The 72,089-nt window shown below is 46.8% G+C and overlaps 1 protein-coding gene and 1 pseudogene across 1 annotated transcript in view; both read left to right on the forward strand.

Annotated features, from left to right (window-relative positions):
• Positions 1–24,153: 24,153 nt before the first annotated feature.
• Positions 24,154–28,710, forward strand: LOC123439423 (annotated as a pseudogene).
• A 42,883-nt stretch (positions 28,711–71,593) lies between these two features.
• Positions 71,594–72,089, forward strand: part of LOC123442804 (galactinol--sucrose galactosyltransferase) — a 3,111-nt gene continuing 2,615 nt past the window's right edge. The window contains exon 1 of the mRNA XM_045118953.1: positions 71,594–72,089. This exon is cut by the window's right edge and continues 797 nt beyond it. Within this exon, the coding sequence (XP_044974888.1) occupies positions 71,666–72,089 (424 nt within the window). The 5' untranslated portion in view covers positions 71,594–71,665.

Genomic DNA, 72,089 nt, shown 5'->3' on the forward strand with positions numbered 1-72,089 from the left:
CATGGTTCGCACGTGTCAAGTGAATCAAAGTCAAGTGACTCCAAAAGTCCATCGGTATGGAGTTTCTTCATGCGCTTTACACCAATATGACCTAAGCGGCAGTGCCATAAAAACATGGTGATATCATTGTTAACTCTAACTCTTTTGGTCTCAATGTTATGTATATGTGTATTATCACTATCAAGATTCAATATGAACAATCCTCTCACATTGGGTGCATGACCATAAAAGATATTACTCATAGAAATAGAACAACCATTATTCTCTAACTTAAACGAGTAAACGTCTCACAATAAACAAGATCCAGATATAATGTTCATGCTTAATGCAGGCACTAAATAACATTTATTTAAGTTCATAACTAATCCTGATGGTAACTGAAGTGAAACTGTGCCGACGGCGATTGCATCAACCTTGGAACCATTTCCCACGCGCATCGTCACTTCATCCTTCGCCAGCCTTCTCTTATTCCACAATTCCTGTTTCGAGTTGCAAATATGAGCAACAGAATCGGTATCGAATACCCAGTCACTACTAAGAGAGCTGGTTAAGTACACATCAATAACATGTATATCGAATATACCTGATTTTTCCTTGGCCGCCTTCTTATCAGTCAGATACTTGGGGCAGTTGCGCTTCCAGTGACCCATACCTTTGCAATAATCGCACTCCGTTTCAGGCTTAGGTCCAGCTTTGGGCTTCTTCGTCGGATTGGCAACAGGCTTGCCGCTCTTATTTGAATTACCCTTCTTTCCTTTGCCGTTTCTCTTGAAACTAGTGGTCTTATTAACCATCAACACTTGATGCTCTTTACGGAGTTCTGACTCTGTGACTTTTAGCATCGCGAATAACTCATCGGGTGACTTGTTCATCCCTTGCATGTTATAGTTCAACACAAAGCTCTTATAGCTTGGTGGCAGTGATTGAAGAATTCTGTCAGTGATAGACTCTTGTGGGAGTTCAATCCCCAGCTCAGCGAGACGGTTTGTTTACCCAAACATTTTGAGCACATGTTCACTGACAAACGAATCCTCCTCCATCTTGCAAGCATATAATTTATCGGAGGTCTCATACCTCTCGATCCGGGCGTTCTTCTGAAAGATAAACTTCAACTCCTGGAACATCTCATATGCTCCATGATGCTCAAAGCGACGTTGAAATCCCGGCTCTAAGCCATACAAGACTGCACATTGAACTACTGAGTAGTTCTCCTTGCGTGCTAACCAAGTGTTCTTAGCATCTTGGTCAGCCGCGGCGGGTGGTTCATCTCCTAGCGCAGCATTAAGGACATAATCCTTCTTCCCAGCTTGCAGGAGCAAATTAAGATTACGAGCCCAGTCTACAAAGTTGCTTCCATCATGTTTCAACTTAGCTATCTGTAGGAACGTATTAAAATTCAGGGTGACTGTCGCGTGAGCCATTGATCTACAACACAAATATTTTCAAAGTGGACTTTAGACTAAGTTCAAGATAATTAAAGTTCAACTAATCAAATTACTTGCTAAACTCCCACTCAAAAAGTACATCTCTCTAGTCATTTGAGTGGTTCATGATCCAATTCCACTAGCTCAAGTCCGATCATCACGTGAGTTGAGGATAGTTTCAGTGGTAAGCATCCCTATGATAATCATATCAACTATATGATTCATGATCAACCTTTCGGTCTCATGTGTTCCGAGGCCATGTCTACACATCCTAGGCTCGTCAAGCTTAACCCGAGTGTTCCGCGTGTGCAACTATTTTGCACCTGTTGTATGTGAACGTTGAGTCTATCACACCCGGTCATCACGTGGTGTCTCGAAACGACGAACTGTAGCAACAGTGCACAGTCGGGGAGAACACAATTTCATCTTGAAATTTTAGTGAGAGATCACCTCATAATGCTACCGTCTTTCTAAGCAAAATAAGGTGCATAAAAGGATTAACATCGCTTGCAATTCATAAGTGACATGATATGGCCATCATCATGTGCTTCTTGATCTCCATTACCAAAGCACCGGCACGATCTTCTTGTCACCAGCAACACACCATGATCTCCATCAACGTGTCGCCATCGGGGTAGTCGTGCTACTCATGCTATTACTACTAAAGCTACGTCCTAGCAATATAGTAAACGCATCTGCAAGCACAAATATTAGTTTAAAGACAACCCTATGGCTCCTGCCGGTTGCCGTACCATCGACGTGCAAGTCGATATTAACTATTACAACATGATCATCGCATACATCCAATATATCACATCATATCGACGGCCATATCACATCACATCGTCGGCCATATCACATCACAAGCATACCCTGCAAAAACAAGTTAGACGTCCTCTAATTGTTGTTGCATGTTTTACGTGGTTGCCATGGGTATCTAGTAGGATCGCATCTTACTTACGCAAACACCACAACAGGGATGTATGAATTGCTATTTAACCTCTCTCCAAGGACCTCCTTGGTCAAATCCGATTCAACTAAAGTTGGAGAAACCGACACTCGCTAGTCATCTTTGAGCAACGGGGTTGCTCGTAGCGATGAAACCAGTCTCTCGTAAGCGTACGAGTAATGTCGGTCCGAGCTGCTTCGATCCAACAATACCGCGGAATCAAGAAAAGACTAAGGAGGGCAGCAAATCGCACATCACCGCCCAGAAAAACTTTTGTGTTCTACTCGAGATGACATCTACGCACGAACCTAGCTCATGATGCCACTATTGGGGAACGTCGCATGGGAAACAAACAATTTCCTACGCGCACGAAGACCTATCATGGTGATGTCCATCTACGAGAGGGGATTTCCGATCTACGTACCCTTGTAGTGGAACATCCTCACGTCCCTCGATCCTCCCCGCGAACCGTCCCACAAACCGTCCCCCGATCCGTCCCACGATCCGCTCCGATCTAGTGTCGAACGGACGGCACCTCCGCGTTCAGCACACGTACAACTCGACGATGATCTCGGCCTTCTTGATCCAGCAAGAGAGACGGAGAGGTAGATGAGTTCTCCGGCAGCATGACGGTGCTCCGGAGGTTGGTGGTGATCTATCTCAGCAGGGCTCCGCCCGAGCTCCGCAGAAATACGATCTAGAGGAAAAACCGTGGAGGTATGTGGTCGGGCTGCCGTGGCAAAGTTGTTTCAAATCAACCCTAATACCTCAGTATATATAGGAGGGAGGGGGAGGGCCTTGCCTTGAGGCTCAAGAGAGCCCCAAGGGGTCAGCCGAAGCAAGGGGTGGAGGAGTCCACCTCCAATCATAGTCCAACTAGGATTGGAAGGTGGAGTCCTTCCCTTCCTTCCCACTTCCCCTTTTTTTGTCTTTGATTTCTTTTATCTCCTGTGCATAGGGCCTCTTGGGCTGTCCCACCAGCCCACTAAGGGCTGGTGCGGCACCCCTAAGGCCTATGGGCTTCCCCTGGGTGGGCTGCCCCCCCCCCCCCCGGTGAACATCCGGAACCCATTCGTCACTCCCGGTACATTCCAGGTAAAGCCGAGAACTTTCCGGTAATCAAATGAGGTCATCCTATATATCAATCTTCATCTTCGGACCATTCCGGAAATCCTCGTGACGTCCGTGATCTCATCCGGGACTCCGAACAACATTCGGTAACTATCGTGCTTTTGTCACGGCAGATGTCCTCGTGAAAGGACTTAGTGTTGGAGCCATCGCACCTTGGTGGCGACTCAAAGGGGTTGAACGGGAGCGAGACAGAGATTTACCCAGGTTCGGCCCCTCGTGAGGAGGTAAAAGCCTATGTCCTGCTTTGTGTTGTATTGATGGTGTTTCAATTACAAGGAGGGCGTAACTCGCCTGACCTAGCACTCGATGATTTCTAACCTGCCCTCTCTTTCCCTGGGACTCGCCTTTATATACAGGTCGAGTCCTTAGGGTTTAAAAGGATCCTTTCCTTTTCACAAATCGTGACTCTTCCGATCTCTAAGTCGCCATCTTTCCAAGACTTGGAGACCTTCTCTACTATGGACTCCTCCCGAAGGTCCTGAACCGCCATACGGCTTCCGGCCTTACTGGGCCAAGGCCAAAACTACTTGGAGATGAGTCGCCAGCTTTGGTGACCCGGCCCAACTAGGGCGGGTTACCCAACGGATAATATCCCCGACATTAGGCCCCAGATTGACTTGAATTTCTTTCACGCCAATATCCTCACTCAGTTAGGGGCGATTCATCTTCACTCTTCTTATGCACCATACACTTAAACCGCCATCTGCTGCGGAAAAACTCACGTTGCCAAACCGCTTCTTGTTGGCGCCTTCTTATCCCTTGAATCTCGGAAGATATGATGACGTCATCTCCAACGAATCCTTCGGTATCGTTATCCCAAAAATTTCGGGGCGCCATCATGGCGAATCTTTATCTTTTGGCAGTTCCCGCTCATGGCGCCTCGATCCTAGCACCCGACCTGATAAATAGGCGGGAGGAAGGGACAGGGCACATTTCACCTACCCATCTTGTCGCCCTTCTCTTCCTCGATGTCGCACCGAGAGCCTCATCGCCACCCGAGAGCTCCGCCGCCACCCAAAGACTTTGACGTTGTCCGAAAGCTTCGACGCCGCCCGAAAACTTCGTCGCCGCCAAACACCTCGTCGTGACCGAGCATTTCGTCACCGTCGAACGCCTCGCCGCCGTCGAGCACCTTGTCGCCATCGAGCACCTCGTCGCCTCCCGAGATCTTTGTGACCGTCCGAGATCTTAACCACCGTCCGCGCAACGCTCGCGGCGAAACCCTCTTCGGACACCTCCAGCCACATTTACCAGGTCAGCATCCCGCCATTGAAGGCAGATCCAAGTTTCTCGAGGTTCATGCCCACAGTGTTCTTGGAACATCTCGAATGGCTTCATAATTCCCGACTAGTTGGCGGTGATGATAGCGAACACAGCAATGTTTTCCATACCTTTAGTTGTCCGGCCTTGATTTGCATACTTAGAAAAGAGTTCACCAGATCAACAGTATTGTTCCCACCTTAGTCACATGCCGTTTTATCCAGACCTTTTCGCATTCATTTCTGTTTGTCTAGTAGATCCATAATTTATCGCTTGTCGAGTGAAACCTGTTTATAATCTCATACTTCACCATCTTGGCAAATACTACTGAAGCTCTGAAACACCTCTCCTTTAAGTAGTAAGAGTTTCATAAGTCGCCCTCGCAGCCTGACCCGGACCTTTATCGGCGGGTCAAAAAACTCCCTCAGCCATCAGGCAAATTGTTTGGCGTGTCAAATGAACTTGTTTCACCATTTTTAGTAGATGCTTGGCGTGTTGATTTACCCATAATTTTATCCCTTTGTAGCATGGGCACTGTTTTCAAAAGTGATTGGCTCCCAACCAAGGTTGACGAAGCTCTCCTCAACAACTATGTAAAAACGGGGAATCTGGACCCTCAAGAGGTTATCGGTTGGCGTACCGGGTTAGGAGAGGAAATCCCCAACCCGAAGGAAGGGGAGATAGTTGTTTTTGTTGAACACCTTGAACGGGGTTTTAAGCCACCCGGATCGAAATTCCTCAGAGATGCCATGACCTTTATGAATGTCCGCCTCCAGGATTTAGGGCCCAACTCGATAAGCAATTTATGCCAGTTCCAAGTGTTCTGTGAGGCCTACTTGCGGATGGAGCCCTCAGTTCCTTTATTCTGGTACTTCTTCCATTTATATCGCCAAACAGAATTTTCCAATGGCCCTAGCCTGGAGCTTGGAGGTGTCAATGTTCAACGCCGTAGGGATAGTTCATTCCCGTCACTCGCCATGCCAAGCCATCCCAAAGGCTGGGGCGAGTCTTGGTTTTACTACCGGGAGACTTCGCCTGAGGGCGAGAATAAGCTTCTCGGTTATAGGGAAGATCGCCTTCCAACAAATTTCAAACTCCCAGATAAGCTCACCGAAGAAGAGGAGTCAGACTTTATCCCAGTGTTGTCCGAGTTAAGATCTTTGACAAACAACGGCCTTACTGGTGTTGACTTGATCCGCTGCTGGGTTGAATGGTGTATCCTCCCCTTAAGTCGCCGGGACGGATTAATGTGTGATTTTGATGGCACCCTGGATCACCCTCAGTGCTACTTCCACACGGCTCTGACAGAAAATGATATTGTAACCATCATCAAGAAGTTGACCGGCGAACCCGCGGCAAAATGCGGCCAAATAGGTCTTAAGCCATTCTGCAAGATCAACCCGGCACCAAAGGTAAATAACTTAACCCGCCACTTGTTTTTATTCCTTCCGTCTTACTTGGGCTAAGTCCTCTTGTAAAATAAAAAATATTGTTTCAGAAAGGTGACAAATTCTGGTCCAAGAGGCCAAAAAAGATGGCCATGAAGCAAGCCAGGCCGCCCCCGCAGAAGAAGTCCAAGGGCAAAGGCAAAGCTGCCGTCACTGAGCCATCTGACGCCGATGAGTCCCAAGTCGGCGACGTACTTTCAGAGGTAAAAATCCATCCTCTTTTAACTTGCCATTCATTGTTGACAGTTTTGTATTTACGCCTCTGTAACTCTTGTGTAGAATGAAGAAAATAAAAGCCAGAAGACTCCATAGAGGTAATTTCTGTTTCCTCCGACTCATCTTCTCCTCCGCCTAAGCCGGCTAGGCAAATTTGTGGGAAAGTTCCCCTCTCACACCCGAATGCTTGTTTGGATCCAAATTTCCTTCTGAAGAAAGCACAACATGCCTCAAATCGGAAAACTCGGAGTCATTCTGGAGACCTGGTGTCCGGGTTACCAACAAGAAACAAGAAAAGGCAAAATGAGGTATCTTTTAATAACACTTCTTCATGTCCTTTTGGATCGCGTTTGTAACTCTCTCATATCTTTGAAGTATTATTTTTGCAGAGTTCTCCTCCCACATCCGGCGACTCAGTGATGTCGGCACTTCCACCGATGATCCGTGTCCCCGGGTAAGCCTTTGACAACATTTACCTTTGTTCTGATGGTGGTAATATCTATTCCTTTAAATGCACCCCCTTCTCCTCTTAGGGCACAGGCGAAGAAAAGGAAAACTGGCGGGTCAACTCCCATTACAGCTTCGGAGCCTCTTGAAAAATCGGCGCCGATCCAGGATAACCCGGACCAAGACAAACCTGAAGATCAAGTGGATCTCCCCAGCTCGCCCAAGGAAACCATGGAAACGCCTAACCCGCCAAGTCCATTGAAAACAGCAGAAGACCCAGATGTTGTAGTTATCAACGGTACTCGCTTCTCTAAGCCGGCCACAACAGTTTTATCAAAGCATGTATCATCATCAGCTCAACCTGTTTTTGAGCATGAACTTTCCAAGGCTAAGCTCTCCTAGTATGAGAATCTTGAATTCAAAGAACTTTGCTCTGGCTTTGCAAGTCGCCTGGAGGCGAGTTATGAGATGGAAAAAAGTCTGCTTCGATTGCTGAAGAACAAACATGAGGTACGTCTTATTGCACACTGTATTATCCTCATTAACCCCAAGGGCCAGGTCATCAGTAAAAAGATGAGCCGGGTCTTGATAGTAAAAATGAATCTGTCGACCTGTAACCCCAAGGGCCGGGTCATCTGTAAAAAGATGAACCGGGTCTTGATACTTGAAGAAAAAACTTTCGACCTATAACCCCCAAGGGCCGGGTCATCTGTAAAAAGATGAGTCGGGTCTTGATAATTGAAGAAAAAACTTTTGACATGTAACCTCCAAGGGCCGGGTCATCTGTAAAAAGATGAGCCGGGTCTTGATAATTGAAGAAAAAACTTTCGACCTGTAACCCCCAAGGGCCGGGTCATCTGTAAAATGATGAGCCGGGTCTTGATAATTGAAGAAAAAACTTTCGACCTGTAACCCCCAAAGGCCGGTCATCTGTAAAAAGATGACCCGGGTCTTGATACTGTATAATTTTGTCTAAAAAATTATACATTAGCCCCCAAGTGCCAGGGATGTTGCTTGCAATAATTCTGAGACTTGCCCCTTGACTATATATTTCGACAGGAATCACTTACCCAAACTGAATCAGCATTTGGCGACTTGAAGAAAAATTTAACCGATCAGTAGGATGCTCGGGCAAAATCAGAAGAGAAGTGTCAACTGATCTTATCTGAGATGGAGAAGCGAAAAACGACTTAAAAAGGCTCAAGCTGATCAAGATGCCTTAATAAAGCGAGCAGAAAAAGCTGAAGCCAAATTGGACACTATGCAGCAAGAGCTGGCCGGCTTAAAGCAAAATATCTCCAACATGGCGCAAGCCGTTTTTGGTAAAAACCAACCCTTGACCTTGCACTTTGTAAATAAATAGCTTGTAGAAATCGTTGACCATCATTACCTCTTACACAGGTCCGAGAGCCGCCAATCTTCAGGATGATTGTGTCGTGATGCTGAAGGCGATTTATACGTTGACGGAGCAACTGTATACCGGAAGTGTGCTGACCGTGAAAGCAGTGATGGGTGCCAAGGAACCCATAACATCAATAAAGAAGATGCTTGGCTGCTTATCTACTCTTCCTCCTCAAATTGGCGAGCTAACTCGGTCAGCCGCCCGAAAAGGAGCACTGACTATGCTGAGTCGGTGTTTGGCGTATGCTCCCGAAATAAACCCAGAAAAAGTAGCAGCAGGCTTTCCCCAGCTCAAGGATGATGGGTCAGAATTTACTGAAGAAGACTACCAGCGTGTTGTCAAAGAATCCCGTTTGGCGGCGACTCAGCTTGCTGCAAGCTTGGATTCATCAAAATACCAAGCCGCCTATGACAACAAGAACAAGAAAGTTAACCCGCCAACCTTTATAACGACCAGCTTAAATCCGCGTCGACCCAAGAATCCTTTTGACTTGGAGGTGGATCTCTCATCAATGTTGAACGATGAAGATGAGTTCGCTGCGTTATCCAAGTGTAACTGGGTACTGGGCGACTTGCAAATTGAAGTCGGCCAGAGCTCGCAGCAGGCTGATCCGAGGACATCAGCAGAATAAAACTTCATAGATTTGGCCATAAGAGCCATGTAATAAGTCTTTTTAGAGATCAAACTGCTTCTGTGATATCTTGAAAAATCGTTATGTCGCCCTTAAGGCGCTTTAAAATGCTTGCCCCGCCGTTTGAGGCGTTTTTATGATGCTTGACCCGCCATGGCTAGAATGATTTTGATCATCAACCTGTTAGTCTTGAAAACATATATCAAACCATCTCGGTGAGTAATGGATGATAATAAATAATAATCGGCCCAAGATATTTGAGACGAGTCAGAAAAAAGTCTGAAAGACCTTGTGGCAGTGCCAGGAAGGTAAAAAATAGCAATTTCGTCGGCTCATCAGGTCGCGACAGGATAGGACGAGTTAAATAAACTCAAGTGCTACCCGGGGGAGACTTTTGTATCAAAAGCTCAAGTATTTAGACCGGCTGATCAGGCACGAGTCAAGCTTCAGTGAAGCGGGTTCAATGAACCAATGGTTTCTCTATTTTCCATGTGAGGCGCTAGCCGGTACCAAACATGTTTTAACCAAGGCGAGTTCAGGCTCCATGAGCGGAATAACTCGCCAAGAGTTCACGGGTCCATATGGCGATTCGGCCAACACACAGTCGAGTATAACCATTTGTAATGCGGTAATTTTTCACAGGCAAAATGGGTAGTAAGGCTGATCTCGGTGAGAGGAAGCCCCCAAGTGACCTATGATTAAGGGAAAGACTGTCATAGGATTGTAGAAGCGTATACGCTATTACCACAAAACGACTTGAGAACAAACTGCCCTCAAGTAAGCCGGCCTAATCCACAGAATCATATAAGGTGCCTATGTTTGAATCGCGCGCTTGTGGCGACTTCGATCCTCTTTGGCTTATCGATACCCAGTTTTGTAATAAGCGCATCGTGGCGACTTAAGCTCTTTGGTATGGATAGCGTCCATGCTTGGGTGACTTGTTGATGAACAAAAATAAAGATCCATACCTTTCAATAAGATGAATTAGCAGGAAAGCCCCTAAGCCGGGAGGCGTTAATTTTGTTGCTTTATAAGAAATGAAAAACTTACAAAACGTAGAGCTAATAGCTCAAGTGTAATAAGGCCAAAGTGGGCTATGTTCCAGGGGCGAGTTGACTCAGCCTCCGTGGTTGGCCGATCAGGCCGTAGATCCACCAGATAGTAGGACCCGTTGAGAAGGTTTTTGCTGATGACGAACGGTCCTTCCCATGGTGGTGATAACTTATGCATGCCAGTACGATCTTGTATCAGTCGAAGCACTAAGTCGCCCTCCTGGAAAGTTCGGCTCTTGACCCGGCGGCTGTGATAACACCGTAAGTCCTGCTGATAAATGGCCGATCGGGCTGCAGCCAAATCACGTGCTTCCTCCAAGGCGTCCAAAGAGTCTTGACGCGCCAACTCGTTGTCCTGTTCCACATAAGCGGCGACTCTGGGCGGGTCATGCCTAATGTCAGTGGGAAGAACGGCTTCTGCTCCATATACCAGAAAGAAGGGAGTAAAACCCGTAGAATGGTTCGGGGTGGTCCGGATGCTCCATAGTACTGAAGGCAACTCCTCAACCCAACACCCCGGGGTACGTTCCAAGGGAACCATGAGTCAGGGCTTGATTCCTCGCAAAACTTCCTAATTCGCCCACTCCGCCTGTCCATTAGATTGCGGGTGAGCTACCGCAGAAACATCAAGCCGGATGTGCTCACGATGGCAAAACTCCTGCATCGCTCCTTGAGACAGATTAGTGCCATTATCAGTAATGATGTTGTGTGGATATCCGACTCGGAAGATCAATTTTTTCAAGAATTTGACTGATGTCTCCGCTACGCAAGCTCCAACAGGTTCTGCTTCAATCCACTTGGTGAACTTATCAACCGCCACCAGCAAATGAGTTTTCTTGTTGGACGACATCTTAAAGGGGCCAACCATGTCTAACCCCCAGACCGTGAAAGGCCAAGTGATGGGTATCATCCTTAGTTCTTGAGCCGGCACATGGGCCTGTCGCCCGTAACGCTGGCATCCATCACATCGACGAACTATCTCCTCTGCATCCACATGGGCCGTCAACCAGAAGAAACCATGACGGAGCGCTTTTGAAACCAAGGAGTGTGACCCGGCATGATGCCCACAATCTCCGGAATAAATGTCATTTAGAATTATGCACCCTTCTTCGGAGGAAACACATCTTTGGAAAACCCCGAAAGTGCTTCGTTTATATAATTCGCCATTGATGATCACCATGGATTTGCTTCGCCGAACGATTTGGCGAGCCAACACTTTATCTATAGGTAACTCACCTCGGGCAAGATATGCCAGATACGGAAGAACCCAATCCGACGTAACACGGAGAGCCGCCACGAACTGAGACTCAGGATCTGGTATTGCCAACTCCTCCTCCGAGGGCAACCTTACGGAAGGATTATGTAGAGTATCTAGAAAAACATTGGGGGGAACCGGTTTACGCTGGGAACCGAGACGTGAAAGGGTATCAGCTGCTTCGTTAAGGCGTCGGTCGATGTGATCGACCTGATATCCATGGAAGTGACCCGCCACATCAGACACAGCCCTCCTGTAAGCCGCCATCAAGGGGTCCCGAGAAACCCAAGTACCTGAAACTTGCTGAGCCACCAAATCAGAATCGCCAAAACATTTGACCCGCATAAGGTTCATCTCCTTGGCGAGTCGCAAGCCATGAAGCAAATCTTCGTATTCCGCAGCGTGTGGTACATGGAAACATGAGTCGGAGGACATAGCAGAATTTGTCTCCTTGAGGTGATATCAGCACCACGCCAGCCCCCGAGCCTTCCAACTGTCTAGATCCGTCAAAATAAAGAGTCCAGTATGTAAGGTCAGGTCTGTCTTCCGGGATCTGTAACTCGGTCCAATAATTGACGAAATCAACCAAGTCCTGAGACTTGATAGCCGTGCGAGGGGTGTATGGCACGTGGTGCGGCCCAAGTTCAATCGCCCACTTGGCGATTCGCCCTGTTGCCTCCCGATTCTGGATGATGTCCCTGAGGGGAGCGGAGCTAACCACCGTGATGGGACGCTCTTGGAAATTATGTTTGAGCTTCCGGCTTGCCATAAAGACCCCATAAACTAATTTCTGCGAGTGTGGGTATCGCTTCTTGGAAAGAGTTAGCACCTCGCTGATGAAATACACCGGGCGCTGCACAGGATATTCCTTCCCTTCCTCCTTCCTTTCGACGACCACCGCCACACTCACTGCTTTGGAGTTTGCCGCAATATATAAAAGCATGGGCTCTTTCTCAGTCGGGGCGGCCAAGACCGGTGGGTTGACCAGCTGCCGTTTTAAGGCTTCGAAAGCTTCATTGGCTTCGTCTGTCCAAACAAAATGGTCAGATTTCCTAAGCAAGTGATAAAGGGGAATAGCTTTTTCTCCCAGACGACTTATGAAGCGACTTAAGGCCGCAATACGACCCGCCATCCGTTGGACTTGATTAATATTTGGTGGTTTCCCAAGGGAAGTAACCGCCTCGATCTTGTCCGGGTTAGCTTCAATGTCGCGCTCAGACACCAAAAAACCCAACAATTTCCCTGCAGGAACACCAAAGACACACTTGGTGGGATTAAGCTTCATCTGATATACCCGCAGATTATCAAAAGTTTCCTTGAGATCTCCCAGTAGCGTTTCCTTCCTGTGAGTTTTAACCACAATGTCATCAACATAGGCATGGACGTTGCGTCCGATTTGGCCACGGAGTCAATTTTGGATGCAGCGCTGATAAGTCGCCCCTGCACTCTTGAGTCCGAATGGCATGGACACATAGCCAAAAGCCCCAAAGGGGGTTATAAAAGCTGTTTTCTCCTCATCTTCCACGGCCATCTTGATCTGGTGATATCCGGAATAAGTGTCCAGGAAGCACAAACGTTCGCATTCCGCCACTGAATAAATAATTTGATCGATGCGGGGAAGAGTGAAAGGATCCTTTGGACAAGCTCTGTTAAGATCTGTGTAATCAATGCACATACGGAAGGTACCGTTCTTCTTGAGCACCAGGACCGGGTTAGCCAACCATTTGGGGTGGAAGACCTCTACGATGAATCCGGCGGCCAAGAGACGGGCAACTTCCTCCCTGATTGCCTTGCGTCGTTCCTCATTGAACCTACGAAGATATTGCTGAATAGGTTTTGCTTTTGGGTCAACATTAAGATGGTGCTCAGCGAATTCTCTCGGCACACCAGGCATGTCAGAAGGTTTCCATGCGAACATGTCCCGATTCTCACGGATGAATTCGATGAGCGTGCTTTCCTATTTGGGATCCAGACCCGTCCCAATAGTGAACTGCTTGGTTGAGTCGCCAGGGACGAAATCCACTGTCTTATTGTCATCTGTTGGCTTGAATTTGAGGGGAGGCTCAGCATCTGTTGTTGGCTTCTTTAAAGGTGACATATCAGCCGGATCAACATTGGCCTGGTGATATTTAAGCTTTTTCGCAGCACAGGCGACTTCTGCGTAAGCCACATTTCACACTCTCTTGCAATCCTCCTATCGCCATCAACCGTGACCGGTCCTTTAGGACCAGGCATCTTGAGTTTAAGGTAAACATAGCAGGGGCGAGCCATGAACCGGGCGTAAGCCGGTCGCCCAAACAGCGCATGATAGGGGCTCTTTAACTTGACCACCTCAAACATAAGCGACTCACTCCTGTAGTTAGACGCTGTTCCAAACGCAACTATGAGCCTAACTCGGCCTATGGGATACGCCGATTTACCTGGGACAATCCCGTGGAATACCGTGGTTGAGGGCATCAAATCTTTCTCCAACAGGTTCATCCTTTGGAAGGTGTCGAAGTATAATATGTTGATGATGCTGCCACCATCCATCAGTACCTTCGATAAAGTATATCCTCCAACTTGGGGAGCCACGACCAACACTAAGTCGCCGGGATTGTCAACTCTTGGCGGGTGATCCTCCCTACTCCATGATATAGTCTGCTCGGACCACTGGAGGTATCTAGGGACTGCCGGCTCAGATACACTGTGCGCTCGGTGACTCACCTTTTTATCACGCCTGCACGCATTGGTGGTGAAAATGTGGTACTGCCCATTGCTTAACTGCTTGGGGTTGTTGCGGAAGCCGCCATTATCGTCCTGCCCCTGCGAAGCCCTTTGTGGGGGTGGTCGTTGAAAAACTCCACGCGGGTTATACCGTCGTTGGTGATGCACCGGATACTGGCCACAGCTTGGCTGCGAGCCACCCTGAGCCCCGGGTTCGGGGAAGCCGTCGAAGGGGTTCTGGCATTGATTAGATGCGCCAAACTGTGCCTGCCGTTGGTCCGGGTCACCGCCTTGCCCTTTTTTGATCGCCTCCGCCTGAAACTCCCGCATCACGTAACAGTCTTCCCAGGAATGAGTCGCCGGTTCGTCTGTCATGGCATGGTGCGGGCAGGGGCCTTTGAGTCACTCATTATAGTTGCGCGGCTTTTTGCCACTGTAACCCCTATTCTTTTTCTGGCGCTGGTTGCCATTATTGTTGTTGGTGTTGGCGACTAAGTCCGAAGACTCTTCCTGCTGCCTTCTCTTGCCATTCGCTCCATGATTATGGCGGGCGCGTCCCTGGAACCGGGTATGATTTTTGGATGACTCGCCTTTCGTTGGCGAATTGGCTTTATCACCATCCTCTCCGGGATCTTTGGTGTCGTCCGCCTCAGCGTACCTAGTGAGGGTGTCCATTAGCTCCCCCATGTCTTGGACCTTTCGCTTGAGTCGCCCCAACTTCTGCACCAAGGGCTCGTAGTGGCAATTCTGCTCTACGATCAGCACAGCCTGAGCCGCCGTAATACCGTCCGACGAGTGAATGATTTCCGCGACCTGCCGCGACCAGTGGTGGGCCGACTCATCCGGGCGTTGAACGCAGTGCTGTAAATCGACTATTGTCATCGGGCGTTTGTAGGTTCCTCGGAAGTTTTTGATAAAACGCTCTTTTAATTCAGCCCAAGTCTGGATGGAGTTTGGGGTCAAGTTCTTTAACCAAGTACGTGCCGTCCCCTCGAGCATCATTGTGAAGTATCTGGCGCAAACTGCTTCGCTTACATTGAGCATGTCCATGGCGATTTCGTAACTCTCGACCCACGATGCCGGCTCAAGGTCCGGAGTGTAGTTAGGCACCTTTCTTGGCCCTTTAAAATCCTTGGGCATTCGCTCGTTGCGAAGGGGCTCGTTGCGAAGGGTGGGGGCCAAACACGGCACCCCCACTTGTCTGTCGCTTCCAACAAGAGGCGCTGGGGTGACTTGGGTGTCCGGGTGATCCCGACCTGGCGGGCCTCGATGATCAGGCGAATTGAACTGGGGAAAGGGTCGCGGTCCGCTAGTTATAGCGGGCTGGTCCTCTGGCCGACTCCTGGTGCAGCTTGCCTGGGGAGTGGAGTGTAGCCGATCTAGGCTGTGTGAGAACTGGGCGTTTTGAACCACCGCCGTCTTCAACATCTCAACGGCGTTCCTCGCCTCTATCTCGGCTGGAGTGTTGCCGTGAATCGGAAGGGATTCTAAATGGCGATTTGCGGCAAGGACGTTGTCCACCAGGTTGGAAAAGTGACCTTGAGGTGTCTGGAATCGGGGAATGCGATCCACAGCTGGCTGAAACGGCGGGTTCGGTGGTTGGCCCGGCCCTCCCCCCGGGGCGGCTCCTGCCCCGGGAGTTCGTGGAGTGTCGAACAGGCGGGTCGGGTTGAGATCAGGGGGCAAACGACCTTGATGCCTCCGCTGGTGGACGACGTCGGATGCGCGCTGATGCCTTTCGAGCCGCCAGTTTTCGGTATTCAAGCGAGCTACCACAACGGTAATTTGCGCCTGCTGGGTCTCGATCCTGGCGGCCTCTGCCTCAGCGTCCGCTGAGCCTTTGCCACCCCCTCTCTTAGCTTCGTCAGTTCCGTGTTTACCGCCTCCTGGTTTTCCGGTGTTATGGGGGTCGCCATGAGCCTTGTTATTTCCGCGGCTAACTCCACCAAGAACGCGGCCGGGCTTCTAGACGTTTCGCCAGTTCCATCTCCGCCTGCCGGGTTTGGCGAGGGTTGAGTTGCCCCTGCCATGTAAACGGCGATCTGTCGGCGAGTCCGGTCAAGAACTTCGGGGTCCATGGCCAGTGACAAGTCCCCAAGGCAGCCCCCGTGTAGAGACTGGATTGAATCTGAATCGCCCATGGATGATTCGTCATCAGCGTCTTCATCGGCATGATTGGGCATAAAACATCGCCGAACCTTAAGTGTGCAGACCGTGCGGGTTCGAGAACTATGTAGACATGACCCGAGGGACTCCTCGGTCAATATCCAATAGCGGGACTTGGATGCCCATATTGGATCCTACATATTCTACGCAGATCTTATCGATTGAACCCCAGTGCCAAGGATTCATATAATCTCGTATGTCATTCCCTTTGTCCTTCGGTATGTTACTTGCCCGAGATTAGATCGTCAGTATCCGCATACCTATTTCAATCTCGTTTACCGGCAAGTCTCTTTACTCGTTCCGTAATACAAGATCATGTGACTTACACTAAGTCACATTGCTTGCAAGGCTTGTGTGTGATGTTGTATTACCGAGTGGGCCCCGAGATACCTTTCCGTCACACGGAGTGACAAATCCCAGTCTTGATCCTTACTAACTCAACGGACACCTTCGAAGATACCTGTAGAGCATCTTTATAGTCACCCAGTTACGTTGTGACGTTTGATACACACAAGGCATTCCTCCGGTGCCAGTGAGTTATATTATCTCATGGTCATAGGAATAAATACTTGACAAGCAGAAAACAGTAGCAACAAAATGACACAATCAACATGCTACGTTCATTAGTTTGGGTCTAGTCCATCACATGATTCACCCAATGATGTGATCCAGTTATCAATCAACAACACCTTGTACATAGTTAGAAGACCTTGACTATCCTTGATCAACTGGCTAGCCAACTTAGAGGCTTGCTAGGGACAGTGTTTTGTCTACGTATCCACACATGTATCTAAGTCTTCATTCAACACAATTATAGCATGGATAAGAAACGATTATCTTGATACAGGAATTATAATAATAACTTATTTAGCATTGCCTCTAGGGCATAATTTCAACACCGGTGGTCCCGGCACTTTGCCGGTGGTGCCCGAAACATTTCCGGCATCCAAACCCATCCATCCTATATATCAATCTTTACCTCCCACTACTGGAATTTATAATTTTGCCGTCTGCCATGGATGACGGAAAAGGGGGGAACCACGGACGGCAAAGGCTTTGTCGTCGGTCAGCAGACGGCAAAGTAGACGGGGAAAAAAATCCGTTGAAGAGGTTCTTTGTCGTCTGCTTTTTTAAAGAGGACAACAAAGAATCTTTGCCATGAGGGGGCAGGCGGCAAATTAAATGGGACGACACATACACCAACAGTCCCGTTAAGTGTTAACGGCAGGCCTCCTCTCTTTGTCGTCTGCAATCCCCCCTTTGCCATGTGGGGGCAGACGGCCAAGGGGGGAACTAAGCCCCTCTCTCCCCCCTCTTTGCCGTCTGCCATCCCCCCTTTGCCATGTGGGGGCAGACAGCAAAGGGGGGAACCAAGCCCCTCTCTCTCCCCTCTTTGTCGTCTGTCATCCCTCCTTTGCCATGTGGGGCAGATGGCAAAGGGGGGAACTAAGCCCCTCTCTCTCCCCTCTTTGCCGTCTGACATCCCCCCTTTGCCATGTGGGGGCAGACGGCAAAGGGGGGAACCAGCCCCTTTTTATTTTATTTCTTATTATATCCAGCATTTTTCACAATAATCAGGATATATATATATATATATATATATATTTGACAAAAATAAATTTGTTTCCATACTCATAACCATATTAAAATAACTTTCATCCATAGTACATACATATTATGCAAGTTCCATCCGTACCAAACCATATATTACACCAGTTTCATCCACATGCATACAAAGTTTCATATATATCCACATACTACAATAGTTTCAATACAAGCTTCCGTGAAGCCATGGTACAAGAAATCATCTTCAAGCATTCCATCAATATAATCCAAGCTTCCCGTGAAGTGAATGTAATCTGCAAAATGACAAATCAGAAAGTTAGAAGAATAATACTAGATGAAGAAGTATATAGGTTATTTCAGAGAGAACTTTGCTAAGTATAGGCCATTTATAAGCTAAGTTGGGTGGAGTAGGTCATCTTGGAGCTACATAGCCTTATTATGTCATTTAGGAGAGAACTTAACTAAGTATAGGTCATTCTAGAGCTAACTTGGATAAAATATGTCATTTTGTAGCCAACTATGATTATTAATCCATTTTGACCTTATTATGTCATTTTGGAGCTAAATTATTCATTTTAATGAGCTAACCAAGGTTCTTATGATGTTTGTACCTAACTATGCTAATTATGTCATTTTGGAGGATAATTAGCTAAGTATGTCTTTGTTGGGGAAAATAACCTACGTAGAAGAAGAAAGAGAAGAAGCAAGAAGAGAAGAAGCAAGAAGAGAAGAAGCAAGAAGAGAAGAAGAAGGAGAAGAAAAAGAAGAAGAAGAAGGAGGAGGAGGAGGAGAAGGAGAAGGAAGAGGAGAAGAAGAAAAGAAGAAGGACAAGAAGAAGGAGGAGAAGAAGGAGAAGGAGCTTCTCTCCTCCTTCTCCTTCTCCTTCTTCTTCCTCCTTCTCCTTCTTCTTCTCTTCTTCTTCTTCTTCCTTCTTTTCATTTTTCCTCTTTCTTCTCCTCTTGTCCCCTTCTTCGGGCTAAATTAGCTAAGAATGCCTTTTTGGAGCTAATTATGTCATTTCGAGGAGAATTAGCTAAGTATAGGTCATGTTTTATTAAATACACCATTTTGGAGCTAAATAAGCTAATTATGTCATTTAGGTGGAAGCCTAGCTAACTATAGGTCATTTCGGAGCTACTTGGGTAAAATATGTCATTCCGGAGCAAACTATGCTTATTAAGCCTTTTTGGATCTAGCTAAGCTAATTATATGCCATTTAATACCTAAGTTAGGGGAATAGGTCATCTTGCAGCTACATAAGCCTTATTATGTCATTTAGGAGAGAACTTAGCTAACTATAGGTATTTTTTTATTAAATAGGTCATTTTGGAGCTAACTAAGCTAATTATGTCATTTAGGTGGAAGCCTAGCTAATTATAGGTCGTTTCGGAGCTCACTTGAGTTAAATATGTCATTTTGGAGCTAACTATGCTTATTAAGCCATATTGGAGCTAAATTGGCTAATTATATCATTTAGGTGGAAGCCAAGCTAAGTATATAATATTCATGAGCTAACCAAGGTTCTTATGCCATTTTGAGCTTATTATTTCATTTTTAGCTAAATTGGCCATTTTAATGAGCTAAGCAAGGTTCTTATGATGTTTTCACCTAACTAAGCTAATTATGTCATCTTGTAGGATAATTAGCCAATTTAGTCTTTGTTGGACGAGTCTAAACTACGTAGAAGAAGAGAAAGAGAAGAAGCAAGAAGAGAAGAAGAAGTAAAAGAAGGAGGAGGAGGAGGAGGAGGAGAAGGAGAAGGAAGAGGAGAAGAATAAGAAAAGAAGAAGGAGAAGGAGAAGGAGGAAGAAGGAGGAAGAAGAAGGAGAAGGAGGAGCTCCTTCCCCTTCTTCTCCTCCCTCTTCTCCTTCTTCTTGTCCTTCTTCTTCTCTTCTTCTTCTTCTTCATTCTTTTCATTTTTCCTCTTTCTTCTCCTCTTGTCCCCTTCTTCGGGCTAAATTAGCTAAGAATGCCTTTTTGGAGCTAATTATGTCATTTCGAGGATAATTAGCTAAGTATAGGTCATGTTTTATTAAATAGACCATTTTGGAGCTAACTAAGGTAATTATGTCATTTAGGTGGAAGCCTAGCTAACTATAGGTCATTTCGGAGCTACTTGGGTAAAATATGTCATTCTCGAGCAAACTATGCTTATTAAGCCATTTTGGATCTAGCTAAGCTAATTATAGGCCATTTAATACCTAAGTTAGGGGGAATAGGTCATCTTGGAGCTACCTAAGCCTTATTATGTCATTTAGGAGAGAACTTAGCTAACAATAGGTCATTTTTTATTAAATAGGTCATTTTGGAGCTAACTAAGCTAATTATGTCATTTAGGTGGAAGCCTAGCTAACTATAAGTCGTTTCAGAGCTCACTTGGGTTAAATATGTCATTTTCGAGCTACCTGTGCTTATTAAGCCATATTGGAGCTAAATTGGTTAATTATATCATTTAGGTGGAAGCCAAGCTAAGTATATAATATTCATGAGCTAACCAAGGTTCTTATGCCATTTTGAGCTTATTATTTCATTTTTTTAGGTAAATTGGTCATTTTAATGAGCTAACCAAGGTTCTTATGATGTTTTCACCTAACTAAGCTAATTATGTCATTTTGTAGGACAATTTGCCAATTTATTCTTTGTTGGATGAGTCTAAGCTACGTAGAAGAAGAGGAATAGAAGAAGCAAGAAGAGAAGAAGAAGTAAAAGAAGAAGGAGGAGGAGAAGGAGGAGAAGGAGGAGGAGGAGGAGGAGAAGGAGAAGGAAGAGGAGAAGAAGAAGAAAAGAAGAAGGAGAAGGAGAAGGAGGAAGAAGGAGGAAGAAGGAGAAGGAGGAGCTCCTTCTCCTTCTTCTCCTCCTTCTTCTCCTTCTTATTTTCTTCATCTTGGAGCTACCTAAGCCTTATTATGTCATTTAGGAGAGAACTTAGCTAAGTATATGTAATTTTTACTAAAAACACTAGAAATAACATACCATTGTCATCATCACGGCGGTGAAGCGCGGTGGCTCTGGCTTGTTTCACCTAGAGAAGGCTCCACTGTAGAAGGGTCGTGCGATGCGTTTCGGGAGATATTCTGCACCAAACATCGTTTGCAATGTGTCGTTAGTATGAGGACACTCTTAAGATCACTGCACTCAAATGAAACTCACCGTCCCCGCCATATTAATGACTGGCATCGCCGGAGGGACTTGGCTGGTCTTCTCGCACATAGACTGTACATTTGGTTTCGAGAAGTCGAACTTTTTAGTTATTAATGAAACGGACATTAAAATGCAAGATTTGAAATAATATGAAGAAGAAACTTACCACGAAGAGCTCGTATATGGCCCTGTTAGAAGCATCATTCCGTGCCCTCTCCGCCTCCACCAATGCAGTCGTCCTCTCCTCCAGCTCCCTCATCTCCTTATCCTTCTCGGCCATAACCGCCTGCATTGCCTCTCTCTCTTTCATAATATCAGCCTGCAACACAACTCATTGTTAGCATTGTAATCGTATTGGTTCCAACGCACAACATAATGCGGAAAGATAGTTGAGTCCATTAAACTAACCTCGATGGCGAGCTCGACTGGCCATGGACGAGGTGTTATCTCCGGACAGGAGCTCGTTTGGCGTGTGATGTCTGCTACGCAACCTTCTCCTTGTAGACGTTGTTGGGCCTCCAAGTGCAGAGGGTTGTAGGACAGTAGCAATTTTCCCTCAAGTGGGTGACCTAAGGTTTATCAATCCACGGAAGGCGTAGGATGAAGATGGTCTCTCTCAAGCAACCCTGCAACCAAATAACAAAGAGTCTCTTGTGTCCCCAACACACCTAATACAATGGTAAGTTGTATAGGTGCACTAGTTCAGCGAAGATATGGTGATACAAGTGCAATATGGATGGTAGATATAGGTTTTTGTAATCTGAAATTACAAAAACAGCAAGGTAACAAATGGTAAAAGTGAGCACGAACGGTATTGCAATGCTTGGAAACAAGGCCTAGGGTTCATACTTTCACTAGTGAAGTTCTCTCAACAATGATAACATAATTGGATCATATAACTAGCCCTGAACATGCAACAAAGAGTCACTCCAAAGTCACTAATAGCGGAGAACAAACGAAGAGATTATTGTCGGGTACAAAACCACCACAAAGTTATTCTTTCTGATCGATCTATTCAAGAGTCCGTAGTAAAATAACACGAAGCTATTCTTTCCGTTCGATCCATCATAGAGTTCGTACTAGAATAACACCTGAAGATACATATCAACCAAGACCCTAAAGTCACCTAGATACTCCATTGTCACCTCAAGTATCCATGGGCATGATTATACGATATGCATCACATAATCTCAGAATCATCTATTCAACCAACACATAGAACTTCAAAGAGTACCCCAAAGTTTCTACCAGAGAGTCAAAATGTGTGCCAACCCCTGTGCATAGGTTCCCAATGTCACGAACCCGCAAGTTGATCACCAAAACATACATCAAGTACTCACATGAATCCACGTGTGCCAACCCATATGCATAGGTTCCCAATTGTCACAAACCCGCAAGTTGATCACAGTAGATAGACACGTGCAAGACATACATCAAGTGTTCTCAAAGAATCAATCCGATAAGATAACTCCAAAGGGGAAACTCAATTCATTACAAGAAGGGAGAGGAGGAATAACATCATAAGATCCAACTATAGTAGCAAAGCCCATGGTACATCAAGATCAAGACATCTCAAGAACACAAGAGAGAGATATCAAACACATAGCTACTGGTACATACCCTCAGCCCCGAGGGAGAACTACTCCCTCCTTGTCATGGAGATCGCCGCGATGATGAAGATGGCCACCGGAGATGGATTCCCCTCCGGCAGGGTGCTGGAACGGGCTCGGGATTGGTTTTTGGTGGCTACAGAGGCTTGCAGCGACGGAACTCCCGATCTAGGTTTCTTTTTGGGGGTTTCTGATTTTATAGGAATTTATGGCGGTGGAATTACGTCGGTTGGGCCCACGAGGAGGTCACAAGCCTGCCCTACGCCACCTAGGGGGGTGGCGGCATCAGGGCTTGTGACTCCCTCGTGGCTCTTCTGGCCTTCTTCCAGAGCTTCGGGGGTCTCTTTTGGTCCAAAAAAATCATCGTAAAGTTTCATTACATTTGGACTCCGTCTGAAAATGGGCCAAAAACATGGAAAAAACAGAAACTGGCACTTGGCACTGAGTTAATAGGTTAGTCCCAAAAAAGATATCAAACAGCATATTCATGCATATAAAACATCCAAAGTTGACAAGATAATAGCATGGAACAATCAAAAATTATAGATACGTTGGAGACGTATCAAGCATCCCCAAGCTTAACTCCTGCTCGTCCTCGAGTAGGGAAGTGATAAAGAATGAATTTTTGATGTTGCATGCTACCTAGCATAGCTGTCCTTTGTAACTCCTCTTATGTGACGTGAATGTTCAGATCCATTAGATTCAAAACAATAGTTTTCTATTGACGTGGAAACAATAATACTCCAAGCAAACTAGCAAGGTAATCATGAACTTTCAAAATAACAAGGCCAAAAGAAAGTTATCCCTACAAAAGCATATAGTCTAGCTATGCTCTATCATCATTGCACAACGAATTTAAATCATGCACAACCCCAGTATTGGACAAATAATTGTTTTCACACCTTTACTTTCTCAAACTTTTTCGACTCTCACGCAATACATGAGCGTGAGCCATGGTTTTAGCACTATAAGTGGTGTGGAGTGTGGTGGAGGTTGCAAGACAAAAAAGGAGAAGATGATCACATTAACTAGGCATATCAATAAGCTGTGGAGATGCTCATCAATAGATATCAATGTGAATGAGTAGGGATTGCCATACAAATGATGCACTAGAGCTAAGAGTATGTGAAAGCTCTTAAAGAAAACTAGTGGATGTGCATCCAACACTACTAGGAAAAGGGCTATGGATGATATAGACACTAAGGGCGCACTAGACAAGTAGTGCGCCACTACTATATAGCAGTGGCGCACTATGTGCAGGTGTGCCATTAGTGTGATGGACACTAATGGCGCACCACACACTCGGTGCGCCACTACTATTTTTTTTTTTTTGCAAAAGTACTAATGGTGCACTGGGACAGAGTGCGCCATTACTAGTTTAACTATTAATGGCGCACCACTCACCCAGTGCGCCACTACTATATTTTTTTTGCAAAACTACTAATGGCGCACCACCAGGTGGTGCGCCATTAGTAACCCTGGTTACTAATGGCGCATTTGTAGGTGGTGCGCCACTACTATAATTTTTTTTCCAAAAGTACTAATGGCGCACCGGCTGGTGGTGCGCCATTAGTAACGCCTCGCATTTGCTTTTCGTCCCCCGCACAGTTCCCCTCTCCACTCGTCCTTTCCATCTCAAGTGGCGGCTAGGGTTTCTGCCGTCACCGCCCCCGTCCTTCCTTCTAGCCTATTCCCAAAACCCCATCTCCTTCTACTCCTCCGCAGCTCGGCGAGAGAGCGGAGCAAACAATGGCGAGCGGTGTGGAGGAGGAGGGGAGAGCGAGGCGGGAGGCCGGCGAGGAGGAGACGGACGAAGACGACGAGCGGCCGCAGCTGAGCGCGGCGGTGGCGAGGGCGCTGCGGGAGTTCCTGGAGGAGAAGGGACGAGGCGAAGGGTAAAAGGGGGAGGAGAAGGGGTGGAGCTGGTGGCGGAGGATTGGCGGCTGAGCCAGTTCTGGTACAACGAGCGCACCGCGCGGGATCTCTCGGAGGAGGTCGCCCATCTCGCCTCCGGCCTTCCCGCCGGCGGCAGCGCTGCCGTGGCCTACGTCGCGTGCCCGACGCTCTACGCCTACCTCAGGAAGAGCAGCCCGGATGTGCTGGCGCGGCTGCTCGAGTACGACGAGCGGTTTGGGCAGTACGGCGATGACTTCGCCTTCTCGCGGGGCCTGCTCTCCCCGCGCGCGCTCCCGGCGCTCTCCATCCGCGGCACCGTCATCCACGCCGGTGACGAGGACTCCCTCTACTACGCCGGCCTCCGCCGCTGCACTGACGACCCCTACCACCCTGCCTCCAACCCCGCCGGCGTCATCCAGCTCGGCCTCGCCGAGAACCACGTAAGCACCTCTCCTCCCTCCTCCCCCCATTCCTCTTCTCTTCCCTTTTAGGACAAACCATTCCTGCTCCATTCTCGAAATCTATACCTAATAATAAAGCGGCTATTTCTTCCGTCGGAAAACCCACCACGGCATTTTTATAAAAAAGCCCATGTACTTTTTGTTATTCAACCCGCGCTCCATCATTTATCTGCAACGCAAAAGGAAAAAATGATTCGCTGTAAAAATTATACCTGTACGCATCGCCTCCTCCCGTCGACCCTGGGCCACCCTGGCCTGTGCCCGGGCCGCCGCCACACCACTCGCCGCTGCGGCCGACCTCAACCGCCACCGTTGCCGATCTCAACCCACCCGCCTCCGCGGCTGTACCTCTCCCCGCTCACTGCCCCCGTTGCGGCGCTCGAGCGCATCGCGTCGACCCTGGTCCACCCTGGCCTATGCCCAGGCCGCTGCCACACCACTCGCTGCCGTGGCCGACCTCAACCACCACTGCTGTCGATCTCAACCCGCCCACCTCCGCGGTCGTACCTCTGTCCGCTTGCTGCCCCTGTTTCGGCGCTCGAGCACAGCTTCTCGATCAAATCAACGCGACAGCTACAACGACTTGGATGATGCGTCTGCTCGATGCAGAACGGCGGCGGCGCGCGGATAAGGCACGGCGGAGCGAAGTACTTGCAGGTGGAGGCGGACCTCCATGGCTCACACGGGGAACTCCGAGGTTATGGCGCGGCAACAGCGACTCCTTATGGCCAGATAGAGGCGCCTAACCCTTGCTCCCCTCATCGTATCCCCTCCTCCGGCAGGAACTCATCATCTGGTGAGATCCCCTCCCCATGCCTCCAACCGTGTGCCAAGCACCGGCAAAAAATTTTGTTTTGTGAGAATTTGTTTGTTGATGAATGAATGTATTGAATGTAAGATTGCATTGTTATAGAGAGAGAGAATGGAACACCACCTTTAGTTTGTCATCTCATCCCACATTATCTACCCCATGAGTGAAATAAGATAACAGTCCCTTGATCAATTCATGTAGCCTCTTTGTTTTGCTTTGCTTGTCCCGCTCAATTTCTCATCATGGTGGAATTAACAATGGATGGGTTGATTTCTCAACAAAATAGGATAGGACTGACTACATTAGTTAGTTAGCTTATTATTTTAATAAATCAAAATGATTATAAAAGATTAAAAGTGTGTGGTATTTTTTCTCCCGTTGCAACGCACGAGCCCTTTTGCTAGTCAGTATCCACAGATAGATAGATTGACGTGGTCGGTGCTGATGATTGTGCAGCTCTCCCTGGATTTGGTGAGGGAATGGATGGAGGAGCACGTGGGGCCGGCGATGACGCCCGGCGGAGGCAACAAGGAGAGGGACCTCACCATCAGCGGGCTCGCCACGTACCAGCCATATGACGGGATACTTGCGTTGAAGATGGTAAGCCTAACGGAACCAGCCCCTGATTCTCATTCTGATTCTCATCCCTTCCATCCCATCCATAAAAAGGCTTCCAATTTTGTTAACGCCGGCAATGTCAAAATTAAGTGCTACCCGAATCTTCCTTTTTCCAATTCCATGGACAGAAACAGCCAGACTATTGTTTGATTCTCATCAAGTTTTCTGCAATTTGCAGTCGCTGGCTCAAAAACTTGTTTGTGCACATGGAGAAGTATGATATAATTAACTTGCGTCACATTCATAAATACATTTGATACCTTCAGTTTTTGTCTTTCAACTATGCCATCTTTGGCATTAGTAGTATGACTGTTCTAATTTGGTTGCGTGGGCCTACGCGGTTAGCCACGGTTTTGGATCAGCTCAATCGAAGAAACGGTGTCCAGTCAATTATTGAACCTAGGAATAATCGTAGCAATGTCGCTAGAATTTTGTCTGGTTAAGCCTTGGGGTGAGGTACAGTTGTTGAAATGATGTTGGGTAGTTTGTTTCCTTTTCTCGTTTGAATTTTTGTGGCCGTATACATGTTATCTGTATCTAACTGATATGTGCCAAAGAGTCACCATCTCATGTCTGTTTGTTTTTGGTTGTCAATTTTAGTTTTGTTGTTGCAATGATGCCATCTGTCAACTACTGACTTCTGAGACATTGTCATTTTGATCAGCTCAGTCCTGAAACAAAAATTGATTTTCGAGATTTTCATTTCCATGATCCTGTGTCTTTTTAGCTGTTGTCAACTGTGTGAATCCGAACAGAAGGCATACTTCTAGATAGATCAGACCTTAGGGGTTAATTTGGATGATTTGCTGCTAAAACAACGAACCACTCCTATTTTAGAATTTGAGCTGCCTTTTTTGTTTTGCTATTTTTTCTGTCTTTTGCTATAGCCTTTTAGTGGTTTCTTTCTATCCAAATCAGTTAACGAATCTAACCAAGCCATTCTGCATTGTCATACTTCTGTTTTACTCTTGACCTCAATTCTGGTAGTTATTTTTCAAGATTAATACCGAAACGATAGCATACTTTAAGACGTGCTCTCATGATGATATATCAGAAAATAAATTTAATGATGAGCCCCTTTGGGCACAAGTCATGCAGAAATTATGCTGAGATGTCACCCTATTCTCCGCATTAATATGTTGTTGCTTGTCCTGTATTAGCTAGATGGTCATTAAGTTGGTACAAAGAAATCTTCAAGTCTTGAGGCAAATCATACAAGGGTCAGTATCCTTTGATCCAGCTCAAATGGTGATAACATCTGGTGCGACGCCTGCAATGGAAATACTGAGCTTCTGTATTGCTGATCCAAGAAATGCATTTCTTGTTCCGTCACCATACTACCCTGGGTATGTCGATCTCCTTGCTCGCATGTGTGTTTTATAATCATTGTTTGGTGTTCAGAGCGAAGTCCTTAATTTGTGACTTTATTTCCATAGATGGGACAGGGACATAAAATGGCGAACTGGTATTGAGTTGATATCCGTTCCTTGCCGGAGCACCGACAACTTCAACATCAGTATCACTGCTCTAGAAATAGCCTATAACCCTTTCATTTGCTTAGCTCCCGAGTAGAATTTACAGGTTTGACTGAATTGTGGAGAGGAATGGCGATTCGTTGTTGGTGCAGAGTCAGGAGTGCTGGGAGAAGGTTGCCAAGACGGTCTCCTTCCTCACGCAGCCTGAAGGCTCATTCCTGCTGTTGCTCACAGGTAATTCAGTTTCGATGCATCTGTTCTAATACTTTTATGGAATTATATATAGGGGCTGTTGATTGTGTGCGTTTACTAGTTAGATTTTGTTTGCAATCAAGGGTGAACACTATGATCGTAGTATCATCTCCATGACTGGAAAGTTTGTGCCTATACTATTGCTTCTTTCCTTCAGGCTTAAACATTTGGTATCACATCTCATTAGAGAGAGCGTGTGACCTATGTAGCTGGGATTACTTTGGATTCAGTGCAACATCGGCAGCTTATATTTATAATTTGGAACCAAACATCATGTGCTTATTCTTGTATGTGAATGTTCTCTTGAAAATCTTAGTTGTATTCTTTGGAGCTTATGTGTGTATATATATCTCTCTCTCTCTGTGTGTGTAGTCGTCATTAGTTGACAATTTAAGTATCTTGATACCTCGTAAATTTTGTAACAAACATTGCTAGTGTTGTTTTGTTAGAAGTCAATATGTATCAAAATTTGTAATTCTGAATCTTCTGTTTTCTTTCTCTAACGCTTTTGATTCATGCTTCTTTTGCCAGGGGAAGTTCAAAAGGACCGCGCGCTGGAGCTCCTAAACGTGCGCCCCTTCTACTTCGTTTACTTATGTGGCGTGAAGACATAAAGCAAACCTTTGGAGCCATAGTTGTCTTTTTTGTCATCTAAAATAATAATGGTAACATATTAATACAAACAAAATAATATTCTAGCTCAAAAAATTGTATGTGAATAATGAATGGATGCTATGGAACTATATTTGTTATGGAGCTATGTATGTATGGATGCTATGGAACTATATGTATATATGGATGCTATGGAATTTTGGATGTATGGATGCTATGGAATTTTGATATATGGATCATGAAATTTGTTATGCAACTTTGCATATATGTTATGTGTTGTGGATCAGTAAAACTATTGGGCACATATTATGTATTATATATTTGATATATATGTTATGTGCTGTTGAATTTGTGGTTTTGAAACAAAACATATATATGCCAGAATACCAGATACTAATGGAGCACCATGGGCTATACTAATGGCGCACTGCCTGGTGCGCCATTAGTATATATGCCCTCGAAGGCATACTAATGGAGCACCATGGTCTATACTAATGGGGCACGCCATTAGTATATATGCCCTGGGAGGCATACTAATGGAGCACCATGGGCTATACTAATGGCGCACTGCCTGGTGCGCCATTAGTATATATGCCCTGGGAGGCATACTAGTGGAGCACCATGGGCTATAGTAATGGTGCACTGCCTGGTGCGCCATTAGTATATATGCCTTGGGAGGCATACTAATGGAGCACCATGGGCTATACTAATGGCGCACTGCCTGGTGCGCCATTAATATACCAGATACTAATGGCGCACATGTGGTGCGCCATTAGTAAAAAATTCTAATGGCGTGATGCTAGTGGCGCACCTGTAGTGCGTCATTAGTAGGCAAAACAGGTGCGCCACTAGCAGGCCTTTTCCTACTAGTGCAACTTGCTTGCTCACGAAGACCTAAGGCAATTTTGAGGAAGCCTGTCATTGGAATATACAAGCCAAGTTATATAATGGAAATTTCCCACTAGTTATATGGTGGTGACAAAACGAGAGACTCTCAATCATGAAGATCATGGTGCTTAATATGAAGCACAAGTGTGGAAAGGAGATAGTAGAATTGTCCCTTCTCTCTTTTTCTCTCATTTTTTTGGTGGGCTTTTTGGCCTCTTTTTTTATTATTTTTTATTTTGGTGGGCATCTTTGGCCTCTTTTATTTCCTCACATGGGACAATGCTCCATCAATGATGATCATCACACTTTCAACTCAAAACTTAGAGCAACGATGACTCTATATGGAATGCCTTCGGTAGTGTACCGTGACAATGATCTAGCATGGCATAGACATTAATGGAAACATCATGCTAGCTATCTTACGATCATGCAATGTCAATATAGACGTGGTGGACATGTCATGGTGGTAGTTGCATGGCAATATATCTCGGAATGACTTTGAAAAAGCCATACTAGGTAGGTATGGTGGCTGTTTTGAGGGTGGCTAATGGTGGGTTTTGTGCACCGGCGAAAGTTGCACGGCACTAAGAAGATAGTGATGGTGGAAGGTGAAAGTTTATCTAAACCATGGAATCGACATTAGTCATGAAGAACTCATATACTTCTTGCAAAAGTTTTATTAGTAATGGAAACAAAGCATTCAACGCATACTCCTAGGGGAAGGGTTGGTAGGTATAAACCATCGCGCGATCCCGACCACCACACAAAGGATGACAATCAAAAGACTAATCATGCTCAGACTTCATCACATAGCGGTTCACCATACGTGCATGCTACGGGAATCACTAACTTCAACACAAGTACTTCTAGATCCACAACACCTTACTAGCATAACTTCAATATTACCACAACCATATCTCAAAACTAATTGAGAGGAATCAAACTTCTCTAACTATTCAATGCACATGAAGGTGGAAGTTTTCGTATCCCTTTGGATAACTACCCCTTTTGAGACTACTTTCAAAGCATAGATCAACTACCAAGCCACGCACCGCTGTGCTCTAAAAGATATAAGTGAAACACATAGAGCAAAAGTATCTAGCTCAAAAGATATAAGTGAAGCACATGTGAGCTGAATTGTCTACCAAAGGATATAAGTGAAGCTCGACAAAATCACGGTGAGTGCATGTCTCTCTCTCTAGGTGTGAAGCAAGGATGATTGTGACACAACAAAAATAAAAGACTCCTACGATACAAGACGCTCCAAGCAAAAACACATAACATGTGGTGAATAAAAATATAGCCCCAAGTAACGTTACCGATGGATTGAAGACGAAAGAGGGGATGCCTTCCCGGGGCATCCCCAAGCTTAGGCTTTTATGGCATCCTTGAATCTCTTGGGGTGCCTTGGGCATCCCCAAGCTTGAGCTCTTGCCAATCTTTATCTCTTTGTCCATAAGAACTTCACCCAAAACTTGAAAACTTCACAACACGAAACTTAAACAGAAACTCGTGATAACATTAGTATGAGAAAGCAAACCACCACTTCCTTAGGTACTGTAGCAAACTTAAATTCTACTTATGCTGATGTTGGGTTACTGTATTTCCAATCTTCCATGGCTAATACCCCCCCCCCCCCCGATACTATCCATAGTTTCATCAAAATAAGCAACCAACTCAACAAAAATAGAATCTGTTAACAGCAGACCAGTCTGTAGCAATCTGTATACTTCGTATACTTATGGTACTTCCAAAAATCTGAAAAATTACGACAGTCTGAAGAAATAGCATGTAAATCAGCAGCAGAAAGAATCAACTCAAAAGCTCTTACATAATAAAAATGAAAATTCTTTTTGTGAGCAGAAAGTTTCTGTCTTTTTTCCAGCATGATCAAACAATCATCACCAAGACTAATCATAACGGTTTTGCTTGGCACAAACACAAAAAGAAACAAAAAAGACACAATCATAACAGAATTATGATGGTGTGGAGAAAACAAAAGAGGAAGCAAAAAAGCAAAGAAAAATTTATTCATTGGGTTGCCTCCCAACAAGCGCTATCGTTTAACACCCTTAGCTAGGCACTGATTTCAATGATGCTCATATAAAAGGTAAGGATTGAAACACAACGAGAGCATCATTGAGAAAATGGCTAGCACATTTAAGTCTAACCCACCTCCTATGCATAGGGATTTTGTAATCAAACAATTTATTGGAGCAAGAATCAACTAGCATACGAAGGCAAAACAAGCATAGCTTCAAAAATTTCAACATATGGAGAGGAAGCTTGATACTATTGCAATAAGTAGAAGCATATGATCCTCTCTCATAGTAATTTTTAGTAGCATCATGAATGAATTCAACAATATAACCAGCACCTAAAGCATTCTTTTCATGATCTACAAGCATAGAAATTTTACTACTCTCCACATAAGGAAATCTATTCTCAAGAGTAGTAGTGGGAGTATCGTAAAAGACTTGAGCACTACAAATTGTGTCCACAATGAAAAAGCAAGGTTTAGCAAAGGGGTTTTCGAGAGTATGACAAGTTTTATCATCCCTCTTCTTTAAAGCATAAGTATCCTCACAATAATCATCATAGATAGGGGGCATGCTTTCATCAAAATGTTTTTGATCATTCAAAGTGGAAGAACTAAAAAGATCATCTTCATCAAATATAGCATCCCCAAGTTTGTGGCTTTGCATATTGTTAGCATCATGGGTATTCATAGAATTCATGCTAACAACATTGCAATCATGCTCATCATTCACATACTATATGCCAAGCATTCTATGTAATTCTTCTTTCAGCACTTGAGCACAATTTTCCTTCCCATCATGCTCACGAAAGACATTGAAAAGATGGAGCATATGAGGCATCCTCAATTCCATTTTTTTGTAGTTTTCTAGCGAAAGAACAAGAAACAAAAAAGATTCGACTGCAAGATCTAAAGATATACCTTCAGGCGCTAACCTCCCCAGCAACGGCGCCAGAAAAGAGCTTGATGTCTACTACGCAACCTTCTCCTTGTAGACGTTGTTGGGCCTCCAAGTGCAGAGGGTTGTAGGACAGTAGCAATTTTCCCTCAAGTGGGTGACCTAAGGTTTATCAATCCGCGGGAGGCGTAGGATGAAGATGGTCTCTCTCAAGCAACCCTGCAACCAAATAACAAAGAGTCTCTTGTGTCCCCAACACACCTAATACAATGGTAAGTTGTATAGGTGCACTAGTTCGGCGAAGAGATGGTGATACAAGTGCAATATGGATGGTAGATATAGGTTTTTGTAATCTGAAATTACAAAAACAGCAAGGTAACAAATGGTAAAAGTGAGCACGAACGGTATTGCAATGCGTGGAAACAAGGCCTAGGGTTCATACTTTCACTAGTGAAGTTCTCTCAACAATGATAACATAATTGGATCATATAACTAGCCCTCAACATGCAAAAAAGAGTCACTCCAAAGTCACTAATAGCGGAGAACAAATGAAGAGATTATTGTCGGGTACAAAACCACCACAAAGTTATTCTTTCTGATCGATCTATTCAAGAGTCCGTAGTAAAATAACACGAAGCTATTCTTTCCGTTCGATCCATCATAGAGTTCATACTAGAATAACAACTCAAGATACATATCAACCGAGACCCTAATGTCACCTAGATACTCCATTGTCACCTCAAGTATCCATGGGCATGATTATACAGTATGCATCACATAATCTCAGAATCATCTATTCAACCAACACATATAACTTCAAAGATTGAATCTATTCAACCAACACATATAACTTCAACGAGTGCCCCAAAGTTTCTACTAGAGAGTCAAAACGTGTGCCAACCCCTGTGCATAGGTTCCCAATGTCACGAACCCGCAAGTTGATCACCAAAACATACATCAAGTACTCACATGAATCCACGTGTGCCAACCCATATGCATATGTTCCCAATTGTCACAAACCCGCAAGTTGATCACAGTAGATAGACACGTGCAAGACATACATCAAGTGTTCTCAAAGACTCAGTCCGATAAGATAACTCCAAAGGGGAAACTCAATTCATTACAAGAAGGGAGAGGGGAAGAACATCATAAGATCCAACTATAGTAGCAAAGCCCATGGTACATCGAGATCAAGACATCGCAAGAACACGAGAGAGAGAGATCAAACACATAGCTACTGGTACATACCCTCCGCCCCGAGGGAGAACTACTCCCTCCTCGTCATGGAGATCGCTGGGATGATGAAGATGGCTACCGGAGATGGATTCCCCCTCCGGCAGGGTGCTGGAACGGGCTCCAGATTGGTTTTTGGTGGCTACAGAGGCTTGCGGCGGCGGAACTCCCGATCTAGGTTTCTTTTTGGGTGTTTCTGAATTTATAGGAATTTATGGCGGTGGAATTATGTCGGTTGGGTCCACGAGGAGGTCACAAGCCTGCCCTACGCCACCTAGGGGGGTGGTGGCGGTGTCAGGGCTTCTGACTCCCTCGCGGCTCTTCTGGCCTTCTTCCAAAGCTTCGGGGGTCTCTTTTGGTCCAAAAAAAATCATCGTAAAGTTTCATCCATTTGGACTCCGTCTAAAAATGGGCCAAAAACACGGAAAAAACAGAAACTGTCACTTGGCACTGAGTTAATAGGTTAGTCCCAAAAAAGATATAAAATAGCATATTCATGCATATAAAACATCCAAAGTTGACAAGATAATAGCATGGAACCATCAAAAATTATAGATACGTTGGAGACGTATCAGCGTGCCTTTATCTGCCGGAGAGTGCTAGGACAACGTATAAGGCTGTCTCCAATGGCGATCGAGCCATGGGGCCTCCCGTTGCGAGCTATCATCACCAGCTCTGGATCAATAGGCCCCTCGCTCGGGTTAAAGTCATCCCCTTTCCTCGCCTTCCCGTGATCTCTGTACTTCACGAGCTTGTGGTGGGAGGTGATTTTGGTGAAGTTTTATGGATGCTCGAGGTCAGACTCAGAGAATGCCTTGACCTTCTTGTACGAGGCAGTATGGGCCATCGCATACAGGTCGTACATCTGTGGCACCTCCGTCTTATTGTGACGCGCCTAAAAGAGAGAGAGGAAAATTATATTAGTAAAGGGCTCAAGATAGCATTAAGAATGAATTGCATGAGGCATGAAGCAAACTACATACCCAGTTCTCGCCAAATTGGATTAAGTTGACGCTCCCTTGATCGTGTGGCACACCAACCATTTTGCCACGCCTCTCCTTGGCGTTGTTGTGGCTGGTCTCCCACGTTTCGGAGCACCACTGATCCACCAAGGCCTCCCAACAATCCATCTTATCCACACACCATCTCGGGGGCACCTAAGTTAATAAAGAGAAATTTGAGCGCGTAAGAACCAAATCAAGGAAACTAACTACAAAGCCTTAATAATATGTAATTACCTTCATGTAATGCTCCTTCTCCATCTTAGAATCACGGCACTTCGCCTTGTCCTTCCTAATACGCCGCGTGGCATAGTAGTCTCCAACAGCCTGCACCCGAGCCTCTGTTGGGGAACGTCGCATGGGAAACAAAAAAATTCCTACGCGCACGAAGACCTATCATGGTGATGTCCATCTACGAGACGGGATATTCGATCTACGTACCCTTGTAGATCGCATAGCAGAAGCGTTAAGAAACGCGGTTGATGTAGTGGAACGTCCTCACCTCCCTCGATCCGCCCCGCGAACCGTCCCGCGATCCGTCCCACGATCTAGTGCCGAACGGACGGCACCTCCGCGTTCAGCACACGTACAGCTCGACGATGATCTCGGCCTTCTTGATCCAGCAAGAGAGACGGAGAGGTAGATGAGTTCTCCGGCAGCGTAACGGCGCTCCGGAGGTTGGTGGTGATCTAATCTCAGCAGGGCTCCGCCCGAGCTCTGTAGAAACGCGATCTAGAGGTAAAACCGTGGAGGTATGTGGTCGGGCTGCCGTGGCAAAGTTGTCTCAAATCAGCCCTAAAACCTCCGTATATATAGGTGGGAGAGGGGGGGCCTTGCCTTGGGGCTCAAGGAGCCCCAAGGGGGTCGGCCGAGCCAAGGGGGGGAGTCCTCCCCTTCCAAACCGAATCCAACTAGGTTTGGTAGGTGGAGTCCTTCCCCTTTTTTCCACCGCCTCTTTTTTTTCTCTTTGATTTTCTTCCTATGGTGCATAGGGTCTTCTTGGGCTGTCCCACCAGCCCACTAAAGGCTGGTGCGCCACCCCCAAGGCCTATGGGCTTCCCCGGGGTGGGTTGCCCCCCCCCCCCCCCCGGTGAACACCCGAAACCCATTCGTCATTCCCGGTACATTCCCTGTAACTCCAAAAACCTTCCGGTAATCAAATGAGGTCATCCTATATATCAATCTTTGTTTCTGGACCATTCCGGAAACCCTCGTGACGTCCGTGATCTCATCCGGGACTCCGAACAACATTCGGTAACCAACCATATAACTCAAATACGCATATAACAACGTCGAACCTTAAGTGTGCAGACCCTGCGGGTTCGAGAACTATGCAGACATGACCCGAGTGACTCCTCGGTCAATATCCAATAGCGGGACCTGGATGCCCATATTGGATCCCACATATTCTACGAAGATCTTATCGTTTGAACCTCAGTGCCAAGGATTCATATAATCCCGTATGTCATTCCCTTTGTCCTTCGGTATGTTACTTGCCCGAGATTCGATCGTCAGTATCCGTATACCTATTCCAATCTCGTTTACCGGCAAGTCTCTTTACTCGTTCCGTAATACAAGATACCGCAACTTACACTAAGTCACATTGCTTGCAAGGCTTGTGTGTGATGTTGTATTACCGAGTGGGCCCCGAGATACCTCTCCGTCACACGGAGTGACAAATCCCAGTCTCGATCCATACTAACTCAACGAACACCTTCGGAGATACCTGTAGAGCATCTTTATAGTCACCCAGTTACGTTGCGAAGTTTGATACACACAAAGCATTCCTCCGGTGTCAGTGAGTTATATGATCTCATGGTTATCGGAACAAATACTTGACACGCAGAAAACAGTAGCAACAAAATGACACGATCAACATGCTACGTCTATTAGTTTGGGTCTAGTCCATCACGTGATTCTCCTAATGACGTGATCCAGTTATCAAGCAACAACACCTTATTCATAATCAGAAGACCCTGACTATCTTTGATCAAGTGGCTAGCCAACTAAAGGCTTGCTAGGGATAGTGTTTTGTCTATGTATCCACACATGTATATAAGTCTTCATTCAATACAATTATAGCATGGATAATAAATGATTATCTTGATACAGGAATTATAATAATAACTATATTTATTATTGCCTCTAGGGCATAATTCCAACAGTCTCCCACTTGCACTAGAGTCAATAATCTAGCCCTCACATCATCATGCGAATTACATTGTAATAAATCTAAGACCCATACAGTTCTGGTGTTGATCATGCTTTGCCCGTGGAAGAGGTTTAGTCAGCGGGTCTGCTACATTCAAATCCGTGTGCACTTTGCATATATTTACGTCCTCCCCTTCGACGTAGTCACGGATGAGGTTGAAGCGTCGTTTGATGTGTCTGGTCTTCTTGTGAAACCGTGGTTCCTTTGCTAAGGCAATGGCACCCGTGTTGTCATAGAACAAGGTTATTGGATTCGGTGTGCTCGGCACCACTCCAAGATCCATCATGAACTGCTTCATCCAGACACCCTCCTTAGCCGCCTCCGAGGCAGCCATGTACTCCGCTTCACATGTAGAATCTGCTACGACGCTTTGCTTGGAACTGCACTAGCTTACCGCACCCCCATTAAGAATAAATACGTATCCGGTCTGCGACTTAGAGTCGTCCGGATCTGTGTCAAAGCTTGCATCGACGTAACCCTTTACGGCGAGCTCTTCGTCACCTCCATACACGAGAAACATCTCCTTAGTCCTTTTCAGGTACTTCAGGATATTCTTGACCGCCGTCCAGTGATCCACTCCTGGATTACTCTGGAACCAGCCTGCCATACTTATGGCCAGGCTAACGTCCGGTCTAGTGCACAGCATTGCATACATGATAGAACCTATGGCTGAAGCATAGGGGACGGTGCTCATATGCTCTCTTTCCTTATCAGTTGTTGGGCACTGAGTCTTACTCAATCTCGTACCTTGTAAAACTGGCAAGAACCCTTTCTTGGACTGTTCCATTTCGAACCTCTTCAAAACTTTATCAAGGTATGTGCTTTGCGAAAGTCCTATCACGCGTTTTGATCTATCCCTGTAGATCTTAATGCCTAGAATGTAAGCAGCTTCTCCTAGGTCCTTCATAGAGAAACTTTTATTCAAGTAATCCTTTATGCTCTCCAAAAACTCTACGTTGTTTCCAATCAGCAATATGTCATCCACATATAATATTAGAAACGCCACAGAGCTCCCACTCACTTTCTTGTAAATACAAGATTCTCCAACCACTTGTATAAACCCAAATGCTTTGATCACCTCATCAAAGCGTTTGTTCCAACTCCGAGATGCTTGCACCAGTCCATAAATGGATCGCTGGAGCTTCACACCTTGTCAGCATTCTTAGGATCGACAAAACCTTCGGGTTGCATCATATACAACTCTTTCTTAAGGAAACCGTTAAGGAACGCCGTTTTGACATCCATCTGCCAGATTTCATAATCGAAAAATGCAGCTATTGCTGACATGATTCTGACGGACTTAAGCATCGCTACGGGTGAGAATGTCTCATCGTAGTCAACTCCTTGAACTTGTGAAAAACCCTTTGCCACAAGTCGAGCTTTATAAACGGTCACATTGCCGTCAGCGTCCGTTTTCTTCTTAAAGATCCATTTGTTCTGAATAGCCTTGTGGGCCTCAGGTAGTACTTCCAAAGTCCACACTTTGTTCTCATACATGGATCCTATCTCGGACTTCATGGCTTCTAGCCATTTGTTGGAATCTGGGCCCACCATTGCTTCTTCATAATTTGCAGGTTCATTGTTGTCTAACAACATGATTGACAAAACGGGATTACAGTACCACTCTGGAGCAGCACATGGTCTCGTCGGCCTGCGTGGTTCGACAGGAACTTGAACCGGAGTTTCATGATCATCATCATTAACTTCCTCCTCAACTGGCGTCGCAACGACCGAGGTTTCCCCTTGCCCTACGCCACCATCTAGAGGGATGAGAGGTTCGACAACCTCATCAAGTTCTATCTTCCTCCCACTCAATTCTCTCGAGAGAAACTCCTTCTCGAGAAAAGCTCCGTTTTTAGCAACAAACACTTTGCCCTCGGATTTGAGATAGAAGGTGTACCCAACTGTCTCTTTTGGGTAACCTATGAAGATGCACTTTTCCGCTTTGGGTTCCAGCTTTTCAGGCTGAAGCTTTTTGACATCAGCATCCCCCAAACTTTAAGAAACGACAACCTTGGCCTTTTGCCATACCACAGTTCGTATGGTGTCGTCTCAACGGATTTTGATGGTGCCCTATTTAAAGTGAATGCAGCTGTGTCTAATGCATAACCCCAAAACGATAACGGCAAATCGGTAAGAGACATCATAGATCGCACCATCTCTAATAAAGTATGATTACGACGTTTGGACACACCATTACGCTGTGGTGTTCCAGGCGGTGTCAACTGTGAAACAATTCCACATTGTATTAAGTGAGCACCAAACTCAAAACTCAGATATTCACCCCCACGATCAGACCGTAGGAACTTGATCTTCTTGTTATGATGATTTTCAACTTCACTCTGAAATTGCTTGAACTTTTCAAATGTTTCAGACTTGTGCTTCATTAAGTAGACATAACCATATCTACTCAAATCGTCAGTGAAGGTGAGAAAATAATGATAGCCGCCGCGTGCCTCTACGCTCATCGGACCGCACACATCGGTATGTATGATTTCCAACAAGTCACTAGCACGCTCCATTGTTCTGGAGAACGGAGTTTTAGTCATCTTGCCCATGAGGCATGGTTCGCACGTGTCAAGTGAATCAAAGTCAAGTGACTCCAAAAGTCCATCGGCATGGAGTTTCTTCATGCGCTTTACACCAATATGACCTAAGCGGCAGTGCCACAAAAATATGGCGCTATCATTGTTAACTCTAACTCTTTTGGTCTCAATGTTATGTATATGTGTATCACTATCAAGATTCAATATGAACAATCCTCTCACATTGGGTGCATGACCATAAAAGATGTTACTCATAGAAATAGAACAACCATTATCCTCTGACTTAAAAGAGTAACCGTCTCGCAATAAACAAGATCCAGATATAATGTTCATGCTCAACGCAGGAATAACAATTATTCAAGTTCATAACTAATCCTGATGGTAAGTGAAGTGAAACTGTGCCGACGGCGATTGCATCAACCTTGGAACCATTTCCTATGCGCATCGTCACTTCATCTTTCGCCAGCCTTCGTCTATTCCGCAGTTCCTGTTTCGAGTTGCAAATATGAGCAACAGAACCGGTATCGAATACCCAGGCACTACTACGAGAGCCGGTAAAGTACACATCAATAACATGTATATCAAATATACCTGATTTTTCTTTGGCCGCCTTCTTATCAGCCAGATACTTGGGGCAGTTGCGCTTCTAGTGACCCATACCCTTGCAATAGTAGCACTCTGTTTCAGGCTTAGGTCCAGCTTTGGGTTTCTTCGTCGGATTGGCAACAGGCTTGCCGCTCTTCTTTGAATTACCCTTCTTGCCTTTGCCGTTTCTCTTGAAACTAGTGGTCTTATTCACCATCAACACTTGGTGCTCTTTACGGAGTTCAGACTCTGCGACTTTCAGCATCGCAAACAGCTCACCGGGTGACTTGTTCATCCCTTGCATGTTGTAGTTCAACACAAAGCCCTTATAGCTTGCCGGCAGTGATTGAAGGATTCTGTCAGTGATAGCCTCTTGCGGGAGTTCAATCCGCATCTCAGCTAGACGGTTTGAGTACCCAGACATTTTGAGCACATGTTCACTGACAGACGAATTCTCCTCCATTTTGCAAGCATAGAATTTATCGGAGATCTCATACCTCTCGATCCGGGCGTTCTTCTGAAAAATGAACTTCAACTCCTGGGACATCTCATATGCTCCATGACGCTCAAAGCGACGTTGAAGTCCCGGTTCTAAGCCATACAAGACTGCACATTGAACTACTGAGTAGTCCTCCTTACGTGTTAACCAAGCGTTCTTAACATCCTGGTCAGCCGTAGCGGGTGGTTCATCTCCTAGCGCAGGATTAAGGACATAATCCTTCTTCCCAGCTTGTAATATTAGCTTAAGATTACGAGCCCAGTCTACAAAATTGCTTCCATCATCTTTCAACTTAGCTTTCTCTAGGAACGTATTAAAATTCAGGGTGACTATCGCGTGAGCCATGATCTACAACACAAATATATTCAAAGTGGACTTAGACTATGTTCAAGATAATTAGAGTTTAACTTAATCAAATTACTTGCTAAACTCCCACTCAAAAAGTACATCTCTCTAGTCATTTGAGTGGTTCATGACCCACTTACACTAGCTCAAGTCCGATCATCACGTGAGTTGAGTATAGTTTCAGTGGTAAGCATCCCTATGCTAATCACATCATCTATATGATTCATGATCAACCTTTCGGTCTCATGTGTTCCGAGGCCATGTCTGCACATGCTAGGCTCGTCAAGCTTAACCCGAGTGTTCCGCGTGTGCAACTGTTTTGCACCCATTGTATGTGAACGTTGAGTCTATCACACCCGATCATCACGTGGTGTCTCGAAACGATGAACTGTAGCAACGGTGCACAGTCGGGGAGAACACAATTTCGTCTTGAAATTTTAGTGAGAGATCACCTCATAATGCTACCGTCGTTCTAAGAAAAATAAGGTGCATAAAAGGATTAACATCACATGCAATTCATAAGTGACATGATATGGCCATCATTACGTGCTCCTTGATCTCCATCACCAAAGCACCGGCAAGATCTTCTTGTCACCGGCGCCACACTATGATCTCCATCAACGTGTCACCATCGGGGTTGTCGTGCTACTCATTCTATTACTACTAAAGCTACATCCTAGAAAAATAGTAAACGCATCTGCAAGCACAAACGTTAGTTTAAAGACAACCCTATGGCTCCTGCCGGTTGCCGTACCATCGACGTGCAAGTCGATATTATCAATTACAACATGATCATCTCATACATCCAATATATCACATCACATCGTTGGCCATATCACATCACAAGCATACCCTGCAAAAACAAGTTAGACGTCCTCTAATTTTGTTGTTGCATGTTTTACGTGGTGACCATGGGTATCTAGTAGGATCGCATCTTACTTACGCAAACACCACAACGGAGATATATGAATTTCTATTTAACCTTATACAAGGACCTCCTCGGTCAAATCCGATTCAACTAAAGTTGGAGAAACTGACACTTGCCAGTCATCTTTAAGCAACGGGGTTACTCGTAGCGATGAAACCAGTCTCTCGTAAGCGTACGAGTAATGTCGGTCCAAGCCGCTTCAATCCAACAATACCGCGGAATCAAGAAAAGACTAAGGAGGGCAGCAAAATGCACATCACCGCCCACAAAAACTTTTGTGTTCTACTCGAGAAGACATCTACGCATGAACCTAGCTCATGATGCCACTCTTGGGGAACGTCGCATGGGAAACAAAAAATTTCCTACGTGCACGAAGACCTATCATGGTGATGTCCATCTATGAGAGGGGATATTCGATCTACGTACCCTTGTAGATCGCACAGCAGAAGCGTTAAGAAACGCGGTTGATGTAGTGGAACGTCCTCACGTCCCTCGATCCGCCCCGTGAACCGTCCCGCGATCCGTCCCACGATCTAGTGCCGAACGGACGGCACCTCCGCGTTCAGCACACGTACAGCTCGACGTTGATCTCGGCCTTCTTGATCCAGCAAGAGAGACGGAGAGCTAGATGAGTTCTCCGGCAGCGTGACGACGCTCCGGAGGTTGGTGGTGATCTAATCTCAGCAGGGCTCCGCCCGAGCTCCGCAGAAACGCGATCTAGAGGTAAAACCGTGCAGATATGTGGTCGGGCTGCCGTGGCAAAGTTGTCTCAAATCAGCCCTAAAACCTCCGTATATATAGGTGGGAGAGGGGGGCGGGGTCGGCCGAGCCAAGGGGGGGAGTCCTCCCCTTCCAAAAAGAATCCAACTAGGTTTGGAAGGTGGAGTCCTTCCCCTTTTTTCCACCTCCTCTTTTTTTCTCTTTGATTTTCTTCCTATGGCGCATAGGGCCTTCTTGGGCTGTTCCACCAGCCCACTAAGGGCTGGTGCGCCCCCCCCCCCCCCCCCCAAGGCCTATGGGCTTCCCCGGGGTGGGTTCCCCCCCCCCCCCCAGGTGAACACCCGAAACCCATTCGTCATTCCCGGTACATTCCCGGTAACTCCGAAAACCTTCCGGTAATATGAGGTCATCCAATATATCAATCTTCATTTCCGGACCATTTCGGAAACCCTCGTGACGTCCGTGATCTGATCCGGGTCTCCGAACAATATTCGGTAACCAACCATATAACTCAAATACGCAAATAATAACGTCGAACCTTAAGTGTGCAGACCCTGCGGGTTCGAGAACTATGCAGACATGACCCGAGTGACTCCTCGGTCAATATCCAATAGCGGGACCTGGATGCCCATATTGGATCCCACATATTCTACGAAGATCTTATCGTTTGAACCTCAGTGCCAAGGATTCATATAATCCCGTATGTCATTCCCTTTGTCCTTCGGTATGTTACTTGCCCGAGATTCGATCGTTAGTATCTGTATACCTATTTCAATCTCGTTTACCGGCAAATCTCTTTACTCGTTCCGTAATACAAGATCCCGCAACTTACACTAAGTCACATTGCTTGCAAGGCTTGTGTGTGATGTTGTATTACCGAGTGGGCCCCGAGATACCTCTCCGTCACACGGAGTGACAAATCCCAGTCTCGATCCATACTAACTCGACGAACACCTTCGGAGATACCTGTAGAGCATCTTTATAGTCACCCAGTTACGTTGCGATGTTTGATACACATAAAGCATTCCTCCGATGTCAGTGAGTTATATGATCTCATGGTTATAGGAACAAATACTTGACACGCAGAAAACAGTAGCAAAAAAATGACACGATCAACATGCTACGTCTATTAGTTTGGGTCTAGTCCATCACGTGATTCTCCTAATGACATGATCCAGTTATCAAGCAACAACACCTTGTTCATAATCAGAAGACCCTGACTATCTTTGATCAACTGGCTAGCCAACTAGAGGCTTTCTAGGGGCAGTGTTTTGTCTATGTATCCACACATGTATATAAGTCTTCATTCAATACAATTATAGCATGGATAATAAACGATTATCTTGATACAGGAATTATAATAATAACTATATTTATTATTGCCTCTAGGGCATAATTCCAACAGCCTCGTGCCGAAAGTTTTGAAGTAGGTGGCGACATTCGGTTTCGATAACCTTTGTCGTGTCCTCCTCCTATCCCTCCTCACACCTATAGTAGGTCTGCAAACGAGACAATACCGATTAGTACAATAACTAGCTATGGTTGATTTCTAATTGTGTGAAGGAGAAATTACCCAGAACTGTCGGATCACCATGTCGGCCCTCGTCTGGCACAAAACACCGTCGATCTCCACCTCCGGCGGGGCCGGGGCACCCAAGTAGTGCTCCCAGGTCATTCCTACCTCTCGCTCCCAACCGGGCAACGTAACAAACCCTGGGAAGTTTTTACGGCAAAGCACACCAAGGACGTTGTTGGGCTTGCGGACACCCTTGGCAACAATCCAACCCCTACGGTATGACAAATTAAAGCCAAAACATTAGATATTTGAGAAAACGTGAAGGAAAAAGGTTAAATAAGAGTAAATTAACTTACTTGTCCCCATTTGGCCTAATAGACCACCTCTGCTCGGGGGTCGCCGGCACGAGCGGGAGCCCCGAACTACCACGCTGGTAGACGGTAGCCCCCTCACCCAACTCCTCGTCGCTACCAGCATGGCCACTTGGCTCAGCCCAGGTATCCCACTGGGTCTGTGGGGACGTACCCTCATCCCTGCTTTGCTCCGGAGTCGCCTGGAACGAAGCCTCTGGGACACGAGTCTCGTGGGTCGAAGGCTCGTCGACCTGAGGCTCGTCGACCCGAGGCTCGTGAACCGGAGACCGTGTAGCCTCCACCTCTGACAAATCCACCCTAGAAGTCCTGTACTCATATGAATCAGCTTGGGGTGGTGGCGGAGACCGTGTAGCCTCCACCTCAGAAGGCGTGGCAGCCACCGCCCTACCTCTCCCGCGGCATCGTGTACCTTTAGTACAACATAAATACCAACATGAGTAATAAAATGTATATAAATACCAATATGCATACAACATGAGTACAACATAAATACCAACATGAATACAACGTGTACCTTTAGTACCTCTCGGCTTCGCGAGGGGTCGACCTCCTCTCACGGGGGGAGCTCCTTGCAGAGTAGAGAACAACGCTCTCCGAAGAGGCGAGGTAGGAATGGAAGTACCCATCCCACCACCCGCCGACGAAGAAGGAGCCGCGGAGTGCTTTCGACCCTTTCCCACCATCTTTCAACACCTGTCATGACAAAGAGTAATGAAATTAGTAGAACATAAATACCAACATGAGTAATAAAATGTATATAATTTAAGTGTATCATCGTCATAAATACCAACATGACTAATAAAAATTGAATACCTAACATGAACTCAAAATTTATATATAGTATAATAGTTGAATACCTGACATGAACTAATAACAATCATGCTCGTCTATATATGCTTCGGGGTCAATAAATGCATCATGATCATCACTATCATCAATAAATGCATCATCATCATCACTATCAGGAAGAACATGTGGAATGCCACCATTATGTAATTGGTCAAGAAGTGACAGGTCATCCGCAACAGTAACCTCTTCTTCTTCCAGCTCTTCCTGTTCGGGCTCAAGGGTTAAGACGGATTCACTGTCGTTGTCTACTTCAATGTTCTGGGGTGAAGTAGAGCGGTTCTTGAAACGTTTCTTGGACATACGTGTTTCTTGGAAGAATTCTCCTTCATATGTGTCTTGGTTAATGTGAGGTTCGTAATCCTCTTCATTGAGGGTAGGTGGTCTAAAATGTGGTGGCACTTCATGAACGACATCCCAACGTTTGAGATTTGGATCATTTTGGCAGGCCCACGGTAGATAGAAAACTTGTGTCGCCTGTTGAGCCGTAATATAGACATTGGGAACATCTAAGTGGGTGTTTTGGTTGATTTCGACTAGTCCTATATGTTCATGAGTCCTTCTAGTCTCCCTCGGCTCAAACCAATAACATTTGAAGACTACGACGGTCGGTGGGTTTTCACCATAGAATAGAAGTTCATAAATTGCTTCAACTCTTCCGTAATACTCGGTGCCTCCTTCGCCGATAGCAGAGACAGAACAATTTGCAGTCTTTAGGTCGGGCATAGATAGATCTTTTCCAAAGGTACGAAAGTGATACCCGTTGATGTTGTATTTGTCAAATGAACGGACCTTATAGTCAAAACCATTAGCGACTTGTCTCAACTCGGCGTCCATAGACTCTGCATTAGCCTACAAGTTTAATACGAAAGAATGGATGCATTAGCCGCAAATTCGACCAAGAAATCAAATGGGCCCTTAATGGTAATTAATTACCCTTTGTTTGAACCAAGAGATGAAACCGGGATAGTCGCCTCCATGCTTTACGAGAAGCTCATACTCTTCGACGGAATCCTTTTCGATGACCGCTCCATCCAAGAATTTGGCGACGTATCGACTATATCAAATATCCGGGAATAAGAGTAGTTCAAAGCAATTAGAAGTTGCGGAACAATAATTTACCGAGAACTTACTCGATGTACGGCCGCACTTCTGTTAGGTTGGTGAAGATATACAATGAAATGGTCCGCCATTCTTCAACATCCAACGATTTCCCTTTCGAAGCATCGGATGGTGCGAGCTTACCTTTGAATAGGCTGAGGTTGGATCGAACTTTTTTTGGATCGCCATCATTGTACCGAGGCTTCGGGTTATGCAAATGATGATTTTGGCTTCGTAGTGTGTTGTCATGAAGTTTGCCGCCTCCTCAGTAATGAATGCCTCGGCCATCGATGCTTCAATTCTACGTTTATTTTTACACTTAGCTCGAAGCGTCTTCTGCATCCTCTCAGTTGAGTAGCACCATCGAATTTGAACAGGCCCCCCATTCTTGCCTCGGTCGGGGGATGCAAAATCAAATGTTGCATTGGATTAAAGAAGCCAGGTGGAAAGATCTTTTCTAATTTGTAGATCAACTCCGCCCCAACCCTTCCATTTCATCTGGCACGCCAGGCGATAGTTCTTTCGTACAAAGAGAACGGAAGAAATAGATCAGCTCTGCTAGTACTAGCCATTCATCCTCAGGGATAAAGCCACGTAACATCACCGACATTACCCGCTCAATCCATATGTGCCAATCATGACTCTTGAGACCAAATATTTTCAATTTCTCAAGACTCGCTCTCCTCTTTAGATTCGCAGCATACCCATCGGGGAACATCAACCGCATTTTCACCCACAGTAGCATTTCCCTCATAGCTGGCCTTTCAAGATTGAACCATGCCTTTGGCTTCGCTATGCTTTGCTTTCCTTTCCGTTGTCGCAAGTTTTGCAACGGTCTATCACATAGAGCCTCCAGGTCGATTCTAGCCTTAGGATTATCTTTTGACTTCCCCTCTATGTCGAACAATGTACCAAAAATGGCCTCCGCAATATTCTTTTCAGTGTGCATCACGTCGATGTTGTGTGGGCAAAGGAGGTCTTTGAAGTAAGGCAGATCCCATAAGCATGACTTGTGAGTCCAGGCGTGTTCCGTATTATACCCTTTGAAGTATCATGGACGCAAAGGATCGGGATCGAGAGCGTTTAACTGATCAAGGGTCTGTTGGCCTGTCAACACAGCTGGTGTAGTGTTTTTGAAAACTCTACCTTTGATGAAATTCTTCTTGTCTTTTCTGAACTTATGGTCAGGATCCAGGAATTGTCTATGCATGTCGAAGCAAGAAAACTTGCGACCAGCGTGCAGCCAACGGAACTGAAGAGCTACCTTGCATGTGGTGCACGGGAACCTTCCATGCACACACCAGCCAACGAATAGCACAAACGCCGGATAATCATGCGTCGAGTACATGTACCACACATGCATTTTGAAATTTGTTTTGGTAGCCGCGTCGTAGGTCTTGATCCCATTATCCCAGGCTTCTTGCAACTCATCCTTAAGCGCCTGCATGTACACATTCATATTCTTCCCCGGATAGTTGGGCCCTGGAATTATCAACGTCAGGAAAATGTACTTTCTTTTCATAATCTCTCCGGGTGGCAAATTGAGTGGAATGACAAATACAGGCCAACAATTGTATTGTGCTGCCGTCATACCATACACATTGAACCCATCCGTGTTGATGGAAACTCTAGGTTGCCTTGGATCTTCCGATTTATCCTTATGTAATGCATCGAAATGCCTCCACGGAAAACCATCTGAAGTGTGTACCAGCATCTTGTTCCCATCCGCATCTAGTTCGGTTGTTTTGCCCAATTTGTGCCATGCCATCTGTCTGGCCGTCTCTTCGACCATGAAAAGACGTTGAAGTCTTGGTACGATTGGCAGATACCGAAGAACACTAATGGGGATTTTGGTCTGATTCTTATCACCCATACTGTTTTCTACCACAATATACCTGGAAGAATTGCAAATGGGGCAATAGTTCAAGGCCGCATACTCAAGCCTAAATAAGGCACATCCATTCTCACAGGCATGTATCTTCTCATAGGGCATCTTAAGTACACGGAGGATTTTCTCTGACTGGTACAGGTTTGCAAGAAGTACATGGCCTTTGGGTAGAAAGCGTCCAAATATCGTCATCATCGCGTCGTAGCATTCTCTGCCTAGGTTGAATTGAGCCTTCAGAGCCATTACTTGCGCGATGGCATCCAGCTGACAAAGCTCAGTCTGCTCGTGGACAGGACGTTTTGAAGACTCCAACATTTCATAGAAGGCCTTTGCAGATTCCTCCATCTCATCGTCCGAATCCCGAGAATCATCAAAGTCTTGCACCATGTCTTCAATCCCGATACCATGCTCGTCAGTGCGAGGACGAATCACCTCAGCTCTGGCACATTGGTCAAACTCACCATGAAAAGTCCACACCGTATAATTTGGCATAAAACCCCACTTTTGCAGGTGTTTACCCATTTCAAACTGTGTCTGCTTTTTCCAGTTGTCGCAGTTGAGACAGGGGCACCATGTTTTTTGCTGGCCATTTGCAAATGCGGCTCTCACAAACCCCCTGGTTTTTGTTAAGCATTCATGGGCCATGTCTTTCTGACTAGGGTGACCGGTGTACATCCAAGCACGATTACTCATGTTGCCTAGCTACCTATGGGCGCACAAGAAATAAATATAGAATTCATCATCTATATTCATACGCTAATCAAGTTTGTTAGTTTTATTACGTCCATGCAACCTACACGCTAATAGGTAAAGATAGGTCCTAATCCCACCCGAGTATGTGTAGATTGGGTTCGTTTTCCCATGCTCTGCTCCAGATGCGACGCAGAATTTCGGCAGTACCTCCCCCCTGTTCTCCTGATACACGTCTCGGCAATAAGCAGAGAGGATGTGTACCCGGAGAACAACAGGGAGGCACTGACGAAATTCTGCATCGGATCCAGAGCACATCATACGGCAAAACGAACCCAATCTACACATACTCGGGGTTCTCCATGGATAATGTTGGACAATTCGAAAGGATGGCGGTTATAAATATGCAAAGAAATGCATATTTATAGATGTCGCCCTTTCGAACGGGAGACGCATACTGGTCACGCATACTCATGATTGAAGAAACCTATAGCTAGCAAGTTTCATCGGCACAAAGACCGGGACAGAGCAAATTAAGGTGGTAGGAGGAGAAGTCATTTGTGCTCACCAACAAACGCAAGGGCGGAGCTCGTCCAACGCACGTGGAGGTCGTCGAACAACTGCACATTGAAATTCACACGATCAACACAAATATGATGTTTTTATAATTAACATAACTAAGTGACCTAACTCATAACTATGTGGGTCAGCGTCGTCGGGGGTCGAGGGTCACTGGCGTCGGGGGTTGGGGTCTTTTCGGTCAACAAGAGGTCGAAGAGGTGTCATGGCTCGGGAGTTGGGGGTTAGTGGCGTCGGGGGTCGGGGTAGGGGTCGGGGGTCGAGGGTGAGTGGCGTCGGGGGTGGGGGTCGGGGGTCGAGGGTCAGTGGCCTCGGGCGTTGGGGTCGGGGGTCGAGGGACAGTGGCGTCTGGAATCGGGGTGCCGCGGCGCTCGGACGAGCGGAGGGGAGGCGGCCGGCGGGCGGGGGATGAGCAGAGAGAGCGGGTGAGAGAGATAGGGAGATGGGCGAGGAACTGTCAGAGATAGGGGGACGTGGGGTGGGGAAACGGTCGTTAGGGGGTTGCACCGGGCAAAAGATATCTCAAGGCCTTTCTACCGGTGCGATCATCTACAGTTTTGAGTTACTACCGGCTACATCTATGTGCTTTCCAGTTTCCTTGTGCATTGCTGGTGAACAACTTAGTGTTATGTTTCTTTTTCTTTTGTGACTTCATACTGTAGATGCAGTATCATGTATCTAAAATAGTTGGTGTATATAGGACACAAGCACAAGAATCATGTTGTTTCATTATAACTATAATATCTACTCCAAATACTGAGTGATGGTAATACCTTGTCAAAAACTGAATGCAGCCAGTTTTTTTTAATAGTTAATTTCCTTGACTAAAATTAGGATTTTCAGATTGGTTATAGTTTTGTGGCAACTTAATGATAGAATGCAATTATGAATCCAAAATTTATATGAGTGCTAGAACACAATCGATGTGCACACGTTACAGAAAACAATTGGCATATACAATATAACCTAACAAGCTAATTACCATGAACCTAAAAATGAAAAAAGAGAAAAAAACAAAAAAAAAGAAGAAACAAATTTACCTAGGGGAGGGGCAGCGCTGGCAGGAGCGGTCGTGGGGGAGGGAGTCCACGACGGAGGGGAGCGGTGCAGGGAGGGGCCGGGTGGATCCGACCTGGGGAAGGGGGCGCCGAGCGGCACAGGGAGGGGTGGCCACGGGGGAGGGAAGGGTGCAGGGGAGGGGCAACGTAGGGAGGTGGGGCGTTGCAGAGCAGGGAGGGGCGGTGCAGGGAGGGGGGCGTGCAGGGAGGAGGGGCAGAGCAGGGAGGGGCGGTGCAGGGAGGGGGGCGTGCAGGGAGGAGGGGCGGAGCAGGAAGGGGCGATACAGGGTGGTGGCGGCGCAGGGAGGAGGGGCGGAGCAGGGAGGGGCGGTGCAGGGAGTGGCGGTGGAGGGTGGTGGCGGCGCCGAGAGGGGGAGGCGTCAGGGGAGGGGCGGGCGTGCGGGAGGAGAGCGACGAGGTGGGAGCAGAGCCGGGTGGGGAGGCATCGGGTGGGGGCAGTCGTTAGTGGGGTTGGTGGGCCGCCGTCCCCTTTGCCGTCCGCAGTGCTCCCAGGCAGACGGCAAAGGAGTTTTTGGCAAACGGCAAAGCTCCGGAAGATGGCAAACGTAATGGCTACAACTGCGATTTTTCTTTGACGTGTGCATGGGTCATCTTTGCTATCAGCCATGTCTTTGCCATCAGCTTGGTCCATCTTTGTCGTCCGCCAGCTGACGGCAAGAAGCGACTAATGGCAAAGCACTTCTTTGCCATCTGTCAGCTCTTTGCCATCTAGTTTTTGGTAGCTGACGACAAAGAGCTTCATTGCCATTAGCCAGCAGACGGCAAAGAGCCGGCAGATGGCAAATTCTCCGATTCCAGTAGTATCCGGACCATTCCGGAGCTCCTCGTGACATCCAGGATCTCATCCGAGACTCAGAACATCCTTCGATAGCCTCGTCTAACAATTCCCTATAACCCTAGCGTCATCAAACCTTAAGTGTGTAGACCCTACGGGTTCGGGAGGCATGTAGACATGACCGAGACACTCTCCGGCCAATAACCATCAGCGGGATCTGGATACCCATGGTGGCTCCCATATGTTCCACGAAGATCCCATCGGATGAACCACGATGTCAAGGATTCAATCAATCCCGTATACAATTCCGTTTGTCTGTCGGTATAGAACTTGCCCGAGATTCGATCGTCGGTATACCTATACCTTGTTCAATCTCGTTACCGGTAAGTCTCTTTACTCGTTCTGTAGACACGTCATCATGTGACTAACTCCTTAGTCACATTGAGCTCATGATGATCTTCTACCGAGTGGGCCCAAAGATACCTCTCCGTCACATGGAGTGACAAATCCCGATCTCGATTCGTACCAACCCAGCAGACACTTTCGGAGGTACCCGTAGTGCACCTTTATAGTCACCTAGTTACGTTGTGACGTTTGATACACCCAAAGCACTCCTACGGTATCCGGGAGTTGCACAATCTCACGGTCGAAGGAAAAGACACTTGACATTGGAAAAGCTTTAGCATACAAACAATACGATCTAGTGATATGCTTAGGATTGGGTCTTGTCCATCACATCATTCTCCCAATGATGTGATCCCGTTATCAATGACATCTAATGTCCATGATCAGGAAACCATGATCATCTATTGATTAGCGAGCTAGCCAACTAGAGGCTTGCTAGGGACACATTGTGATCTATTTATTCACACATGTATTACTGCTTCCTGTTAATACAATTATAGCATGAACAATAGACGATTATCATGAACAAGGAAATATGATAATAACCATTTTATTATTGCATCTAGGGCATATTTCCAACAGTCTCCCACTTGCACTAGAGTCAATAATCTAGTTACATTGTGATGTATCGAACACCCATAGCATTATGGTGTTGATCATGTTTTGCTCGAGGAAGAGGTTTAGTCAACGGGTCTGCAATATTCAGATCCGTGTGCACTTTACGAATATCTATTACTCCACTCTGGACATGGTCCTGGATGGAGTTGTAGCGGAGTTTGATGTGCTTGGTCTTCTGGTGAAACCTGGGCTTCTTGGCTATGGCAACGGCCCCAGTGTTATCACAGAAGAGTGTCATCGGACCCGACGCGCTTGGTACCACTCCAAGGTCGGTGATGAGCTCCTTCATCCAAATTCCTTCATGAGCCGCTTCTGAAGCAGCTATTTACTCCGCTTCACATGTAGATGCTGCCACGACTTATTGCTTGCTGCTGCACCAGCTCATTGCCCCACCATTCAAAACATACACGTATCCGGTCTGTGACTTAGAGTCATCCGGATCCGTGTCGAAGCTAGCATCAACGTAACCCTTTACGATGAGCTCTTCGTCACCTCCATAAATGAGAAACATCTCCTTAGTCCTCTTCAGGTACTTAAAGATATTCTTAACCGTTGTCCAGTGTTCCATACCGGGATCACTTCAGTACCTCCCTACCAAACTTATGGCAAGGTTTATATCAGGTCTGGTACACAGCATGGCATACATTAGAGAGCCTACGGCTGAAGCGTAGGGGACAATACTCATCTTCTCTCTATCTGCTGTCGTGGTTGGTGACTGAGTCTTACTCAATCTCATACCTTGCAAAACTGGCAAGAACCCCTTCTTTGAGTTTTCCATATTGAACTTCTTCAATATCTTGTCAAGGTATGTACTTTGTGAAAGACCTATGAGGCGTCTCGATCTATCTCTATAGATCTTGATGCCTAATATGTATGCAGCTTCTCCAAGGTCCTTCATTGAAAAACTCTTGTTCAAATAGGCCTTTATGCTCTCCAACATCTATATATTATTCCCCATCAATAATATGTCATCCACATACAGTATGAGGAAAGCTACAGAGCTCCCACTCACTTTCTTGTACAAACAAGCTTCTCCATAAACCTATATGAACCCAAACGCTTTAATCACCTCATTAAAGCGAATGTTCCAACTCCGAGATGCTTGCACCAGCCCATAGATGGAGCGCTGGAGCTTGCACACTTTGTTAGCACCCTTAGGGTCGACAAAACCTTCTGGTTGCATCATATACAACTCTTCCTTAAGATTCCCGTTAAGGAACGCTGTTTTGATGTCCATTTGCCAAATTTCATAATCATAAAAGGCGGCAATTGCTAACATGATTCGGACTGACTTTAGCTTCGCTACGGGAGAGAAAGTCTCTTCGTAGTCAACTCCTTGAATTTGTCGAAAACCCTTTGCGACAAGTCGAGCTTTATAAACGGTCACATTACCATTTGCATCAGTCTTCTTCTTGAAGATCCATTTATTTTCTATGGCTCGCCGATCATCGAGCAAGTCCACCAAAGTCCATACTTTGTTCTCATCCATGGATTTTATCTCGGATTTCATAGCCTCAAGCCATTTGTTGGAATCCGGGCCTCCCATTGCTTCTTCATAGTTCGAAGGTTCACCGTTGTCTAACAACATGATTTCATCACAGCGTTGTCGTACCAATCTGGTGCGGAGCGTACCCTTGTGGACCTTCGCGGTTCAGTAACAACTTGATCCAAAGCTTCATGATCATCATGATTAACTTCCTCTTCAGTTGGCGTAAGCGCCATAGGAACAATTTCCCGCGCTGCGCTACTCTCCGGTTCGAGAGGGGGTGTAATTACCTCATCAAGTTCTACTTTCCTCCCACTTACTTCTTTCGAGAGAAACTCTTTCTCTAGAAAGGATCCGTTCTTGGCAACAAAGGTTTTACTTTCGGATCTAAGATAGAAGGTATACCCAATAGTTTCCTTAGGGTATCCTATGAATACGCATTTCTCCGCTTTGTGTTCGAGCTTCTCCGGTTGAAGTTTCTTCACATAAGTATCGCAGCCCCAAACTTTAAGAAATGACACCTTAGGTTTCTTGCCAAACCATAGTTCATACGGTGTCGTCTCAACGGATTTAGACGGTGCCCTATTTAAAGTGAATGCTGCAGTTTCCAATGCGTATCCCCAAAATGATAGCGGTAAGTTGGTAAGAGACATCATAGATCGTACCATATCTAATAAAGTGCGATTACGACGTTCAGACACTCCGTTGCGTTGCGGTGTGCCAGGCGGCGTCAATTGTGAAACGATTCCACATTCCTTAGGTGTGTGCCAAACTCGTGACTCAAATATTCTCCTCCACGATCAGATCGTAGACACTTAATTTTTCTGTCACGTTGATTCTCAACCTCACTCTAAAATTCCTTGAACTTTTCAAACGTCTCAGATTTGTGCTTCATATAGTAGATATACCCATACCTACTCAAATCATCGATGAGAGTGAGAATATAACGGTTGCCACCGCGAGCTTCAACGTTTATTGGACCACACACATCAGTATGCATTATTTCCAATAAGTTGGTTGCTCTCTCCATTATTCCTGAGAACGAAGTCTTTGTCATCTTTCCCATGAGGCACGATTCGCATGTGTCAAATGATTCAAAGTCAAGAGACTCTAATAGTCCATCAGTATGGAGCTTTTTTCATGCGCTTAACACCGATATGACCAAGGCGGCAGTGCCACAAGTATGTGGGACTATCATTATCAACCTTACATCTTTTGGTACTCAAACAATGAATATGTGTAACATCACGATCGAGATTCATCAAGAATAAACCATTCACCAACGGAGCATGACCATAAAACATATCACTCATATAAATAGAACAACCATTATTCTCTGACTTAAATGAGAAGCCGTCTCGCATTAAGCAAGACCCTGATACAATATTCATGCTCAAAGCTGGTACTAAATAACAATTATTAAGGTTCAAAACTAATCCCGACGCTAGATGTAGAGTTAGCGTGCCGACGGCGATCACATCGACCTTGGAGCCATTCCCGACGCGCATCGTCACCTCGTCCTTGGCCAGTCTCTGCTTATTTCGCAGTTCCTGCTTTGAGTTGCAAATGTGAGCAACAGCACCGGTATCAAATACCCAGGAGCTACTACGAGCGTTGGTAAGGTACGCATCAATAACATGTATATCATATATACCTTTAACGTTGCCGGCCTTCTTGTCCGCTAAGTACTTGGGGCAGTTCCGCTTCCAGTGACCTTTTCCCTTGCAATAGAAGCACTAAGTCTCAGGCTTGGGTCCATTCTTTTTCTTCTTCCCGGTATCTGGCTTACCGGAAGCGGCAACGGCTTTGTCGTCTTTCTTGAAGTTCTTCTTACCCTTGTCCTTCTTCAAACTGGTGGTCTTGTTGACCATCAACACTTGATGCTCTTTCTTGATTTCTACTTCTACAGACTTGAGCATCGAGTACAACTCGGGAATGGTCTTTTCCATCCCTTGCATGTTGTAGTTCAGCACAAAACCTTTGTAGCTTGGTGGGAGAGACTGGAGGATTCTGTCAATTATAGCATCATCCGGAAGTTCGACTCCAAGTGAAGTCAGACGACCGTGTAACCCAGACATTTTGAGTATGTGCTCACTGACAGAACTGTTGTCCTCCATCTTACAGCTAAAGAACTTGTCGGAGACTTCATATCTCTCGACACGGGCATGAGCTTGAAAAACTAGTTTCAGCTCTTGGAACATCTCATATGCACTGTGTTGCTCTAAACGCCTTTGGAGCCCCGTTTCCAAACTGTATAACATGCCACACCTAACCAGAGAGTAGTCATCACTCCGCGTTTGCCAAACATTTAGAATGTCCTGGGCTGCTGCGGGAGCAGGAGGGTCACCTAGTGGCGCATCAAGGACATAAGCCTTTTTAGCTGCTTCAAGGATGAGCTTCAAGTTGCGGACCCAGTCCGCATAGTTGCTACCATCATCTTTCAGCTTGTTTTTCTCTAGGAATGCGTTGAAATTGAGGTTGACGTTGGCCATCTACAATATTTATAAAGACAACTTTTAGACTAAGTTCATGACAATTAAGTTCATTTAATCAAATTAAGTATGAATTCCCACTTAAATCAACATCCCTCTAGTCATCTAAGTGATACATGATCCATGTTGACTAACCCGTGTCCGATCATCACGTGAGACGGACTAGTCATCATGGTGAGCAACTTCATGCTGATCGTATTCAACCATACGACTCATGTTCGACCTTTCGGTCTCTTGTATTCGAGGTCATGTCTGTACATGCTAAGCTCGTCGAGTCAACCTAAGTGTTTCGCGTGTGTGAATCTGGCTTACACCCGTTGTATGCGAACGTTAGAATCTATCACACCCGATCATCACGTGGTGCTTCGAGACAATGATCCTTCGCAACGGTGCACACTTAGGGGAATACGTTCTTGAAATTTTTAAGAGGGATCATCTTATTATGCTACCATCGTTCTAAGCAATAAGATGAAAAACATGATAAACATCACATGCAATCATATAGTGACATGATATGGCCATTATCATCTTTGCTCTTTCGATCTCCATCTTCAGGCATCGCATGATCATCATTGTCACCGGCGTGACACCATGATCTCCATCATCATGATCTCCATCATCGTGTCTCCGTGAAGTCGTCATGCCAACTACTACTACCACTACTACTATAGCTAACCGTTAGCAATGAAGTAAAAGTAGTAAACACATGGCGTTGCATCTCATACAATAAATTAAGACAACTCCTATGGCTCCTGCCGGTTGTCATACTCATCGACATGCAAGTCGTGAATCCTATTACAATAACATGATCATCTCATACATCACACATGCAACATCACAACTTTGGCCATATCACATCACATGTAAAACCCTGCAAAAACAAGTTAGACGTCCTCTAATTGTTGTTGCAAGTTTTACGTGGCTGATTTGGGTTTCTAGCAAGAACGCCTTCTTACCTACGTGACAGCCACAATGATGATATGCCAAAGCTATTTACCCTTCATAAGGACCCTTTTCATCAAATCCAATCCGACTAGAGTGGGAGAGACAGACACCCGCTAGCCACCTTTATGCACGATGTGCATGTCTGTCGGTGGAACCAGTCTCACGTAAGCGTACGTGTAATGTCGGTTCGGGCCGCTTCATCCCACAATACCGCCGGAAAAGAATAAGACTAGTAGCGGCAAGCAATTGACAAATCATCGCCCACAACCTTTTGTGTTCTACTCGTGCGTAGAATCTACGCATAGAAAACCTGGCTCGGATGCCACTGTAGGGTAACGTAGCATAAATTCAAAATTTTCCTACGCCATATTCAGATCTTCCTATGGAGATACCAGCAACAAGAGAGGGGTGAGTGCATCTTCATACCTTTGAAGATCGCTAAGCGGAAGCGTTACTAGAACACGATTGATGGAGTCGTACTCGCGGCGATTCAGATCGCGGTGTGATTCCGATCTAGTGCCGAACCACGGCACCTCCGCGTTCAACACACGTGCAGCCCGGTGACGTCTCCTGCACCTTGATCTAGCAAGGAGGAGGGAGAGGTTGGGAAGATATCTGGCAGCACAACGGCGTGGTGTGATGGAGAGACGAGGTCTCCCGGCAGGGCTTCGCCAAGCACCGAGGCAGAGGAGGAAGGAGGGGAGCAGGGCTGCGCCGAGGGAGAGGGATAACTGTGTGTAAAACAGCCCCAAAACCCTCTCTATATATAGGAGAAGGGGAGGGGGTGCCACCCCTAGGGTTCCCACCCTAGGTGGTGCGGCAGCCCCCCCAGATGGGAGGTGCGGCGGCCAAGGCAGGGAGAGGGGGTGGCGCACCCCTAGGTGGGCCTTAGGCCCACCAGCGCCTAGGGTTTGCCGTCTCTCTCTCTTGGTTGCGCATGGGCTGGGTGTGGGCGGGCACACCAGCCCACCTAGGGGCTGGTTCCCTCCCGCACTTGGCCCACGTAGCCCTCCGAGGCTTGTAGCCCCTCCCGGTGGGCCTCCAGAACCCTTCCGGTGGTCCCGGCACTTTGCCGGTGGTGCCCGAAACATTTCCGGCGTCCAAACCCATCCATCCTATATATCAATCTTTACCTCCGGACCATTCCGGAGCTCCTCGTGATGTCCGATATCTCATCCGGGACTCCGAACATCCTTCGGTAACCTCGTATAACAATTCCCTATAACCCTAGCATCATCGAACCTTAAGTGTGTAGACCCTACGGGTTCGGGAGGCATGTAGACATGACCGAGACACTCTCCGGCCAATAACCATCAGTGGGATCTGGATACCCATGGTGGCTCCCACATGTTCCACGAAGATCTCATCAGAAGAACCACGATGTCAAGGATTCAATCAATCCCGTATACAATTCCCTTTGTTTGTCGGTATAGAACTTGCCCGAGATTCGATCATCGGTATACCTATGCCTTGTTCAATCTCGTTACCGGTAAGTCACTTTACTCATTCTGTAGCACGTCATCCTGTGACTAACTCCTTAGTCGCATTAAGCTCATGATGATGTTCTACCGAGTGGGCCCAGAGATACCTCTCCATCACACGGAGTGACAAATCCCGATCTCGATTCGTACCAACCCAACAGACACTTTCGGAGGTACCCGTAGTGCACCTTTATAGTCACCCAGTTATGTTGTGACGTTTGATACACCCAAAGCATTCCTACGGTATCCAGGACTTGCACAATCTCACGGTCGAAGGAAAAGACACTTTACATTAGAAAAGCCTTAGCATACGAACAATACGATCTAGTGCTATGCTTAGGATTGGGTCTTGTCCATCACATCATTCTCCCAATGATGTGATCCCGTTATCAATGACATCTAATGTCCATGATCAGGAAACCATGATCATCTATTGATTAGCGAGCTAGCCAACTAGAGGCTTGCTAGGGACACATTGTGATCTATTTATTCACACATGTATTACTAGTTCCTGTTAATACAATTATAGCATGAACAATAGACGATTATCATGAACAAGGAAATATGATAATAACCATTTTATTATTGCCTCTAGGGCATATTTCCAACACTCATAAATTTGTATCCGAGGTACTCAGACGTGAGCTGACGGTGTGTCTTACGATCACGTTTCTTTGGTCGTCTGCAAAAATGAGCGGGAACACAACTTCTTAACACCCATTCTCCAGTTCCTTCTAGCTTCCTTGCACGAACCTTCCATGGACATCCTTCATCTCCTTTCTCACACTTCACGGTGAACCGCAAATTTATGTCGGAGTGCTCAACATAAAATGACTTGTAGTTCCGAACGGCAGAGTCAGACAACCAAACCTTCATGGCAATCAAAGCTGGGAACTTCACTCCTTTGTTCAAATAAGCATTCTCGTCCTCCTCCTCATCCCTTGGTTCGCCTGGATCAGCGCAAGGTGTTGGCTCAATCACCATCTTCCTCATGCCACCATCAACTACGGTTTTACGGGCAAGGCTGAGATCTCGAAACAAGTGAGTACTTTTTTTCCAAGCCGGTCAACTCAAAGTGAATTTGGTTTTCCTCCTTCGTGAATCCATCCTCGTCTAATTCTTCTTGAGGACCTTTGTTATCTGAGGCATACCCATATAGACGCCTAAAAGGTAACTCACGATACATCTCCTTTTGTGCTATGTACGCATCCAAGTCACCAACATATACCATGAAACCCTTCCTCTACCTCATCGAAATCACCATCAACATCACCATCACCATCCTTTTGAATTACTTCCTCACTAGCAATCACATCAACTTCATTTGCTTGGCTGGTTGGGCTACAAGCATTAGGGTCATGCAGTTCAACCTCACTTTCTTTGCTAGTTGGTGGTTGGCTATAAGAATTGGAGGCATCAATCATAATCCTTTGCTCAACAAAAGGCGCACTTGTCAAAAAAGGCACACGTGTTCTCTCTGTCATTGGGGAAGAGACAAGCGGGTTCAAGTCAATTTCAGCCCGAGGAGGTTCAACCTTGGTGGCAAATAATTCAATAGACTTGTCTTCTGATTGGTCAACTTTTTCCTTGTACACATCCCAATACAAGTCAGAGGTGATATACATACTTTTCAAGCGAGATTTGACTCCAACTCCAACATCATACCTTCATATTAACTTAACACCATCATTGAGGTCCATCCACTTTAAGACATGTCTCACTTTTGCAACAAGTTCGTCATATCTAGGGCTTGTATAAAAAACAATGAATTCCTCATCTCCATCGGCATTGTTAGCAAAAATGCCTCCTTGTCTGTATAATGAACATTAACAAGTCTCCCCATCTCAACACAACAATAATGAATTAAGCACATCAATGACAATTTTTAGTTGCCTAAAATCAATCCATTATGCCCACATCATATCAACACTAAATTATTAAACAAAATCTACAACACATCATATACTAACATATTCAACAAAATGCCCCAAAGGTCAAAAAAATATACCAACATATTGAACAAACCTACATGATCTAACAACTACACTGAAATCCCTAAAACTAAGAAATAATCTACTTATCTAGCATCACCCGTTCTTCACAAATACTCTGGAAATAAGATGTTAAAACAAAAATAAAATTAAAAGAATTAGGAGAGATTACCTCAAGGATGCTTGGGGGCTTAGATCAACACACTTTGATGAAGGAGGGAGTAGATCAGGGGAGGTGGGGTGTGAGGACGAAGAGGTGGCGAGAGCGAGATACGTTTCTGATGAAGAGGAACAAGATGCACCGGGTGGGGCGGGCCCGAGAGGCTAACTGACTTAACAGCGCCAGACACCAGAGCGAGCGGCGTTTGGGCCTGGCGACCAGGCGCCAGGTCCCTGACGTCTGGCCCTTTGGCACACCAATCGAGGGAGGAGGGGGATCGAACGGACCCGAACCGAACATCATGGTCCGTGACGTCTTTCGTGCAAACCAAACACCAGGAATGTTGATCGAGCAGGTACGTGTCCGACGGTCCAACCCGGATGCTGCCGCAGATACCTGAGAAGACAAGTTGGAGATCCACACTCGCTTTCCAGCGGCAGCGGCTTGGGGGCAAACCGCCGCTCAAGAAGAGGGATGTGAGCGCCCCTTGTCGCCGATCGACCATGCGCGCGCGCATGGGAGGCACCAGAACAATTTGGAAGTTGTGCAAACGGAAGGCCACCTGCAGGATCAGATCCGGCCACGAGTGAAACGAGAGCTGGCTCTGCTCAGCACCGGTTGCATACGGAGGGTGACGACGGTCTCCGTCAGGCTTCAGCCCTCGTGCATGGCAAACCTCCCGGAGCCGACGAATCGCAACGGGAATGACGGAAGAGCGCCGAGAAGTTCGTTGTCTTTTTGCCTGTCGGCCTGGGACTGGGACTACGTGACCGTATCGGCTTCTGGATTGTTGCGTGGAGCTGGATAGTGAGAGGCTGCTGGCATTTCGCCCTTGTGCGCTAGCTCTCTCGATTGTTCTGGTGCAACGGCCATAACCTGCCACGAGACAAAAATGCAACTACTGAGGCTGGTCAGGAAGGCGCTCAATTGGTCTGCATGTCGCTGGCGATCCAAATGGAAAAAACGAGAGGTCATCCAGATTCCACACGCCGTAGCCTCATGTGGTGTGGTTTCTCTAGAAAGATTAACGATAACGTTGGCATATTCACGCACCATCGCCACACGTAGTGTTAGTGCACGCACCAAAGGTTTGTGATGTTAATGCATACCAAATCAGTTAACATCTAGCTTATTTATTTATTTTTGTGAAAAATGATCATGTCAAGTATTCTACAATTTAACCTAAAGTACAAAGCATCTGAAACATAATGAAAATTCCATCGAGATTCCAAAATCACCAAACGACCACTACTGCCGTAAGAACAAGTCGTCGACGCGCTGTTGTCGGCGTTTCCTTGCTTGAGCCCGCTAGAGTGTATGTGTGTGTATGTGTGGGCGTCTATGTATGTATTGTGTTCAAAGAAAAAAATGACATCAAGGAAGTCTTCGTTCACGTGCTTCTAAGGACCGGCGTCCTAGAACTGCAGTTGTCGTTGTTAATCCCCTGCATAGATATGAAACACCTGATACCAAATCTCATCACATGACGGAAAATCCTATACTCACCCTCCAAAAAGATGGCAGGTATCTACGTCGAAGCTCCGTCGAATATATCCAGACGAGTGAAATCAAGGAGGATCAAAATCCATAAGACAAACTCGAAGAAGAAGCGCCCATATCCATTTGAGCCCCGGGGCATGTGAGGACTAAAAAACTAAACCTAAACTACTAACCGGAGCGGTTAACAGGGCCGGGCCTACAGTTGTACAAACTGTGCGGCCCGCACAGGGCCCATAAAGTTTAGCGGCCCCAAATTCTTGTATAAGCTTAGTATGAATTTTTGAAAAAAAAAATGTTCCTGGACGCTCGGCCTCTCATGGCGATGGGCTTCTCTGGCTGGCTCGTCCGTAAGGTTGCTGATCCATCGATAGGAACCAGGATCGTAGGTTCCCTAAGAAAGGATCGGGGTCGTGGGGAGTACTCAGAACGATGGCAAAAGGAAAGATCGCAAAAACACACGGGCATGCGTCGCTACAGGCTAGAGGAAACAGGATCCTAGCATAGTCGGATCAATCGACGACACTCCTCAGACCGCAGCTCGATTGAAACGGGATCGTTGGATCGATGGGTGACCGCAACAATTCCAATTTAGGGGCCCCAAAGATTTTGCCGATTCCCAAAAATTTCTCCTAAGTTTCAATGACAGGTAAAATCCTCTTTCTATAATCCCCAGGTTAATCTATTTTTCTTCTGTCAATTTGATTACATAATCTTCGTATAACCCCATTCTCCATAAACTTGAAGTGAAAAGGGAGGTCTAGGCATCCAAACGCAAGGGGATTACCTATAGCCAGTTGTCACATCTAGCAGTACAGTGATCCACAGGCAAAGTTAGCAAGGGGATCGCACACCAAAGTCAATCCTTCAGGTTCTTTTGTTTCAATTTCATGCTATAATTCGTGTGTTGTTTGTGTGGTAAGATTTCATCTAGAAAAATAGTCAATCTTCGTTTGAACATTGATTTGAAGATTGCTTACCTCCCCTACTGCATGGTAGAAAAGTAGTTTCAGCTGAAAACATTTTTTCCAATGAATATGGGTGATTCTTAATATATCATATAGTCCTATTATAGGTCTATTTTTCTAGTGCGGTAAGCTTTATTTTAGAGTTTGGCACAGGGCCCCGTATTTTGTCAGCCCGGCCCTGGCGGTTAACTATTACTTTCCTCCCCACCATCGATCGCTGGGGCGACAGGCAAAGGAAAGACGAATCCACGGGCTCACTGGTGATGCGTGTAGACACGATGTGACAATTTGTCCTACCCGCCTACAGTTAGTGGAGGAAACAAGGTGAAACTAACTAATCCTTATGGCATAAGCAGCCCCTCCTTAGCTTATTTCAAAAGCGAGCCTTAAATTTTCGAAAATGATAAATTATGAACGTTTAGATTTTAAGCATGGCAACCCGAGTACTTTTCATGACAACTTTAGTTCACACGAGATTGAAAAATATATCAATTTTGTGACAAAAAAGGGTACTGGAAAAGAGTTGTCATGTTTAAACAACTAAAGTCGCCTGTTGAGTATGTATTTGTGTTGCACGTATATTAGAGTTGTGGCCCACCTTCTAGTCTTGTATATTTGAGGTAGAGGCCTTCCCTTGTATTATACATACGTGCACCAGCACCCCTAATGAGATCATCGCATTACAATTCATCTCTCTACATTGTATCAGTTTTTTTTTTGGTCCAACCCTAGGGTAGCCGCCGCCGCCGCTGCGCCTCCCCGCACCCGATCTCCTTCAGCGGCTGACTGCTCGTCTTCGTGATGAGTTCGCCCTCAAGGACTTGGGGCCCTGCACTACTTTCTCGGCATCGAGGTGATCCACCGGGACGACAGTTTCTTTCTGCATCAGCAGAAGTACGCCCACGAGCTTCTCGAGCGTGTCGGTATGCTTAAATGCAAGCCGGCGCCCACCCCAGTCGACACGAAGGCGGAGGTCTCTGCTCTGGAGGGGTCTCTTGCGTCCGATGGAGCGTTTTATCGCTCTATCGTCGGTGCTTTACAGTATTTGACGCTCACTCGCCCCGACCTACAGTATGTTGTTCAACAGGTGCGCCTCCACATGCACGCCCCGCGTGACTCTCACTTGACTCTGGTAAAGCGTATTCTCCATTACATACGTGCTACCATGTCCATGGGACTTACCCTGACGGCCTCCGCCTCCACCGACCTCGTGGCCTACTCGGATGCTGATTGGGCTGGTTGTCCTGACACGCGACGCTCTACGTCAGGCTACTGCGTCTACCTTGGGCCCTCGTTGATCTCTTGGTCATCGAAGCGGCAGCCCACGGTCTCCCGCTCCAGTGCCGAGGCAGAGCATCGCGCCGTGTCGAATGCCGTGGTCGAATGATCTTGGATACGACAGCTGCTACAGGAGTTGCTTTGTTACGTTCACAAGGCTACTGTCGTCTACTGCGATAACGTCAACGCGGTCTACCTCTCCGCCAACCCGGTGCACCATCGACGGACGAAGCATATTGAGCTCGACATTCACTTCGTGCGCGAGCAGGTTGCCCTTGGACGAGTTCGGGTTCTCCACGTGCCGACGGCGCAACAGTTTGCTGACGTGATGACTAAGGGATTGCATGCTCCCGTCTTCGAAGAGTTTCGGTCCAGTCTCTGTGTCTCCAGTGACGCTTCGACTGCGGGGGGTGTTGAATATGTATTTGTGTTGCACGTGTATTAGAGTTGTGGCTCACCTCCTAGTCTTGTATATCTATACTATTATATAGTGTACCAGTTTGAAACTTTTAAACTTCAAGACCAGGAATCAACCCCAGCCGTTGATATAGTCCATCCAATGGTTGAAAATGTTGGGATTCGCATCAACAGTACACGCTACAGTAGCAGCAACAATACTGGTGCCTTCCAGAACTATCGACAGTTTACCAATGCAGAAAAAATTTAGCTGCTTACTGTTGTTGCCCACTATGTCTGTGTGTGTAGCTGTCAGGGCAACCTTACCTCTCATGGCATACGCATCACAGTCTGTGAGGGCCAGCGGTGCGTTGATGGGAAGGTTATGTTTTGAGATGGTTCTTAATGCAGAAATGGAAGCGAGTTGTAGTGCAAGATAAGGATTCATAGGTTGACGTGAGAAGTAGTCAATGGTGGTTGGAAAAATTCATTGCGTGATTAAAGGGAGCTTTGGATGGATAAATGGAAGCGAGGGGGTCTCAAGTCTCAACCATGGAACACGGAGACATACTCTTTTTTAGGAAAATATTGTAAAGATGTCAAAATAAGAAAATAAAAACTTTAGCTGTATATGACAAGATTTCTTTTACAGTAAATCGATTCGGGTAGTATTCTATATTTTCTTATATTATCCCAATTCATATACGTAGTACTTAGCTAGATTGTTTTGTAAACCCGTTTATGAATTGATATGATGAGATTCAGTTTATGAAACCCCATTTATGAATCATTTTTTTAGTTTAAATTTGATATTTTAAAATATATTTATAGTCTGAGAATAATTCTTCTTACACCATACATAGTAAGCCAAGGATATTAGACCAACCAACTTTTATGATGCTTCTACAAACAACCTGTATAATTAAGTCAGTGTAAATGGCCGACTTATTGGATTGATTCTATAATTCTATAATTTTGCAACGTTGTGATAATCAACACTAATGTTTGGGAATTTAAATTTGAGATGAGACTGATTTTAAACATGCAAAGCATGTGCTACTTACTAATTTGAGGTAGAGGCCTTCCCTTGTATTATATATACATGCACCAGCACCTCTAACGAGATCATCGCATTACAATTCATCTCTCTACATTGCCACCTCGCATCAACTCAAATTGTCATGAAAAGACATTCAAGATAACATGCTTAAAATTCAAACGTTCAGGATTTATCGGGATCCTAAACTTTTAGGGGCTTTCAAGATTGTTAAGGATTAATTAGTTAGAAAGCCCGCAAAAGACAGGGACAGCTTTCAGAATAAACTTGCAAAGGGAGCGGCATATTTTGACAACCACCAAAAGTAACATGTCTAAAATTGTGAGTCGCAAAGTTGTAAGACCAAAGCTTGCCCAATCTAAAACACAACCACGATGTCCCATAACCTAGAGCGAGTTCTTTTGGATAACTTAAGAAATAAGTTGTCTCTCCCTAGCTTAAGAAATAAGTTGCCTTCTAAATTTTTTGGGACTTCTAAATCACTTATCACATAACGAGTTTAAAAGTCTTACTTAATAAGAGAGACAACTTATGGTAAAAAAACTGAGAAGAAGACGACTTATTTTCTAAGCTGTCAAGAGAACTGGCCCTCGAAGGGTTACAAACACGACATGATTAAATGAAATGTGGGACCAATGAAGCATACAAGAGATCTAATCGTTGGGCGGAAAGGTACCCCACAATCCGGAGCAACCAGGGCCCTTTCCAAAGAATTAGAGCATCTCCAGCCGCGCCCCCAACAGGCCCTCCTCCAGGTTATTTTTCTTCGTCACCGAAGGAAAAACGGCCCACTCGCATCCCAGGAGCCCGTTTTTCACCGGTTAGGGTCGAAATTGGGCCCGACGGTACCAGGCCGAACCCAGTGCGTTGGGGATGCCCGTGGGCGTCGGCGGAGACATTTTTGGCGCGAAATAGTTGTGGACCCGCCGAGTGAGCGACTCGCACGCGGTCGTCATTCTCATCGCCTCGTTTCCTGCGGGAATCAATGTGAAGGCCGCGCTGTCTGTCAACCTTCCATTGATCCTTCACGGGCGGTGCAGTGAAGACGCGGCGACGCGCGTCCCATCCGCTCCCGCCATGCGTTCACACAGCGCCGCTCCGCGTGCCCGCCCGTCCACGACTATATAAGCTGCCCCTTCCCCCGTCGGTGGCCCCACACCTCTCTTGCCAGAACCTCGCCGCCGACGTCCTCTCCTCTTTCGCCCCTTTTTTCACCGGTGCCTCCTCTCCCTCTTTCTCCCCCAAAATGGTCGAGCGCTTCCCACGCGACGGAGCGGCGGTCAATGACTTCGGCCGCCGTCACCTTCACGGGGACGAGGCCCGCCTTCTCTACAAGGCGGGCTACCCGGCACCACTAGACATGCGAGTGCTAGGCTCATGGAGGCTGAGCGCCGGCGGAGTCCCGATGCCACCGCAGCCCTCTCGAGCTGACCGACGGGCGGTGATCGCATGCATCCAGCCGTCGCTGCCGGAGAGCTCGCGGAACCTGCCGAGGTACACCCCGGACATCAAGACGCTATGGACGACCGGCACGCCGACCATCTCGCCGCCACCAATGGGGTCGAACAACGCGGCCGCCACAACTCCGAGGGGCGCCGCCAATGGTGGGGTGTCCTCGGCAGCACATTGGAGGCCGTCCTCGAACACACCGAGGACGGCAACCCGCCGCGGTAAGAGTACCCACCGCCACCCACCTTCTCCCGCCGTCGCGGCAGCTCTTGGACGCCGAGGTGGATGGAGACGGCGTCGTCCTCCTCGTCTGGCTCCCGCTCTTGTTCCTCCTGGTCGCTGACGCTCCTTCCCGTCAACCGGAGCCGTAGGAGACACCGCTGGTGTCTTGCCCGATTCTTCTCTTGCGAGGACCTTCGTCGGCCCCACATGGGCTTCACAGAACCAGGGATGCCTGCTTCCTCTTCCGCTCCCGGCATACTTTGCACTGAAGCATATGTCTTCAGGGCTCCCGGCAGTTCGATGAACAGGTTATCGGACATGAAGAAGACAAAGGGATCCGTCGCCGTTGAAATTAGATTAGTGTAGTATACCTTTTTAGTTCAAATATGTTTAAGTGTAATGAAATCCATCGTGTTTATATAAAATTCGTCATGTTTGCATGAAATCCGAACGTGTTTGCATGAATTTCGTCCCATTGATTCGATTTATTGTCAAAAGGTATGCAGCTAGCATTGGATGACGCATTCCCACATCCATGTCCACAAACTGGACTCTTATCCACAAACAGGTCCGTGAGGAAATATAGTTGGAGATGCCTTAAACAAGCCATGCATGGTCCAGCAACCGTTGTTGCCGTAGCACTAGGCAACTGGACCAACGGCGGCGTATCACGTACCATGGTCGGTGGCTTGGCACAAACGAAAACCGGGCTGCCCCGCTGTCGGCCGTGTCGTTCTGGGCTCGCGGCAGAGCGCCAACGCGATCCCGCTGAAAACGGAGTGGATAGGGCAGTTCCACCGGCCTGTTCAACTCGACGGCGACGTGAGAGACGAGCGAACAAGTGTCGGAGACACCGACGCATAGCGCTCATGATCGAGGATGAAATGAACCAACACCTGGAAAAGAGCGAAGGCCGCTACCAGAAACTTGAAAGAGCTGGCCAGGGGCAAAAGACGTGGGGCGCCATTGGCCATTCTCCTCTCCATATGCCCCGCACAGACACCGACCACGGCCAAATCCTGCGACGACCATGACTGCATGCGTGCGCCCAGGCTCCACGCGCAGCACCGGCCACCCCCGGCGCGCGCGCGCGTGTCGCGCCACAACCCGCTTGTATCTTTGACGGAAGCAGCGCGACCGTGACCGGTTTAAATTAATCAGATGGACACACATGGTCACAGCTACTCCGACTGGTACGTGGTACTACTACAGTAGGTACCGGTCGTTGTCGACGAGGTCGGCGCAAGAGTTAACCGGACGGGAACATGGCAGTTAACTCACGCTACTCGTCGTTCTCGGTGAACCAAGACGTACACATCAGTCCGTAGCCTCCGCCCGTAGGAATTCGTCCGTAGACGTAGCATTATTGGGGTTCACCCATTTGCCGTAAGCGGCAGCAAGGTTAATCCACGTCATTGTTAATATAACGGATTCTGAGAACCGTTATTGCGTCGAGTGAGGCTCCCCTCGTCGCTCCCGCGAGCGGCCTCAGAGCCAACCCTAGCCGCCGATAGCGACCTCCCTCACCGTCCTCTTCTTCTTCACTGCCGCCGGCGCGTCGACAGGCGAAGCCTGCGCGGTTCGGTGACGGTGGGGCCCTTTCCTCCTTCAGCTTTGACGGGGATGGCACGGGCTGTCCGCTCTAGCTGAAGCTCGGCACGGTGCTCGCGCGGGTGCGTGCACTGGCGTCGGTGGCTGCGAGGATGGGTGCACGAGGCAGGGCGCGGCGCGGCTCGGGCGTCGGGCTCCGACACGAGGCGAGGTTCAGGTGCGCGGGGCTTTCAGCGACACAGATCTCGCGTCTTGCGGGAGCTCGCGGTGGGGGAGGCTGCCCTCCTTGTGCGGCGCTGCGACTCCGGCGAGTGGGGCCACGAGGCTGCGTGTCTGGTGGTCGTGGTCGAGGAGTCCAACCCTTGCACACCCTCGGTCCGAGGTATTCGGGTGAAAACCTAAAGCCCGGTCGGGCTGGACGTCGGCATCGACATTGTCGCTTTTCCCTTTGGGGCGTCGTCTTGAAGGTCATGGGATCCGGTTTGAGTTCTTGATGGGCTAGATGCTCACGATGCTGCAGTCGGCAGTTGCCCGGCTGGCGGTGTGGAGGTTCTGGCGTCGTGACTTGTGTGGCGACGATGAAGGTGATGCGGCTGGTCTGGGATTGGTGGTAGTGTGTGTCATGCTCGAGTGCTCCTGATGCGTCTCTGCTTGACGGTCCCTGCATGCTGTTGGCACACATATGTCGTGGCGTTGTCTCGGCCTTGCTTTACCGTTCGAATGCACCCCCGACACAGGTCGTGTCGCGGCGTCGTGCAGTCTTCGTTTACGAGGTGTCGTTGGATTGTGTCAACGATGCAGTGCTATAGCTTGGTTTGCTTAGTGATGCCCGTCAACTATGCCCCTCGCACAATGATGACGTGCGTCGTCTCGGCCTTGCATGGCCTTTGACTGTGCATCGCGATACAGGTTCTGTGTCGTGGCGTTGTGCAGTCTTGGTTCGTGAGGTGCCGTTGGATTGCGTCGACTATCATGTGTCGTGGTTTGGTCCGGCTCGTCAATGTTTGTCTTCTTTTATGTTTTTTTTCTTGTTCTTTTTGTTATGTGTGTTGTTAACATGCGTTTTTTATTTATCTCTTTTTCCTTGTAATCCTTGTGCTTCTAGTTCTCTTGAACGTGCCTTTCGAGGTTGCAAAGTCTTAGAGACAAAGTATATAACGGATTTGCTTGAAATATTGTCAGAATTGACTCTTGGATCGGCCGACTTGCACCGGCCAAATTAGCTGGTCGAGTTGGTGCATGCGTACCTATCGTATCGTAACGTACGTGCCTACGGGGCAGCGGCAGGCAGCATCCACCCGGGCGCGGCCACGCGACCATCGTCGGCGGACGGGAGCGTCGACGCGCGGCCAGCGGCAGGCTGGTTTGGACCTGTGGCCCACAGCCCATACTGCAATGTGAGTAAGCGGCGTTCTGCGTGTGGCCCACGGCCGATTGCATTCCAGAGCCGGCCCGGGAGGCTCTGTCCTCTTCTCGAGAGGCCTGGACTGGACGGCTGTGTTTGGTAAGGGTCAAGGCCGCCGGGTTTCCTAAATTAGACCACACTTTTTAGTTACCGCCAAGACATGCAACGTCCCCCGGCTCGTACACGTGCAAATTGCACGTGTCGACCGGTGGCTGCGCGGCTGGTTATCGGAGTATATGCATGCACCTGGCCATGCCATGCATCGGAGCAGAAAAATGGTCTAAAAACTCATTCTACTACATATGGTGCACCACGAATCAACGGAACATTGTGTTAAGCAAAAAACAACGGAAAATTACAGAGATTTGATGCCTTCGCACGCGCGGCAGGATTGCAATAGTAGGAAGCGTATATACTGGAAAAGATGCACCGTCAGCTATTCATCGCCCGAGATCATAGGATGGGTGAATACCCAGCGCAAAATTGGCTTCGCAGCAACGAAAGCGATATGGCTGAGAGGAGGAAACAAATGTTCAGAGGATAATTAGCACGCAGGAAGCTCGATCGCCGCGTCATTCTTCCACGGATAATACATCATACATCATCAGTTTATCATTATCCTTATCCATCGTAAATATGGATTTCCAAATCCAAAGGGAAGAAACACCGAAAGGATATTCCGAAGAGAAGGGTTGAATTAGCGTGCGAAGCTTCGCGGTTTTATTTAGGGCCGTGAGCGCTACCCCGTTTAGAAATGCTAAAGAAATCAAAAATTTGCACCGCCAAAATAACATTTCCATTCTCTCTCTCACACACACACACACAAAAGAAAAACATTTCCATTCGAGGGAGCAGAGCTTTCCTTGTGGGCCACACGCAAGTCGGCTATAAATCCAGCGCCAATTGGCCGCCGATCATCAATTCGCGAAAGCACACAACACGAGCTTATAGCGAACCCAAGCAAAAGCAGAGCAAAACCCCTCCAAGCGAAGCCATGGCTCCCAACCTCAGCAAGGCGACGGACGACCTGCTCGGCGACGTGGCCGTGGACGGCCTCAAGCAGTCGCCGCGCTTCACGCTCAAGGGCAAGGACCTCGCCGTCGACGGCCACCCGGCCCTCCTCGACGTCCCTGCCAACATCCACCTCACCCCGGCCTCCGTCCTCGTGTCTGCCTCCGAGGTTGCTGGCGCCACCCACGGCAGCTTCCTCGGCTTCGACGCGCCGGCGCCGGACAGCCGCCATGTGGTGCCCATCGGCAAGCTGGTTGACACGAGGTTCATGAGCATCTTCCGCTTCAAGGTGTGGTGGACGACCCACTGGGTGGGCACCGCCGGCCGGGACGTCGAGAACGAGACCCAGATGATAGTGCTCGACCGCGCCGCCGACCGCCCCTACGTGCTCCTCCTCCCCATCGTCG

This window comes from Hordeum vulgare, chromosome 3H (assembly GCF_904849725.1).
Source record: "Hordeum vulgare subsp. vulgare chromosome 3H, MorexV3_pseudomolecules_assembly, whole genome shotgun sequence".
Lineage (NCBI taxonomy): Eukaryota > Viridiplantae > Streptophyta > Magnoliopsida > Poales > Poaceae > Hordeum > Hordeum vulgare.